Below are 72,089 nucleotides of genomic sequence, written 5' to 3'. Positions count from 1 at the left end.
TCCAAACCTTCGACTTGGGAGTATCCCTTGGCCACAAGTCGAGCTTTGTTCCTTGTCACCACACCATGCTCATCTTGCTTGTTGCGGAAGACCCATTTGGTTCCTACAACATTTTGATTAGGACATGGAACTAAATGCCATACCTTATTCCTAGTGAAGTTGTTGAGCTCCTCTTGCATTGCCACCACCCAATCTGAATCTTGGAGTGCTTCTTCTACCCTGTGTGGCTCAGTAGAGGAAACAAAAGAGTAATGTTCACAAAAATGTGCAACACGAGATCGAGTAGTTACCCCCTTATGAATGTCGCCGAGGATGGTGTCGACGGGGTGATCTCGTTGAATTGCTTGGTGGACTCTTGGGTGTGGCGGCCTTTGTTCCTCATCATCCTTGTCTTCCTCATTTGCATCTCCCCCTTGATCAATTCCATCATCTTGAGGTGGCTCATTTGCTTGATCTTCTATTTCATCAACTTGAGCTTCATCCTCATTTTGAGTCGGTGGAGATGCTTGCATAGAGGAGGATGGTTGATCTTGTGCATTTGGAGGCTCTTCGGATTCCTTAGGACACACATCCCCAATGGACATGTTCCTTAGCGCGATGCATGGAGCCTCTTCTTCACCTATCTCATCAAGATCAACTTGCTCTACTTGAGAGCCATTAGTCTCATCAAACACAACGTCACATGAGACTTCAACTAGTCCAGTGGACTTGTTAAAGACCCTATATGCCCTTGTGTTTGAGTCATAACCAAGTAAAAAGCCTTCTACAGTCTTAGGAGCAAATTTAGATTTTCTACCTCTTTTAACAAGAATAAAGCATTTGCTACCAAAGACTCTAAAATATGAAATGTTGGGCTTCTTACCGGTTAGGAGTTCGTATGATGTCTTCTTGAGGATTCGGTGTAGATATAACCGGTTGATGGCGTAGCAAGCGGTGTTGACCGCCTCGGCCCAAAACCGATCCGAAGTCTTGTACTCATCAAGCATGGTCCTTGCCATGTCCAATAGAGTTCGATTCTTCCTCTCCACTACACCATTTTGTTGTGGTGTGTAGGGAGAAGAGAACTCATGCTTGATGCCTTCCTCCTCAAGGAAGCCTTCAATTTGAGAGTTCTTGAACTCCGTCCCGTTGTCGCTTCTTATTTTCTTGATCCTTAAGCCGAACTCATTTTGAGCCCGTCTCAAGAATCCCTTTAAGGTCTCTTGGGTTTGAGATTTTTCCTGTAAAAAGAATACCCAAGTGAAGCGAGAATAATCATCCACAATAACTAGATAGTACTTACTCCCGCCGATGCTTATGTAAGCGATCAGGCCGAATAGATCCATGTGTAGGAGCTCTAGTGGCCTGTCGGTCGTCATTATGTTCTTATGCGGATGATGAGTGCCAACTTGCTTCCCTGCTTGGCATGCACTACAAATCCTGTCTTTCTCAAAATGAACATTTGTTAACCCTAAAATGTGTTCTCCCTTTAGAAGCTTATGAAGATTCTTCATCCCAACATGGGCTAGTCGGCGGTGCCAGAGCCAACCCATGTTAGTCTTAGCAATTAAGCAAGTGTCGAGTTCAGCTCTATCAAAATCTACCAAGTATACCTGACCCTCTAACACTCCCTTAAATGCTATTGAATCATCACTTCTTCTAAAGACAGTGACACCTACATCAGTGAATAGACAGTTGTAGCCCATTTGACATAATTGGGATACGGAAAGCAAATTGTAATCTAATGAATCAACAAGAAAAACATTTGAAATGGAATGGTTAGGATACATAGCAATTTTACCCAATCCTTTGACCAAACCTTGGTTTCCATCCCCGAATGTGATAGCTCGTTGGGGATCTTGGTTTTTCTCATATGAGGAGAACATCTTTTTCTCCCCTGTCATGTGGTTTGTGCACCCGCTGTCGAGTATCCAACTTGAGCCCCCGGATGCATAAACCTACAAAACAAGTTTAGTTCTTGACTTTAGGTACCCAAATGGTTTTGGGTCCTTTGGCATTAGACACAAGAACTTTGGGTACCCAAACACAAGTCTTGGAGCCCTTGTGCTTGCCCCCAACATATTTGGCAACTACCTTGCCGGATTTGTTAGTTAACACATAAGATGCATCAAAGGTTTTAAATGAAATGTTATGATCATTTGATGCACTAGGAGTTTTCTTTCTAGGCAACTTAGCATGGGTTGGTTGCCTAGAGCTAGATGTCTCACCCTTATACATGAAAGCATGTTTAGGGCCAGAGTGAGACTTCCTAGAATGAATTCTCCTAATTTTGTCCTCGGGATAACCGACAGGGTATAAAATGTAACCCTCGTTATCCTGAGGCATGGGAGCCTTGCCCTTAACAAAGTTGGACAATCTTTTAGGAGGGGCACTAATTTTGACATTGTCTCCCCTTTGGAAGCCAATGCCATCCTTAATGCCCGGGCGTCTCCCATTATAAAGCATGCTACGAGCAAATTTAAATTTTTCATTTTCTAAGTTGTGCTCGGCAATTTTAGCATCTAGTTTTGCTATATGATCATTTTGTTGTTTAATTAAAGTCATATGATCATGAATAGCATTAACATCAACATCTCTACATCTAGTACAAATAGTGACATGCTCAATGGTAGATGTAGATGGTTTGCAAGAATTAAGTTCAACAATCTTAGCATGGAGAATGTTGGAGACTTGTTCTCAAGTGCTATGAGTTAAGAACAAGGCAACATAGAAAATGTTAATCGTTAAAGTCCTTCGTCCTCCGAAGCATTATTTCCCTTAGGATATAATGGTTTTTTGGACGAAGGTTATGAAGGACGTACCTTCATAAACTCATTAAACAATGACGAAGGAGGAAATGTAAAGGATACAAAAGACAACATGAACGATTATATATTATTATCAGGCATAAACAGAAATATTATTGAATTACATGTGTACCTTCAATCGAGAGGAGATGATAATACAAGCGTGACGCAAAAAGTGAATGCCAAGTCAGCGTGAACAGCACGGGGATACTGTTCACCTATTTATAGGCACGGGACACAGCCCTTACAAAATTACATTCATGCCCTTTACATTTGATAATAATTCTATAGTAGTCTATCGAGGTCTGAATAGCCTTTTCATCTTTAAGTCGGTTCCACTCTTTGCTGTCACGCCGAAGCTTTCCTGCTCGCACCTTCGGCTCTGTATCAACCTTCGTATTATTCTGGTCTACTGCAATGCCGACTTTAGTCCGAGAATACCTGTTCACACATTGTACTCCAGAAACACTGTTAAATCCTGTTTTTGAGGACCTTCGGATGCCGAAGGTCCCCAACAGTAGCCCCTCGCAATATTAATTTGTTCGAAATAATAAATTTAGATTGCGATATGGACGAAGGCTTTACGCCGAAGGTCCGAAAAAACACCTTCCCTTTGCTAGAATAGCAACATTCACTGACAAGTGGGGTCTTTCAATTTTCAACGCACCGAGCGTATAAATACAGGCATACCGCAAACTCATTTGACACGCTTTCTGGCCAACTGCTCTCGCTTACTCAATTTTTAGCTCTTGTGCACTACGATTTGCTAGGCTTTTGGTTTTGAAGCTTCGGCTTTGAAGATAGTTTTTTAGCGCTTCCGAAGATGTCTGAGGATAAGAAGACTGTTGCTGAGATGAAGCTGAGCCTTGACGAAGAGAAAAACTTGGGGTTTCTTATAGCGATGTTAGAGACCAATACAGAAAAAATTACCAAGGAGATTCTGGAAGGTTTGTCTAAAGATACTGGTGACAGTGATAGCTATGATGTGGACAGTGGTGGTGAGGACTCCGAAGATCGTCCCTGGCGACCAAGCCATTCAGTTTATGGTAAATCGACTATCAAAGAGAATCATCTTGTCAACATGAGAGGAAGGTATTTCCGGGATTTGTCCATTGTGAGGGCCGACGAAGGGGAAAAAACTTGCCCACACCCTGAAGAGAATGAAGTCGTAGTGTACCGAAGCTTTTTGAAAGCTGGACTGCGATTTCCCTTGAGTAGCTTCGTTGTGGAGGTACTGAAAATATTCGAAGTCTATCTCCATCAACTTACCCCCGAGGCAATTATAAGGCTAAATATCTTCGTGTGGGCCGTGAGAAGCCAGGGTCTGAAGCCTGATGCAAAAAGTTTCTGCAATATACACGAATTATCATACGAAACAAAACCTTGGGGTAAGGAACAGTATCACAATAATTTTGGCTGCTACAATTTCGTTTCTCGGTCCGGGTCAAGCTGTCCCGTGCCGACCTTTCGGAAGAGATGGCCTGGCGACTGGATGACAGAATGGTTTTATGTGAAGAATGATCTGACAGCGCGAGAAGATATTAAAGGTATAATTATGCGCCCTATTTGGCAAAGCTTCGGCCTTCGGAAGCCGAAGGTTGAAATGAGTGAGGCCGCCGAAGAATGCCAGAGGGCCTTCGGTGTTATCTGTTCTTTTATTGGAACGAGGGACTTAGTACAAGAGCATATCGCCTTCAGGGTATGGCCGCTTTCGGAGAAATGGGAAATGCCGCAAGAAACTATAAAAGAGGCCGACGAAGGTGGACTTATCAGGTTGAAGTACACCTTCAAGTTTGGAGATAAATTCGTTGAGCCAGATGATGACTGGTTAAAAAGCATTGAAAATTTAAGTGATGAGCTGCTTGGGACCTATTCGAAGGCCGAAGACACTGCAATGTCAGCAGCCTTCGGAGGCCGGAAAAAGAAGAGGTTGAATCGGGTATTTGATGCAATCGGGTTTATCTACCCTGACTATTGCTATCCCATTCGAAGGCAGAAGAGAAAAAACACAACCTCTGCAAAAGAAGAAGCTTCAGCTGCTCCTAGCTTGCCAGAACCGAAAAGAAAAAAGATAAAGGTCCTTACACATCGGCCACGCTATATTGAACCAGCTTCGGTGCCTGAGTTTACCGGAGAAACTTCTTCGGCCACCGAAGCTGAAAAACCAAACGAGCCAACCTTGCTGCCAGATGTCGCAGAAACGTCCGAAGTGCCAACAAAGATAGAATTGAAACAATCAAAAATTTTGTTATCAGAAACGAAAGAGAAAGCCGAAGTGCCGTCCACAGAAAAAATGGAAAAGGTAAAAGAAGCAACTGATGGATCCAAAACATCAGAAGTTTTGAGTCCTGCAGCAAATATTGAGACAGTGAAAGATCAAAAAGTGCCAGTAGTGACTCCGAAAAGAAAGAGAATGGCTAACGTGCTAGGTGTACTGGAAACAATCAAATCTTCAAGCACACCTCCGAAGAAGGCTGCTGTTATTCCTGAAACAACAACTGAAATTTCTGGTTCTAAAGCCTCAGAGCAAGAGATTGAAGCCGAAGCTGGGCCCTCAGAGCCCGCAAAGATAAAACCCTTGGAAAGTGAGGCAGAAAAAATAGCAAAGCCAACTTTTGTTGAAGACACCGGTGTTATTGCCCCCGAAGCATCCCCCAAAGTTCGTGATTATATTTTTCGTCATGCTTCGGGGAAAAATTATCAGAAAAAGAAGAGCAAGAGGCCCAACACTACGCCCAAAAACTGAAATATCCAAAGGGGGCGTTAATATTCAATGGCAGTGGAGAGGAAGACTTCTTGTATTGTCTTCCCGACAGCAAGGAGATTTCTGTCTGCCGGGAAATGAGCAAGAGCTTCGGATTCCCGACTTTAGAGGACGGGCTCTCGGTGCTGTCGAAGAACGATCTGGCCGACAGCCTGGCTTACAATAGCTTAAAGGTACGACAAATGAAATCCTTGTATTTTCTCGTTCGTTTAAACCTGTTGACACACACATATTTCTCCTTGCAGGGCTTGATACTTAGCAATGCCCTCAGAGCACAGAAAGATGCTGAAGACGAAGGGTGTACTATAGCCCTGAGCAACCTTCGTTTCGAAGTAATTGAACTGAGGAACGAAGGTCTCGAAAAAGATAAAATATTATATTCATTGATAAATAAAATAAAGGAAGACGAGGCTGCTTTTAAAGTTCAAGCTGAAGCTCAGAAGCGCGAAATTGAAGATCTTCGGAAACAACTGGCCAGAGCTAAGGAAGAACGCATACTTGAAGAAACAAAGCGCGAACTCAGCGATCAATGGGCAGATCACCTAGAAGTGACTGTTGAAGAGCTTCGTTCGTCCAAAAAGAGATGCTATGACAAATCTATAGATTGTGTTAAGAAGCTAAAGGCTAGCTTCGCCAAGGTCGGCGCATTCTCAAGTGAGGAAAACTTTTCGAGAGGCAATCCCGAAGGTGTCATCGAATGGATCGACCACGAAGCTGATGCCTTCGAAGAAATTTTAAATAGCCGAGGAGATATATGCGCCTTCTCTGGTGCCAGAGGGATTGCCACCATCTTAGAGAAGAAAGGCTGCGAACATGTAACAATTTTAGCACAATCCGAAGCTACCTTGTCCTTTGAAGATGCAAGAGATCCTTCGGCTGAAGCTAGTATAATTGGTGGAAAATTTTTTACTGATATCTGGGATAATGGTGGTCGAGAAATGGCCGGAGAAATTATTCGAAGAAGTGAAAAGGGCATTCACGATGCTAGAGAAGTAGCTGAGGCTGCTGAAAAGAGCGCAGAGGCCGAAGGTCAATTAGGTATTAACTAATAGTTTTTATCGTGTTGTAATCTTAGGTTTTACAATTTGTTTGCGATTTGTAATAGCAATGTAGCCATATCCTGTCTTGCTTCAGATCCGACTAAAGCGTCTTCGGGCCCTCAGCCGAAGGGAGACGACGAAATTAAAAAGATGGCCGAAGATATTATGGACGAAGTCGTCAACCGGCTCCTGAATGAGGCTGCAGAAGTCGTTTTGAGAGAAGATTAAGTATTTTTGTAAAAACTTCTGAAATGTAATATAGTGTAACATTTTGTAACCCCAAAAGTAATATACCTATTTTTGTTACTCAATTCTTTACGATGCATGAAACTTTACACGTACCGCTTTTGATTCTTTGACGAAAAAACACCTTCCCTTCTTTTCATGCTTCGTGAAGAAGAATTTTTCTTTGTCACAACAATATCCAATGTTCTGATGAATAATATCCAGGCTTCGTGAAGATATTTTCCGAAGCTACATTTCCGAAGATCAATGATGTATCTTTTTGTGACTATGATTTCTCCCTTTCAAAGCGTTCTTCTGTAGAATAATAATGTATCCACCTCTTGTGCCATGTGCAGAATGATGTATGATGCTTATGCTATGCGAGATGATGTGATGATGTTATGTTTATGTGAGATGATGTTTATTCCGAAGATACATACACATCCTTGCAATAAAACACAATCTTTCATAAGCCTCCCTTAGGAGCTTCTTCGCCTTTTACTTCAGCGGAATCAGCGTTTATTTTTCGCTGTAAGCCTCCCTTAGGAGCTTCTTCGCCTTTTACTTTCAGCGGTATTCGCGTTGACTTTTCGCGCTTCGCCTTTTACTTAGGCGGTATCAGCGTTGACTTTTCGCTGTATGCTCTGCATTCCCTTTGGAACGACTTTGGAGCAGAAAACTTACACTGCGCTCCCTTTGGAACGACTTTTTGTGACTTCGGCAAACTTACTCTGCGTTCCTTAGAACGACTTTTTGTTGCTTCGAAGAATTTTCGATAGTTCGAAGGTCCTTCTTATTATCACAAGTCTTTGAACTTCGAACAATTTAAGCCTGTGGAGAAAACATATTTTCTTTGTAGGAATCAACGAAACTAATTACATGAAACCTGAACAATGTCCTTTATTACAGAGAATAAAACTGAATGAAAAAGATTGCTATTAGGGTAGGATATTCGTCAATAGATGTGCTTTGACTCTGGCACAGTGCTATTGACTGTACGAGCTTCGGACTGTTCTCTGAAGTCTCTCTGGTGTGGAGTATACTGGCTCCCTTCTGGCTGCTGGCCTTGTTGCAACGGAGGTGGAGGCGGAGGCTGTTGCCAGGAAGCTTGAGGCTGACTCGCCGAAGCAACAGAAACTGCAGGATGATTGCCCACATATTCTGGGATGTAGGGCGAATGATACGAAGCTGTATGCATGACCTGCTTCGGCTGAGCTTGTTGTGCTGCTGCTTCAGCTATTTCCTTTTGCTTCTGAATAGTAACATGGCACATCCTGGTAGTATGGCCTTTGTTCTCACCGCAGAATAAGCAAAAGATTCTTCTCGGTTGATCGCCAAATCTTCCTCCGAAGCCCCTGGCACCTCTGCCTCTTGGAGCTGGTGGTCGGAAAGAGCTTTGTTGTTGCCCCGAAGCCTGTGAGGAGTATTGTGGCCTTTGCTGCTGACTCCCTTTATCATCATTCTGAGTAGAATTGTGAATTGACCTGACATGCCTCGGGTAAAACCTTCCTCCGAAGCCCCTGGTCATCTCAGAAAACCTGAAAGCCTCCTCCCTTCTTTGACGAAAATCATTGTCAGCTCGAATGTATTCGTCCATCTTCTGGAGCAGCTTTTCCAGCGTTTGTGGTGGCTTCCTGGCAAAATACTGTGCTGACGGCCCTGGCCGAAGCCCCTTGATCATAGCCTCAATGACAATCTCATTGGGCACTGTTGGCGCCTGTGCCCTCAATCGTAGAAACCTTCGGACATACGCCTGAAGATACTCTTCATGGTCCTGGGTACACTGGAAGAGAGCCTGAGCAGTGACCGGCTTCGTCTGAAACCCTTGAAAGCTAGTTATCAGCATGTCCTTCAATTTCTGCCAAGAAGTGATTGTCCCTGGCCGAAGAGAAGAGTACCAAGTCTGAGCAACGCTTCTGACGGCCATGACAAAGGATTTTGCCATGACTGCCGTATTGCCACCGTACGAAGATATAGTTGCTTCATAGCTCATTAGGAATTGCTTAGGGTCTGAGTGACCGTCATATATGGGAAGCTGGGGTGGCTTGTAAGTCTGTGGCCAAGGTGTAGCCTGCAATTCTGTTGAGAGAGGAGAAGCATCATCAAAAGCAAAGTTTCCATGATGGAAATCATCATACCAGTCATCCTCATTACGGAAGTCTTCGTGGTGAAGCTCTCTGCGTGGAGGCCTTCGGTTTTGATCATCTTGAACAAGATGACGAACCTCTTCGGAAGCTTCATCTATTTGTCTCTGAAGATCAGCTAGACGGGCCATCTTCTCCTTCTTGCGTTGAACCTGCTGCTGAAGGATTTCCAGATTTTGAATTTCCTGATCTAGATCATCCTCCGGAGGTGTTGGACTGGCAGCCTTCCTCTTCTGGCTTCGTGCCTCTCTAAGAGAAAGGACGTCCTGATTGGGGTCCAGCGGCTGCAGCGTGCCAGCCCCTGCTGCTGAAGCTTTCTTCGGCGGCATGACGAAGGTGATGCTTGCCGAAGGTGTTGAAAAGCTCAAGAAATGGAAGTGAGTTCACCGGAGGTGGGCGCCAATGTTGGAGACTTGTTCTCAAGTGCTATGAGTTAAGAACAAGGCAACATAGAAAATGTTAATCGTTAAAGTCCTTCGTCCTCCGAAGCATTATTTCCCTTAGGATATAATGGTTTTTTGGATGAAGGTTATGAAGGACGTACCTTCATAAACTCATTAAACAATGACGAAGGAGGAAATGTAAAGGATACAAAAGACAACATGAACGATTATATATTATTATCAGGCATAAACAGAAATATTATTGAATTACATGTGTACCTTCAATCGAGAGGAGATGATAATACAAGCGTGACGCAAAAAGTGAATGCCAAGTCAGCGTGAACAGCACGGGGATACTGTTCACCTATTTATAGGCACGGGACACAGCCCTTACAAAATTACATTCATGCCCTTTACATTTGATAATAATTCTATAGTAGTCTATCGAGGTCTGAATAGCCTTTTCATCTTTAAGTCGGTTCCACTCTTTGCTGTCACGCCGAAGCTTTCCTGCTCGCACCTTCGGCTCTGTATCAACCTTCGTATTATTCTGGTCTACTGCAATGCCGACTTTAGTCCGAGAATACCTGTTCACACATTGTACTCCAGAAACACTGTTAAATCCTGTTTTTGAGGACCTTCGGATGCCGAAGGTCCCCAACAGAGAATATCATTTTTATCTCTAAGATCGGAGATTGTAACTTTACAAACATCAAAATCTTTAGCCTTAGCAATTAAATTTTCATTTTCCATTCTAAGGCTAGCAAGAGAAATGTTCAATTCTTCAATCCTAGCAAGCAAATCATCATTATTATCTCTAGGATTGGAAGTTGAAACATTGCAAACATGTGAATCAACCTTAGCATTTAAACTAGTATTTTCATTCCTAAGGTTGTCAATCATCTCACGGCAAGTGCTTAGCTCACTAGATAGTTTTTGACATTTCTCAATTTCTAGAGCATAAGCATTTTTAACCTTAACATGCTTCTTATTTTCTTTAATAAGGAAGTCCTCTTGGGTGTCCAAGAGATCATCCTTTTCATGGATGGCACTAATCAATTCATTAAGCTTTTCCTTTTGTTGCATGTTGAGGTTGGCAAAAAGGGTACGCAAATTATCCTCCTCATCACTAGCATTATCATCACTAGAAGATTCATATTTAGTGGAGGAGTTAGATTTAACCTTCTTCCGTTTGCCGTCCCTTGCCATGAGGCACTTGTGGCCGACGTTGGGGAAGAGGAGTCCCTTGGTGACGGCGATGTTGGCGGCGTCCTCGTCGTCGGAGGAGTCGCTAGAGCTTTCGTCGGAGTCCCATTCCCGACAAACATGGGCATCACCGCCCTTCTTCTTGTAGTACCTCTTCTTCTCCTTTCTTCTCCCCTTCTTGTCGTCGCCTCGGTCACTGTCACTTGATATAGGACATTTAGCAATAAAATGACCGGGCTTACCACATTTGTAGCACACCTTCTTGGAGCGGGACTTGTAGTCTTTCCCTCTCCTATGCTTGAGGATTTGGCGGAAGCTCTTGATGACGAGCGCCATTTCCTCATTGTCGAGCTTGGAGGCGTCTATCGGTTGTCGACTTGGTGTAGACTCCTCCTTCCTTTCCTCCGTTGCCTTGAATGCGACGGGTTGAGCTTCGGATGTGGTGGGATCATCAAGCTCGTTGATCTTCCTCGAGCCTTCTATCATGCACTCAAAACTTACAAAATGCCCGATTACTTCCTCGGGGGTCATTTTAGTATATCTTGGATTACCATGAATTAATTGAACTTGAGTAGGGTTAAGGAAAATAAGAGATCTTAGAATAACCTTAACCATTTCATGGTCATCCCACTTTATGCTCCCGAGGTTGCGCACTTGGTTCACCAAGGTCTTGAGCCGGTTGTACATGTGTTGTGGCTCCTCCCCTTTGCGAAGCCGGAACCGACCGAGCTCCCCCTCGATCGTTTCCCGCTTGGTGATCTTGGTGAGCTCGTCTCCCTCGTGCGCGGTTTTGAGCACATCCCAAACTTCCTTGGCACTCTTCAACCCTTGTACTTTGTTATACTCCTCTCTACTTAGTGAGGCGAGGAGTATTGTTGTCGCTTGAGAGTTGAAGTGCTCGATTTGGGCCACCTCATCCTCGTCATAGTCTTTATCCCCTACCGACGGTACCTGTGCACCATACTCAACAACATCCCATATACTTTTGTGGAGTGAGGTTAGATGAAATCGCATTAAGTCACTCCACCTAGCATAATCTTCACCATCAAAAGTTGGTGGTTTGCCTAATGGGACGGAAAGTAGAGGTGCATGTTTAGAAATGCGAGAATAGTGTAGGGGGATCTTACTAAACTTCTTACGCTCTTGGCGTTTAGAAGTTACGGAGGGCGCATCGGAGTCGGAGGTCGATGTTGATGAAGTGTCAGTCTCGTAGTAGACCACTTTCCTCATCCTCTTTTGCTTGTCTCCACTTCGATGCGGCTTGTGGGAAGAAGATTTTTCCTTCTTCTCTTTGTGGTGAGAAGAAGATTTCTTCTCCTTCCCTTTGTTGGAGGAGCTCTTCTTCTTCTCCCTCCTCTTGGTGCGGGACTCTTCCGATGAAGTGCTCCCGTGGCTTGTAGTGGGCTTTTCGCCGGTCTCCATCTCCTTCTTGGCGTGATCTCCCGACATCACTTCGAGCGGTTAGGCTCTAATGAAGCACCGGGCTCCGATACCAATTGAAAGTCGCCTAGAGGGGGGGTGAATAGGGCGAAACTGAAATTTACAAATATAAACACAACTACAAGCCGGGTTAGCGTTAGAAATAAAATCGAGTCCGCGAGAGAGGGCGCAAAACAAATCGCAAGCGAATGAACAAGTGAGACACGCGGATTTGTTTTACCGAGGTTCGGTTCTTGCAAACCTACTCCCCGTTGAGGAGGCCACAAAGGCCGGGTCTCTTTCAACCCTTCCCTCTCTCAAACGATCCCTCGGATCGATTGAGCTTTCTCTTCTCAATCACTTGGAACACAAAGTTCCCACAAGGACCACCACAAGTTTGGTGTCTCTTGCCTCAATTACAAGTGAGTTTGATCGCAATGAAAGAATCAAGAAGGAAGAAAGCAATCCAAGCGCAAGAGCTCAAAAGAACACAAGCAAATCACTCTCTCTAGTCACTAGGGCGTTGTGTGGAATTTGGAGAGGATTTGATCTCTTTGGTGTGTCTAGAATTGAATGCTAGAGCTCTTGTAGTAGTTGGGAAGTGGAAAACTTGGATGCAATGAATGGTGGGGTGGTTGGGGTATTTATAGCCCCAACCACCAAAAGTGGCCGTTGGGAGGCTGTCTGTTCGATGGTGCACCGGACAGTCCGGTGCACACCGGACATGTCCGGTGCCCCCGCCACGTCATCACTGCCGTTGGATTCTGACCGTTGGAGCTTCTGTCTTGTGGGCCCGCTTGGATGTCCGGTGCACACCGGACATGTATTGTTCCTTGTCCGGTGTGCCAGTATGGGCGCGCCTGACTTCTGCGCGCGCTGCGCGCGCATTTAATGCTCTGCAGGTAGCCGTTGGCGCGAGTTAGCCGTTGCTCCGGAGTTGCACCGGACAGTCCGGTGCACACCGGACATGTCCGGTGAATTATAGCGGACTAGCCGTTGGAGATTCCCGAAGCTGGCGAGTTCCTGAGGCCGCTCCTCCTTGGCGCACCGGACACTGTCCGGTGTACACCGGACAGTCCGGTGAATTATAGCGGAGTCGCCTCTGGAAATTCCCGAAGGTGGCGAGTTTGCGTTGGAGTCCTCTGGTGCACCGGACACTGTCCGGTGTGCACCGGACAGTCCGGTGCTCCCAGACCAGAGGGCCTTCGATTGCCTCTTTGCTCCTTTGTTGAATCCTAAACTTGGTCTTTTTATTGGCTGAGTGTGAACCTTTTACACCTGTATAATCTATACACTTGGGCAAACTAGTTAGTCCAATTATTTGTGTTGGGCAATTCAACCACCAAAATTAATTAGGGACTAGGTGTAAGCCTAATTCCCTTTCAAGTATCCTTGCTCGACACCAATTGCCTAAGGTGAATCATATCATCCAGGGAATCTTGCAACTTATAACGATGATTATCCAAGTCTTCCATGGTGAAACGATGGCTCCTCTCCAAGATAGTCAACGAATTGCTGGCGTCGCGATATAACTTGTCAAGGTTATCACGGGAAGTTGCAAGGGCACGTTTTTCCTCCTGCAGACAAGAATCAGTTTCTCCAACGTCAAGCAAGCACTAAGAACACAGCAGATAAAGCCAAGTAAAGCTTAATTCACTGGTCACCTTTTCAGAGTCGAGCTGAGCATGGAGAGTGGAATTCAGCGTGCTAGCATCATTCAGAGAAGCAGAAACCCGGGCCAAGTCCGTCTGACCTTGAGAATATTTCTCCTCAAGATCAGAATACGCTGGGCCATATCTATCAAGAAACGGTCATACAAGGGTGTTCAGCTAAAGAGCAGATCAGTCAAGCATATAAAGAAGAAACAAAGGGCACTAACCAGCATTTGCCATCTCCAAATCAGATACCTGCTGCCGAAGCAGCACTGGATTCCAATGTGTCAGAGACAAAGCTCCTTCTGGGACAGAGGCACCCTGCAATCTCAGCTGACCAGCCATCTCGTCAACCAATGCCTGACATTAAAAACAGATGAGCATAAGAACAGTAGTCTACCTGGAGTAAAGTCAGACCAGAAGAAACCAAATTACCTGAAGGTTGGAGAAAAACGAAGGAACCCCCAAATCATGGGAAGTCAGTTGATAGCTCGATGAAGGATCACCAACCGGAGCAATCCGCAATACATCAGTGGGGACCAATTCAGCGTCATCAGCAGAAATTAGAACTCTGTCATCAGGAGCGCCGACCTCTAAGGCGACTTCCTGACCCGAAGCTCGTGCTGCTGCCATGCAACCAGAATGCGGAGGAGAAGATCCTACATGAACATCCATGGAAGTATGGGAGGGAGAACCCACTCGGACACCCTCGGGGGCTGGGTCATAGCTCGCGCTACCCATCCGAGCCGGATCATCTCCGGCAACACCCTCGAGGGCTGGGCAAACGCTAGCACCATCCTTGAGGACCGAGCCCTCTATGGCAGCCACCTCTAAGGATGAGGAACCTTCAACAACTTCCATGGGAACGGAGCAATCTAGATCAGATTCTCGACTCTTAAGACCGCGCTCCAAGGTTGTGGGGGATAGATATCCCCTGGGTCCACTAAAGAAGTAAAAGGCCTCACGAAAGGCCCAAGGGCCCAATAATTCGTAAGGTCATTCTTTCGTGGGCCTAGGGAAAGACAACCAACAAAGAAGAGAAGACGTGAGACTGGATTGGTGCAAACTCGGACGGCCCACAACGTCGAACGAATGAATCGCAACAGAGACCCGACTTTCCCGCGCTGAAGCCCCCATGCAACGGAGCCATGCGAGGATAAGTCGGCGAGGGTTACGTAGGGATAAGCTCAAGAGGTTCACTATCTTTTAGCTACTTGATGTTATCATGTCACATGTACTGCCCCACGGTCGAGTATATAAGGCCTAGGGGGCACCCCTTCAGATCGATCGACCCGAACATACTTAGCCACCCACGTAAACTCTCTGCGCCCTCTATCCAGAGAGTCCTCTTGTAACCACGCTCATATACTCACCAGGACGTAGGGTATTACGCACTTCTAAGCGGCCCGAACCTGCAAATCTTGTCCACTGTCCCTCGTGCGATCGGCACGAACCATTTTGCTACAGTCGTTGACACCGTCCTACTCCTAAAAACACCTTGAGGGGCAACCCCGGGTGTGCGGTCGGACCCAAAACACCGACAGCTGGCGCGCCAGGTAGGGGGTGTGTCGACGATCCAAGCTAGCTCAATGGCCGTCACCTTCCGCAGCAAGATCACCATGCGTCCCGGATCTGTATTCTGCTTCAAGACAATCTCATCTGTAGCGGATGAAGAGGGAACTCTACACCGCATCGCGGATCTGCCGGAAAAGAAGTTTCCTCCAACAAACTCCGAAAATGCTGGAAGGACGCTACCTCCGGCTCTTCGGAAAAAGATCGTCTCCGGGAAGGCTGGAGCTAGAAGCTCGCTGACCCGGAGGACTCCGCTGTCTACTTCCCCGACGAAAGAGTGGACGCGGGTCGCGAGAAAGAAGGAGACCAGGGAGAGGCGAGTCGTTCTTCCCGTTCCTCCGGCCTCAAAGGAGAATGGAAAGAAAGTCGCCACGACAGCAGTACCGTTCTACCCCGACGTCCTCTTCATCGGGAGAGTGGAGTCGCCCGCCGTCTCTGACGACGAACCGACCGCGCCTGGAGAAGAACCACCTCAACGAGAATCCCGTCGACGGAGGAACCGACGCAGGAACGTTCGACGGCATCACGCAGCCGGAGAACGGGATCCGGAGCAGCCTGTCTCGCGAGACGAGGTCTCGGAGATAGGGGAAACTCCGGAAGAACGCGTCTTCAGGGAACGAAGGAACTCCCGACGACGTGATCGCCGACGGACTCAGGAGCAAGTCGAGCAAGACGCGAGGCAACGCCGGGAGAATCCGCTCTTCGGGCGCAACCTGAACCCCGACTTCGCCCGAGCTATGAACACGCCGAGCGAGGTCGGAGGCGTTCTAGCTCGGATAGCTGACGGACTTCCTCGGACTCCCGACGCCGAGGGATACCGACGCCTGTTCACTAAGGCAGCCAACCATCTTCTACCGCTCGCTCACCCGCCGAACGACTTGCGACACGCCATCAACAGTCGCCGAGATGCGCGAAGCTCTATCAATGCTTCGCGCGAGCGGCGGCATGAGAACGAAATTCGTCGTCGGGAGGAGTATGACCGAGATCATGGCTTCCCGACTCAAAGCCAAGCCACCAGGACTGAGTCGGCAACAGCTTCAACTGGCGGTACCACCCGGGGACGGTCGAGGAACCACCACCACCACTCCCCTCCCTGGAACAGACGTCATCCCCGATGACAGGAGGACACGTGCGGAGTATCCGCTCTTACTCCGCGCCTTAGGGCCATCCAATGACCTCCCAACTTCAAGGTATCCAATGTCGACAAATATGAACCTAAGCAGGATCCAGGGGGTTGGTTAGCCGTCTACACCACCGCTGCTCGGGCTGCCGGAGCATCCGAAGACGTTATGACCGCGTATCTACCCATCGTCCTTGGGCAAGATGCGCTGCAGTGGCTACGACATCTACCCCGACACTGCATCGACGACTGGGGAGACTTCAGTCGACGTTTCACCGCCAACTTCCAGTCTCTCTCCGACAAGCCAGCGCAACCATGGGACCTCAAATCCATCAAGCGTCGGGGGGATGAGACTCTCCGGTCATACCTCAAAAGGTTCCAGACCATGAGAAACCGCATCCCCGAAGTCACGGAGGCGGCCGTGATCGAGGACTTCTACAGAGGATCCAATGACTCGGCTTTCGTCCGAACCATACTACAAAAGGCACCGACTACTTCAGAGGAGCTGTTCCGGGAAGCCGACCTCTACATCACCGCCGACGAGCGGGCCCAGGATCTCATCGGAGGAGCAAAGCTTGCACCAACAGCACCACGACGCGACGCGAACCAGCCACCCGACAAACGTTGGGAGAAGAGGCCTCGTGAAGAAGTACACGCCGCCGGACCACCTGCCTCTCGCGCCCGAGGAGGGCCTCGTGGAGGCGAGCGCACGCTGGACGACATCCTCGACGCCCAATGCCCGTACCACAAGGACATGCGCCACACTCTCCGTAACTGCCGGGACTTCAAGCACTCCGTCGGGCACGGCCGACCCTTCCAACCTCTACCGCCTCCTCCGCCGAGGGGAGAACCAGATGAACCACGACAGCCCCACCAGCAGGAGGAGGGGGGAGGAGGAGCTTTCCCGCGCGTTGACAGGGAGGTCAACGTCATCTTTGGCGGACATGGGTCGCAGGAGAACAAAAGACAACAAAAGCTCAACGACCGCCAGATACTGGTGGCGACCACCGGTCCTCCCGCCCCGTACCGGTGGTCGGAGCACCCGATCACTTTCACTCGGGAGGATCAATGGCTCAACTTCGACCATCCAGGCAAATACCCGCTCCTCGTCGATCCGGTGATCCGAGAGAGCCGGGTAAAGAAGGTGCTGGTGGACGGGGGGAGCAGCATCAACGTCACCTTCCCCCATACGCTCCAAGGCTTGGGAGTTCACCTCAAAGAGCTCCACGAGTCAGACACTCCTTTCTTCGGCATCGTGCCAACGGAAGGGGAATACCCGCTGGGCCACATGTACATGCCGGTCACCTTCGGGACTCCGGAGAACTACAGAACCGAGTTCCTGAGGTTCGAGGTGGCGAACTTCGACTGCGGATACAACGCCATCATCGGGAGGCCGGGGCTGGCCAAATTTATGGCCATTCTGCACTATACATACATGATACTGAAGATGCCAGGACCGCAAGGAATCATAACTGTGCGCGCCGACTTCCAAGGCGCCGCAGAATGTTTCCGAGTGGCCATCCAGGCAGCCCTCACCACCAAACCGTCGACGGTTCCCTCTACGCCGGCGAACTCTAAGCCTGAGGAAGACCTCGCCGTACCGGCAAACGAAGCTCAAGCCGTGACCTCTATGCGGCCGACTGAAGAAACCAAGCGGATCAACCTAGGGTTCGCTGATGAACGCAAGACGGCCATCATCAGCTCCAGTTTGAATGACAAATAGGAAAGCGCGCTCATCCAGTTCTTGCAAGATAACCGAGACGTATTCGCATGGCAACCTGCGGATATGCCGGGAGTCCCAAGAGAACTGGCCGAGCACAAATTGAAGGTCTATCCTCAGGCGAGGCCGATCCGCCAAAAGCTACGTCGTTTCACGCCCGACAAGAGAGAGGCCATTCGTGCCGAGTTAGCTCGCTTGGTCGCGGCTGGATTTATTAGAGAAGTATTACACCCCGAGTGGTTAGCCAACCCTGTTCTTGTACTCAAAAAGAATAAAGTGGATTGGCGCATGTGCATCGACTATACAGATCTCAACAAACACTGTCCGAAGGATCCCTTTGGGCTCCCAAGGATAGATCAGGTGGTGGATTCTACCGCTGGATGTTCTGTGCTGTCTTTCTTAGATTGCTATTCCGGGTATCATCAGATTAGTTTGGCAAAAGAAGACGAGGAAAAAACGGCGTTCATCACCCCGTTTGGTGCTTTCTGTTATACCTCCATGCCGTTCGGCCTCAAAAACGCTGGAGCGACTTATCAGAGAGCCATTCAAACATGCTTAGCCGATCACTGGGGCAAGCGTGTGGAGGCTTACGTAGATGACGTGGTGATCAAAACAGAGAATCCAGAAAATTTCATCAAAGATTTACAGCTGGTTTTCAACAGCCTGAGAAGATATAGATGGAAGCTCAATCCTGAAAAATGTGTTTTCGGGGTACCAGCAGGAAAGTTGCTCGGATTTATCGTCAGCCACCGGGGAATCGAGGCTAATCCAGATAAGATTGAAGCTATCATGAAGATGGAAGCTCCTCGGTCACAAAAGAAGGTTCAGCGACTCACTGGATGTATGGCAGCCCTGAGCAGATTTATATCCAGGCTGGGAGAAAAAGGTTTGCCATTTTACAAGCTACTCAAGAAGGTGGATAAGTTTCAGTGGACTTCAGAAGCACAAGAAGCTCTAGACGCACTGAAGAAATTCTTGACAACACCGCCAGTATTGAAACCACCTCGGCGAGCTACGCCGACTCAACCGGCTGAAGATTTGTTGCTGTATATCTCTTGCACGACTCACGTGGTAAGCACTGCGTTGGTAGTCGAGCGAGTAGAAGAAGGACATGCCTATCCAGTACAACATCCCGTTTACTTCATCAGTGAGGTTCTAGGCCCCTCGAAGAAAAAGTATCCTCAGGTTCAGAAGCTATTATATGCAGTACTTCTAACTGCCCGCAAGCTGCGTCACTACTTTGACGACCACAAAGTCATAGTAGTTACTGGTTTTCCAATAGGGGACATTCTTCACAACAAGGAAGCCATTGGCCGAATAGCCAAGTGGGCTTGCGAGTTGGGATCCCATGATATCGAGTTCCGACCTCGCACCGCCATCAAAACTCAAGCACTGGTTGATTTCGTGTCAGAGTGGACAGAACAGCAAGTTCCAGACAATCCAGAAACGGCAGAAGTATGGCGAATGTATTTCGATGGCTCGCTGAAGCTGCAGGGAGCAGGAGCAGGGATTCTCTTCACTGCACCTGGAGGCGAACACCTCAAGTATGCTCTCCAGTTGCTATTCCCGGCCTCTAACAACGTAGCCGAGTATGAAGCTTTGATACACGGATTAAACATCGCCATATCACTGGGCGTCAAGAGACTGATGGTATATGGAGATTCTCTGGTAGTCATCAGCCAGATAAACAAGGAATGGGATTGTTCAAGTGATTCAATGGGAAAATACTGCGCCGCCGTCCGAAAGCTGGAAGACAAATTCGAGGGTCTGGAGTTTCATCATATAGAAAGAGATCGGAACACGGCGGCCGATGTATTGTCCAAGCTCGGATCCGGACGGACTCAGGTCCCGCCCGGGGTCTTCGTGCAGGAAATTCTCCAGCCAAGTATCTCGACGGATCAAATAGAGGAGTGCAACGTCATAGATCAACCCGAGTCAGACTCTGATGACTGGAGACAGCCGATTATTAAGTATATAAAGAATGAAGAAGAACCAGATGACAAGAACTCGGCAGAGCGCATCGCCAGACAATCAGCTCACTATACACTCATTGGGGAGGTATTATACAGAAGGGGCGCGTCGGGCGTCCTCATGAAGTGTGTTCTCCCGTCCACCGGGAAGCAACTTCTGGAGGAAGTCCATGCAGGGCAGTGTGGAGTACATGCAGCATCCAGAACGCTAGTCGGGAAGGTTTTCAGGTCAGGATTCTATTGGCCGACGGCGAAGAACGATGCAGCCGAGTTAGTTCAGAGATGCGAAGCTTGCCAATACCTGTCAAAGCAACAGCACATGCCAGCACAGCAGCTACAGACCATACCAGTAACTTGGCCCTTCGCATGCTAGGGATTGGATATGATTGGACCTTTCAAGAAAGCTCAAGGAGGATATACCCATGTATTGGTGGCAATTGACAAGTTCACTAAATGGATAGAGTTCCAGCCCATTGCTTCTTTAACCTCTGCTAAAGCCGTGGAGTTCATACAAAGCATAATATTCAGATTTGGGATACCAAACAGTATCATCACGGACTTGGGATCTAACTTCACCAGTTCGGAATTCTTTGACTTCTGCGAGCAAAAGAGCATCCAGATCAAGTACGCATCCGTAGCACATCCAAGAGCCAACGGGCAGGTTGAGCGAGCCAACGGAATGATATTGGAAGCACTCAGGAAAAGGGTCTTCGATAAGAACGAAAAATTCGCAGGAAAATGGATAAGAGAACTGCCTTATGTTGTTTGGAGCTTGAGAACTCAACCTAGCCGAGCCCTGCATGGAAACACTCCTTTCTTCATGGTCTATGGGTCGGAGGCAGTGCTACCTGCTGATCTCAAGTTTGGGGCGCCAAGATTGATCTTCGAAAGCATAGCAGAAGCCGAAGCCACCAGACTGGAGGATATTGATGTACTTGAGGAAGAACGACTGAACGCAATAATCCAATCAGCGCGATACCAGCAGACTCTAAGGCGCTATCACGACAAGGCGGTGCGGCAGCGTTTCTTTTCGATAGGAGACCTCGTCCTCCGCCGAATTCTAACGGGGGAGGGACGGCACAAGTTATCACCCTTATGGGAAGGGCCTTTCATAGTAGCAGAGGTCACTCGGCCCGGATCGTATCGCCTCACTCAAATGGATGGCACAGAAGTTGGGAACTCCTGGAACATAGAGCACCTCAGAAAGTTTTACCCCTAGCTGTATTTCAAAACAGCTGGGGCGACCATGTATTCTATAAAATGGAAACACGACATCAATAAAGAGAGATTTCAAAGATACTCGGCTCGCTCACGGTTGACTCGCATTCTTACTTAACTCGGGGTGACCACTATGCCCTACTAACGGAGCAATCGACTTAAGTCGGCAACGACTTAAGGCGGTGCAACATGCTCACGCTTACTTAATTCAGGGTGACCACTATGCCCTACTAACGGAGCAATCGACTTAAGTCGGCAACGACTTAAGGCGGTGCAACATGCTCACGCTTACTTAATTCAGGGTGACCACTATGCCCTACTAACGGAGCAATCGACTTAAGTCGGCAACGACTTAAGGCGGTGCAACATGCTCACGCTTACTTAATTCAGGGTGACCACTATGCCCTACAAACGGAGCAATCGACTTAAGTCGGCAACGACTTGAGGCGGTGTAACATGCTCACGCTTACTTAACCCAGGGTGACCACTATACCCTACTAGCGGAACTACCGGCTAAAGTCAGTAGTGGCTCAAGCCGGTGCAGCTTACTCGCAATCGCGCAACCCAAGGGATGACTTCCATATCCCGAAGACAAACTTCATAATCATCATGCAGCGTTACCACAAATTTGCAAATTAATAAATTCGGATACAATAAGAGAGTGATGATGTCATTCGAATGATAAGCCGATAACCTCTAACGAGTACTTGATCATGCTAACCGCGCGCTCATAGCACGCGAAATGTTCCTTTATTTTCCAATGTCTTTCTCAGGAACGACTGACGAAGAAGGGCGATTCGAAGAATCGGGGGCAGCATTCACATCGGCTCTTATGTCTTCGGGGACAACCACGCCGGGTCTTCTCATCAAGATTCGTCCCGCCCGAATAGCCTTGTCCAGGGCTTTATCACGCTGAGCTTTGAAAGTGACAGCAGTTTCTTCGGCAACTCTAGTAGCCAGCTGGGCAGCTTCTAACTCCTGAGCAATGGATTTCTTAGAAGCTCGGAGTCCCTTGATGGTGGCATCCTTTGCTGATAGCAACTGCGTAAGGCGAGTCACTTCGTCCGAAGATTCTTGCAGCTTGCAACGCTGATTGTCCAGTTCTTCCATTGTAAAACGGTGGCTCCTCTCCAAAATGGTCAGCGAATTGCTAGAATCTCGATACAATCTATCCAGATTGTCGCGAGAAGCAGCGAGGATACGTTTCTCTTCCTGCAAACAAAAATCGACTCCTTCAGAATCCAAGCAAATAAAAAGAGCATGATAAGGCGAAGCACGGTTTTGTAAGTTACCTTTTCAGAGTCAAGCTGAGCATGAAGAGAAGAACTCAGAGCGTTGGCGTCATCCAAAGCCGCAGAGACCTGACTCAGTTCAACCTGGCTCTGAGAATACCTCTCCTCGAGATCAGCGCACCGTCGGGCCATTTCAGCTTGGTCTTGGGAATGTTTTTCCTCAAGAGCTGTAATCTGCCGAGTCATCCCTATCAAGAGGTAATCAAACGAAATGAGGTCAGAAGGTAAAACAATCCACAAACAAGGGCAAGAAAGAAGAAGAAAGAGCACTAACCAGCATTAGTTGCCTCCAACTCGGATACACGACGATGAAGCAACACCGGATTCCAACGCTTAAGAGATGAAGCCACTTCTGGGATGGAAGTACCCTGCGATTTCAGCTGACTGGCCATTCCATCCACCAAAGCCTGATAAGAAGAATGGATGAACATAATGACCACAATTCATGCAACATACAGATCAAACTAAAGCACAGCACAACACCTGGAGGTTGGAAAAGAGCGAAGGGATCCCCAAGTCAGAAGAAATCAGCTGGTAACCAGGTGCCAGACCACCACCCGAAGCAGCTTGCAGCAGACCAGCAGGAACGAGCTCAGTACATTCAACAGGGCCTAACGCCAGACCAGTGGGGATGCTGCCCTCCAAAGCGACCCCCTGATCCAGAGTTTGGGCCACCACGATACCGCCAGAGTGCGGAGGTGAACCCGCATGAATGTCCATGGAAGTGCAGGAAGGAGATCTCGCTCGGACACCCTCGGGGGCTGGGTCAAAATTGGCACTGCCCACTTGAGCCGGATCACCCCCGGCAACACCCTCGGGGGCTGGGCAGTGGCTTACACTCTTCACCCAAGCTAAGCTTTCCCCGGCGACATCCTCGGGGGCTGGGCGCGTGTCAGCACTATTCAAGGGGTCCAAGCTCTCTGCCGTAACCACCTCTAAGGTTGACGGGCCTTCAGCTACTTCCATGGGACCAGGACAATCCAAGTCAGCATCCCGACCCTCGAGATCATGCTCTAAGGTCGACGAGGCACGGGATGACCTCAACCCAGCATCGGGCACAGCTGCACAAGTCTCTGTTGCATCAACATCCATAGGCTCTGACAACAAGTTCTCTGGGACCATATCCTCTAGAGTTTGATCAAAGTTGGCCATGGACAGTTCTTGCAGACCAATAAGGGCAGACAAAGCAGGAGAAGGAACTCCACTACTTCCACCACTGGCGACGAATTGCCGACTGTTTTTCCGAGTTAAGGGAGCTTCATTTTCTTCCTCCTCATCTTCCACAGTAACAGCACGAGCAGCATCCTCATTGGGGTCAGCAGCAGGTGGAGCACACCCATTGGGATCAATGTCAGCAAGGCCAGTTGCAGTCATTTCTTCAGCAGCAGGAGCTAAGGTACTGGCGTCCTCATCAAAACTGGATACTCGCCGGAGGCGTCTTCTCTTCTTCTTTTGCTCATCAGCAGAAGGCTCATGCTGACTAGTTCGGCTAGGGCGCCTCGGGCGAGTACTGGCAGATTTCGGTACATCCAAAGTCGTATCAACCTCTGGAAGATGCACCACTACCAACGTACCATCAGGAGCAACATCAGATGAATCCTCAGCTAACAGATCAAGCATGTCATTTATGTCTGCATCACTAGGGTTCAGAGGAACTTCAAAGTAAACCTGCCGTTCATCATCAGGAATCTCCCCGAGCGAAGCAACCAAAGTACAGACTTCTTTAGCAGAGGGTCGCACTCTAAGACCCAAATTGCTATCGGTCACGGGTGGATTGGACACAAAAAGGGTGAAAGCTTTGGGAGGAGGTAGGTTCCAAGCCGAGTATGCCACTGGAGCACCAACATTTGAAACTTTACCCCTGAGGATCATCTCAAGTCGGCTTACCAAGTCAGCAGAGGGAATTCTCCTATTGGTAACCCGGGTTGAGTCGGCCAGCCCTCGATACAGATATGCCGGATAGGCCCTGTCTTTCAACGGCTGAATGTTCTTGAAAACAAAATCTGTGACCACAGCTTCGGCAGTCAGACCTCTTTCTTTCAATAATCCGACTTCAGTAAGCAATACGCCTGCCTCGGCCACTTCCTGATCTGTGGGAGACTCAGTCCAACTCGGAGTGCGAACGTCCGGCTGTCTTCCTGACCGGGAGGGGAGAGAATTTCCATAATTATCAACTATAAACCACTCCAGACGCCACCCTTTAATGCTATCTTTGAGGGGAATCTCAAGATACTCGGTCTTCCGCCCACGGCGCATCTCCAAACTAGCACCTCCGACCAGCTGATGTTGCCCCCCGGCCATCCCAGGGCGACAATGATACAGATACTTCCATAAACCAAAATGCGGTAGCACACCGAGGTAGGCTTCGCACAGGTGAACGAAAATGGAGATTTGGAGAATGGAATTAGGGTTCAAATGAGTCAAGTTGATATGATAGAAATCAAGGAGGCCACGGAAAAAAGGAGAGATGGGAAGGCCGAGGCCGCGGAGAAGGAAAAGAGCATAAACTACTGACTCATGGGTATCCTCGGTTGGGACAGTAGTCCCGTGGCAAATCCGCCAAGAACAGAGTTCCCGCGGAGGAAGAACCCCGATGGAGACGAGACGGAGAAGCTCAGCTTCGGAAATAACGGACATATGGTTACCTGCGAAGGGTAACTGACTGTTGGGGTCGATTGTGGGGATCACCGCAGCAGATGAGTTCACGGTTTTCCTCTTGGGCGCCATCTTGCTTCTCACCGGCGAACAGAGTAGGAGGCGAGTGGCAGAGAAGATTCAGATGCAGGAATACAAGAACTAGGGCACGGAAAGCAAAGGCGGCTAAAAGCGCAACTTTTATGGGATATTCTTGAGCCGGATACCTTTTCAAAAAAGTGCCCAGTCATCACCCGGCAGTTACTTCCGAAATCCCAGCATGCCACGTGGACATCTAAACAGTTATTTCCAAAAAAAAAACCGACGTGCCACTTCATCGCTCGGTTATTATCCTCAGAATAACTCGTGCGGCCGGCTATCACTCGGCGTTGCCTCTAAAGTGGCCGCACTCGTGTTCAAATCGCTCGGCATTACTTCTAAAATGCCGACGCCGACCTTCAATCACTCGGCGTTACTTCTAAAACGCCGACCTCGTATTCTATCGCTCGGCATTACTTCTAAAATGCCGACGCCGACCTTCTATCACTCGGCGTTGCCTCTAAAACGCCGACCTCGTGTCCGAATCGCTCGGCATTACTTCTAAAATGCCGACGCCGACCTTCAATCACTCGGCGTTACTTCTAAAACGCCAACCTCGTATTCTATCGCTCGGCATTACTTCTAAAATGCCGACGCCGACCTTCTATCACTCGGCGTTGCCTCTAAAACGCCGACCTCGTGTCCGAATCGCTTGGCATTACTTCTAAAATGCCGACACCGACTTTCTATCACTCGGCGTTGCCTCCAAAACGCTGAACTCGTATTCTATCGCTCGACATTACTTCTAAAATGCCGATGTTGATCTTCACTGACTCGGCGTTGCCTCTAAAACATCAGTTTCGTGTTCAGTCGCTCGGTGTTACTTCTAAAACGCTGATGTCAACCTCCACATTGCTCGACGTTGTTTCTACCATATCAAAAGAATCGGTTCAACATCCAGAAAAAGCACCGCCGAGTCATCGGAAAGGGGGGGTCAACAACGGTTCTTCACTAAAGGGAAGTTAATAAGTTTACAAACCAACTCTTCGCGAGTTGGTGCTTCCCTACTTCTGCTCTACATTACTACTACTACTAAACTACACTATACTACTCTACATTACTACTACTACTAAACTATACTATACTACTCTACATTACTACTACATTATTTTAACTACACTATACTAATATCTAAAGACCAGTGGCGTTTAGCCACTGGCCTTGCTGCCGCCGCCTTTGGTGCTGCCCTTGCTACTGCCGCCTCTGGTGCTGCCCGTGCTGCTGCCGCCTCTGGTGCTGTCCTTGCCGCCGCTGCCTCCACCGCCGTTGCCGCCATCGCCGTTGCCGCCATCACCGTCGCCGTCGCCACCGTCGTTGTCGTCGCCGTCGTCGTCGCCGTCGTCGTCGTCGTCATCTTCGTCCTCGCCGCCGTCCGAGTCCTCCTCGTCCGAGGAGAACTCAGACTCATCCGAGCCCTCGAGCCCGGAGCGCTCGACGGCCCGGATGTACGTCCAGATCTCCGCCGCCAGCCCCTGGGAGTCGTCTGAGTCATCAGACGACTCACGCAGGGGGATGGGAGCCGGAGACCCCTCGGACTCAGAGGAGAACTCCTCCTCTGAGTATTCCGAGTCACCAAACTCCTCCGATGGAGGAGTCGGCTCACGCTTGCGCTTGTTGTTCTTGCCCATGGTGGAAGCTTTGGGAGAGAAGAAAGGGAAGAAGCAGAGAACAGCAAAGGATGCGAAAAAACCAGAGAAGCAAGGGTGTTATTTATAGAAAGGAAAGGCAACCGCTCACTTCCAACCGCGGTCACTGAACAGTCGCAAAGCATTCAATAAGCACTCCCACCCATCTGAAGACACGTCAGACGGCGGACGCCGTTTCATGCAACACTACACCCATTGGGACTCCAGTCAACAGCGCAAAGGATATGATTACACTAGCCGTCCCATCACATTACTACTCAGAAGTAGCCGGCTAAAACACTCAGCGTACCAAGCCGTCCCTTGCCAACACCCATTGGGGGGGGACGCCCAGGAATTATCAGTATATTTTTCAAAACGGTCACATCCGTGCAGGGCATGCAGTAAATACCTCAAGACAAAAATGAGATATCAGTAAGGATCAGAGGAAAAGCCAAATATAGCCAGCAAAGTACAAGAGATGACCGACAGAAGCGATGTGAGGACTAGACATAGAACGTCCATCAAACGTCCAATCAAGTTGCAGAAGCAAATAAATCGCATTACCTAGCAAGATATGGATGCATTGCAAACTCGGCTGCTAGAGACAAAATATATGCTGACCTCGGCAGCAAAATCTGGATGACATAATGCTGACCTCCAAAGCATAATGTGAATAGCTTCATGCCAACTTTTACTAGCAAAAGGAAGACCTTCGAGTAGATTATCTTCTAAAATCTACTCAAAGGTCGGGGGCTACACCCATTGGGTGCACCTCCGGTGCACCCCATGGATTATCATTCTAAACCGATATAGTGCCAACTTCTAAGGCGTGGGACAAAATTGAAAAGACCAATCCTCAACCGAGATGCAGGAGCGTGAATGGAGATACTCTTTGGGGAAGACCTTCGAGTAGATTATCTTCTAAAATCTACTCAAAGGTCGGGGGCTACACCCATTGGGTGCACCTCCGGTGCACCCAATGAAGTCCAGAATCCTACAATTCAAAATGCCGACCCCTAAGGCACAAGCACAAAACTAAACTTTGGTCGAACGAATGATCAGAGCAAGAGAAGACAGCAGGAAGTCATTTTTTGGACCTTGGATCTTTGAGTTGATTACCTCTAAATCAACCCAAAGATCGGGGGCTTGTGGGGGATAGATATCCCCTGGGTCCACTAAAGAAGTAAAAGGCCTCACGAAAGGCCCAAGGGCCCAATAATTCGTAAGGTCATTCTTTCGTGGGCCTAGGGAAAGACAACCAACAAAGAAGAGAAGACGTGAGACTGGATTGGTGCAAACTCGGACGGCCCACAACGTCGAACGAATGAATCGCAACAGAGACCCGACTTTCCCGCGCTGAAGCCCCCATGCAACGGAGCCATGCGAGGATAAGTCAGCGAGGGTTACGTAGGGATAAGCTCAAGAGGTTCACTATCTTTTAGCTACTTGATGTTATCATGTCACATGTACTGCCCCACGGTCGAGTATATAAGGCCTAGGGGGCACCCCTTCAGATCGATCGACCCGAACATACTTAGCCACCCACGTAAACTCTCTGCGCCCTCTATCCAGAGAGTCCTCTTGTAACCACGCTCATATACTCACCAGGACGTAGGGTATTACGCACTTCTAAGCGGCCCGAACCTGCAAATCTTGTCCACTGTCCCTCGTGCGATCGGCACGAACCATTTTGCTACAGTCGTTGACACCGTCCTACTCCTAAAAACACCTTGAGGGGCAACCCCGGGTGTGCGGTCGGACCCAAAACACCGACAAAGGTCGACGAGGCATGAGATCCTGCTCAGGATAACTCTAACCCGGCATCAGGCACATCAGCGCAAACTTCCATCATTCCACCATCTGTCGGCTCTGACAACAGATCTTCTGGGACCATGTCCTCGAGAGTCTGATCAACGTTTGCCAGAGACAATTCTTGTAGACCAACGAGAGAAGATAAAGCTGGAGAAGGAACACCACTACTCTCCCCGCTGGCTATGTAGCGCCAGTTTTTCTTCCGAACCAAGGGAATTTCCTCCTCCTCTTCCTCGTCCTCGTCAATAACGCGGACGGTACACCCATTGGGTTCAGCTTTGGCCGGATTACACCCATTGGGCTCAACATCATCAAGGTCACACCCATTGGGTTCAGCATCAGTCGGGTCACACCCATTGGGATCAGCTTCAGCAAAAACCGGTACTGGCACCTCCTCAGCAGCAAGAGCAGAAGGGCCGGCATCCTGATTCAAGCATGACACTCGACGAAGCGTCTCTTTTTCTTTTTCTTCCCCTCAGCAGGAGAAGTTGGATGATTGGTTTGGTGAGGACGCTTCGAGCGAATACTATCAGACCTCTGAGTATCCACAGCTTTGCCAGACTTGGGGATGGGTGCTACAGCCAGTGTTTTAGCAGGGGCTGCATCAGAGGAATCTTCAGCCAACATGTCCAGCATGGCACTTATTTCTGCATCACTCGGATTCAAAGGCACCTCGAAATGAACCCGCCTCTCGTCGTCGGGGATTTCACCAAGTGAAGCAACCAAAGCCTCAACCTCTTCGGGAGAAGGTCGCACTCTAAGGCCCAAACCGCTATCACCAGTAGGAGGATTTGACACAAAACTGATGAAGGCCTTGGAAGGAGGCAAATTCCAGGCTGAATATGCAACAGGAGCACCGACATTAGACACCTTGCCTCTGAGTATCATCTCAAGCCGGCTCACCAAATCCACAGCAGGAATCCTTCTGTTGGTAACCCGGGTTGAATCAGCAAGGCCTCGATACAGATAAGCTGGATACGCTCTATCTTTTAGTGGCTGAATGTTCCTGAAAACAAAATCGGCAACCACAGCCTCGGCAGTTAGACCCCTCTCCTTCAACAATCCAACCTCAGCAAGCAGAGCCCCGGCCTCAGCTACCTACAGGTCTGTGGGGGATGAAAGCATCTAGGCCCCTGGTTGGTTTTAGTGATTAATGACAGCGTAATGTTATATGTGACTAACGTGTGGTAAGTTAGGTCGCATTACAGGTAGAAGTACTACAACGGTGAAAACAGTCCTGGAGATAAGAACTCGAAGCGACGGCTAAAACGATGAAACAAAAGGTGAAGGACTACGGAGTCTGAGTGTCAAGGAGATGTGGACACTCGTGATTTAGTTAGGTCTTCATTCTCTTTTAGTCGTACTATAAAGAGGGGTTGTCGATGAGTAGTTTGACCAAGATAGTTCTAGTGTAGTGTTGGTGCACAATCACACTCACATACAGTGTTAGGTGTCACTCTAGAACTCACTCACAAGTTAGAACGAAAACCAATTTGAAAAACAGCTGAAAAACAAGAAGTAGGGTTTCTGGCCCTGGGGCACCGGACTGTCCGGTGTGCACCGGAATGTCCGGTGCACCCTCTGCCAGGTGGGGCCAGGCTGGCCCGGGGAAGAGCCTTCCCCACGCAGAAACCCGAGAGCGCATGTTTCAGAGTTGAATTATAGTGGCGCACCGGACAGTGCACCGGACAGTGCACCGGACTGTCCGGTGTGCACCGGACAGTGACTGTTCACTGTCCGGTGTGCCATGAGTCCAACGGCTAACTGTCAGAACTAGCCGTTGGAAACGACCGTTGGCGCACCAGTGGCGCACTGGACTGTCCGGTGCGCCCACGCGCAGGAAAATGCTGGTAACGGCTAGTTGGTGGGTGAGGGCTATTTATACCCTCTCCACCCACCATATTCAATGTCTTGCACCCCACATTTATTCCAGCACATTGCTAGAGCATTGCAAGCACCAAAAGCCTAGTGAGGAGATTAGAGAATCTTAATCCGCATTTGTTCCTCATTAGCGCTAGCGAGAGCCACCTAGAGCACACACCACTTGCATTAGGCTTCTCTTGGTCAAGCGAAAGTCTACGGCTTGTTACTCTTGGTGATCGGCATCACCTAGACGGCTTGGTGGCGTTGGGAGCTCGGTGATCACCGTGAAGATCTTGTTGGTGACCCGACTCAAGTTTGTAAGCGGTCTCGAGGGATCCACCGCGCCGGAGTGGCAAAGGATCATCTCGTAGTGAGCACTTGGTTCTTGCGAGGACCAAGGGGAGCGATACCCTTGCGCGGGTGCTCCAACGAGGACTAGTGGAGAGTGCCGACTCTTCGATACCTTGGGAAAAATTGGAGGAGTCTTCTAAACCTTGCTTTACATTCCACACTTAATTCAAGCACTTTACATTGTGTATTTGTTTAGCAAGTATTTGAAGTATTGTCTTAGCATTATTATATTTCAAGTATTATTATCTTAGTGCTAGTTGTTGGGGTGAGGTTGGGCTCTTGGTTAGCTCTTGCTTAGCTTTTAATTAGTGTTGATTTTTAGAAAAGCCCAATTCACCCCCCCCCCCCCCCCCTCTTGGGCATCGTGATCCTTTCAATTGGTATCAGAGCCTTGTTGCTCTTAGATTAGCTTAACCGCTGAGAGTTACGATGTCCGGTGGGGATGGACCTCCTTCCGTTTTTTATGGTGACGATTTTCCTTATTGGAAAATTCGTATGGAAGCATATTTAGAGGCTATAGACATTGGTGTCTATAAAGCCGCCACACAAGGATTCCCCGAACCTAGAGATCACACAAATCTTGTAGGTGATGAGTTTAATTATGAGAAATGGAATGCTAAGGCCAAAAACACCCTTTTTAGAGGCCTTTGCAAAGATGTGTTCAATAGAGTAAGAAATCATAAAAATGCTCATGATTTGTGGATGGACATTTGTGCTCTACATGAAGGAACTAGAAGTGAGCGTGAGGAGAGATATCACATAGCCATGAGAAAGTTAAATTCTTTTGAAATGCTTGCTAATGAAAATGCCAATGCTATGTACTCACGTCTCAATATTCTTGTAGAGGAAGTTAATGGATTGGGGCTTACTCAAATCTCACAACCGGATGTTGTGAAGAAGATTCTCAGTGTCCTCCCAATAGACAAATATGGACACATTGTCACTGTTCTACATCAAATGGATCTTTCACTTACCACACCTACACAGATTTTGGGAGAGATCAATGCTCATGAGATGTACATGCACATCAACGACAAAGAAGAATCATCTTCCAAAAGAAAGGATTTGGCTCTCAAAGCAAATCATGAAAGAAAAGGAAAAGCAAAAATACAAGTTGAGGAAGAATCCTCAAGTGATGATGACCTAGACGCTAACATTGCCTTGATGGTAAGGAAGACCACCAAGATGTTGAAGAAGCTCAATAGAGAAGTGAAAGCTCTCTTGTGGGTTTTGGTGTGTGGATGACAACTCAATTAAAGGACTAACAAGTGTGCTAAGTGTTGAACATGTGCTTAATGTAAAGCTAACAGGGTTCAACACAAGTTAACAAGTGTGATGGTCCAAGGACTAGATGATGGATAGATAATGGGCATCACAAGTAAGATGGACATTGCATAAAGTGAGACTCGGGTGCGTAGCTCGGAAACAACTGATCAAGCCAAGGATGGAGGCAAGAAGAGCTTCGAGGTACCAAGTGCACGGGAGAAGGTCAAAGAGACTGAGGAACCCAAAGCCAAGGGTGAAGAAGAAGACTTGCAAAGTCAAGGGTGATCGAGTTGAGAAGAGCTATGGCACATCAAGGATCACTACATAAGGACATGACTTACAACCAATGAGGTAACAGCTATAGTTATGTGGTGTAAGTCATAAGGCTCAAGATCAAGCTCTAAGAAGTGAACAAGGTCACTAGAAGGAGAACCAATGTCAAAACCAGGACTGGAAGCAGCCCAAAGGAGCTAAGTGCACCTGACCTTTAGTTTGGGTTGTTCCTATGTTTGGAGATGTTCTATGTGCCCTTTGCAGGATGTTGGAGCTCAGAAACGTCAATCTAGATCAAGTCAAGCTGACTTGATGATTTATGAGTCCAACATCAAAGCTCAAGCATGTCAAATGCTATAGAAGTAAAGATCAAAGAGAAGGTATGTTTCTAGACTTAGTACATTGGTTTTTGTGTACTAATATATTTGTCTAAGTGTTAGAAACATAATAAAGAAGAAAAGAAAAGAAATGCAAAAGGCTTGGATGTGTACAACCAAAACTCAGCTCAGTCTGGCACACCAGACTGTCCGGTGCGCCAGGCTGAACTCCGGTGAACAGGCCGCTCTCGGGAGAAGTCTGGCGACGTACGGCTATAATTCACCGGACTGTCCGGTGAGCCAACGGCCGGCTGGGCCAACGGTCGGCCGCGCAATCCACGCGTGACGCGTGGCCGAGCCAACGGTCAGATGGGGGCACCGGACTGTCCGGTGTGCACCGGACAGTGTCCGGTGCGCCAACGGCTCCAAGACTGCAACGGCCGACTGCGCCAATTTTGGAAGGAAATCGAGCACCGGACAGTGTCCGGTGGTTCACCGGACTGTCCGGTGCACCACCCGACAGAAGGCAAGAATTGCCTTCCTGGATTGCTCTCAACGGCTCTTAGGCCCTTTGGGTCTATAAAAGGGACTCCTAGGCGCCTCCAATAGAAATAGAAGTTCAGCCAACAAGTGTAGACATCACTCTGATCAATTCTCACTCTCCCTCCTATGTGCATCTCTCTAGTTTGTGTAGAAGGCAAAGCTATAAGCCTTTAGAGAGTGGAGAAGTGCTGCTAAGAGCTAGAGCAAGGTCTTGAGCATATCGTTACTCTGCTGGAGTGCTGCCAAGAAGATTGTAAGCAGCCGCGGCTTCGTTGTAACCAACTCAACATAGTGAAAGGCTCTATTTGTCATACTGACAGATCTGAGCAAACGGAGGAAGGAGTTGAAATAGACTCCAAGCCCAGGTGTGGCTAACTCCAACGAGGACTAGGCAAGCATTTCAGGCTTGGCCGAACCTCGGGATAAATCCCTGTGTCTGTGTGCTTCGCTCTGTATTGTGTGTTGTCTCTCTGTCGTACCTACTATTTATATCTGCACTTCAATACTTATCTGTGGTACAAGTTATATTTGAAGTGCATGACATTTTGAGACAGGATCTTCTATTCCGCTGCAACCTACTCGAAGGATCTTTCATTCCACTGCGATCTTGTCTTTGAGTAGAGTAAGAATTTAAGTTTTAAAAGTGAATATTATTATTCGCCTATTCACCCCCCCCCCCTCTAGGCGACATCCAGATCATGTTCCCGGACAAAGGGAACTTTCAATTGGTATCAGAGGTAGGCCTCTCCAGTGTGGGCTTAGCCGTCCGAAGATGACGATGTCGTCACAAGAGGTAACTGTAGAACTTCTTTTAGGCGATGGCTCTAATTATAAATCCTGGTCTGTCTCTATTTATAATGCTTTCATGAATATTGATCCTGATTTGAGATAGATCTTTAGTAGAAGTATTTTTCCCTCTAATGTTAGTAAAAATCCTTCTAATGATGAACTAAGATGTCTATCTCTCAATCACCATGCTTGCAACATCTTAGTTGACTCTCTTTCTAGAGGTGCCTATTTTGCCATCATGAGTAGTGATAGTGACTTATTTGTTGATGCTCATGATCTATGGACTAAACTTAAGTTGAAATTTTTTAAGTCCATATGCACTACTTCTGCTCCCTCTATTGCTGGTGATACTAACTTGTCCAAGGGAGAAGAACAAGAACGATGGCAACCAAACGATGAATCCACCTCATCAACAGGTTTGTCTTCCACTAGTAATAAATGTCTTATTGCTAACAATAATGGTGGAGACAAAAGCGATGATGAGGAAGAATATGAGGATGAGGAGTCTACATCATCACAAGGTACATTTTCCTGTTTTGCTTCCACTGATAATAATGACAGGGAAAATGAGACCAACGATGTGGAAGAGGAGATTCGTCGTTTCTACACCCATCTCAACAAAGAAGACAAAGCGCTCTTGATTAAGCTGTTGAGAAGGAACAAGGAACAAGGCGAGACGCTTCTCAGGCTAGAGGAGACTCTCATCAAAACCAACGACAGCCTGGAGAAGATGACCAAAGAACATGAGGAGCTAACTTACTCTCATGGGAATTTGGTCCAACGGTATGAATCTGTTTTAATTAAGCAAAGAAATAATCATGATGTGTTATCTAATGTTGCTCAACTTAAAACTGAAAATTCTATGCTTAGGAGTCAAGTAGAAATGATAAACTTAGAAAAACTTGCTCTAGGTGAAAAGTATGATATGTTGTCATATTCTCATAATAAATTAGTTGATGACCATATCATGCTTGATGTTGCTCATGAGGTCGTAATTACGAACTTAAATTCATGTGAACCTCATTCTTGCACAAGTACACATTTGGATAATCTATCACCATGTGCTAACCCCTGTCGCTCAAAAGGAAGTGAGTGTTTAAATGAGCAAAAAGTTGTAGGGTCACAAAAGAAATTGTGTGGGAACAAGAAGCAAAGACAACTAAGGAGAAGACACATTGCTCAACCTTCTCAAGATATCCACGGGCGCGTGGTGAAGAAGCTTGAGAAGGGAAAAACTGCAGCAAGTGTTAAGCTCCATAAGAAGGATGTTCCTAAAGATGAAGAAATCAACATGAGCTTGGAAAAAGGTAAAGATTCAATTAATCATGTTGTTTGCACTGACCATTTCTCTATGTCATCCAAGAACAAAAAGAGAAAAGGGAAAAGGGGGTGCTTTAAGTGCAATAAGGCAGGACACCTCATTGCGTCGTGTCCATACAACGACAAGGGAGAAGGGATAAGGAGATGCTTCAGATGCAATGACAAGAACCATACGATCACTTCTTGTCCGCTATTGATGAACCAAGCATGTGCATTCTCCAAGATGACTCTCACCAAGGAAAATGACAAACAGCAAGCGTCATGTCAGGTTGAGCGACGCTTCTGCTACAAGTGTGGTGAGCAGGGTCATCTATCCAAGGTATGTAATAAAGGTGAGGTTCCTAAGCAAGTAAATTTGTCTCAATCTTATTCGCTTAGGAGACCCAAATCATACCCTTGTGCTAGATCAATCATGAGATCACCTAGGACTAGCACAAATGCTATTTGGGTACCAAAGGCTCTTTTGGATGATCTATATGGACCCATCCCGAGATGGGTACCAAACTGTGCCAACTAGACAATGCAGGTGCCTCGAGATGGACTGGAGACCATGGGAGAGCTTAAGATGGTTAATTCAAACTCTATGCTTAAGTTGTTGACTTTTATTGTCTATTCATTAACCCAAGGTTGAATGACTGTGCAATTCTAATCCCATGTTCATCTCAAGTGAAATAAAGTGAATAGGTCCTTAATCATTATTGGTGAATCAAGCAAAGGACCTTGATGAAATTCTGCAACTTGCTCTCCATAGGATGGTACCCTTGTATCTTAAGTACTTTGTTGATAATCAGTTTTGCTCTTAAGTCTGATTTGGAGCTGTGTTGAGTACCTTTCAATCAATGATTAATGATTTCCAAGATCGTAACCATGCTTGCTTAATCATGATTGTGTGCTTTAGAGGTTATGTCTCTTGAATCATTTAATGGGTAGTTTTTCACCATGATTAACTCTTTTTGTGTTCGTGAATAAACCTGTATCCCTTTGTGAGTTATGCTATATGGTTTTAATGATTAACCTATGTGCAAGAATGACATTATGTTTAGTTTATGTTCACATGATTACTCTAGTCTGGTATTGTGTGAATACCAAATCCATGTTGTGCCTCTAATGCACCCTTTTGAGCTATAAGGTGCATGAGCAAAAGGAGCCCTCAATTAGTGACAACTGGTGCTCTCATGGCAATTCAGGAAAAAGGCAAAGGTATGGAGAATGGAACTATGCAATTTCACTGAATATCTTGAAGTTCCATTGATTATGATCACAGCTATGTTCTTGCCTCTGAATTGATAGTATCTTGGCTTAGGTGCTCCTTACTTTAAAATGTTGTTTCTTTTGGTGTAGCTAAGGAACCTTCTTAATTATGGTGTGCTTAGACATTGTGATTTATATGCATGATCTTGTAATTTTCAATTGGTATATGTGGTGCGATGATTATCATGTATGAAGCATGCCTAGGCTGCTTGTAAAATGTTATACTCCTTGAAGCATGCGTTGTTGTATTAAGTCAACTATTCAAGTGGTATCTCTTTGAGATGAAATTGATAGAGTATGCCTTGACCAAGATATGTTGTGATCCCCTCTAGTTCTGAGGAAGCTAGAATGTGCAAAGTGCAAGTCATTCAAATACTTGATGCACAACTTTAGGGGGAGCACACATAACTTGTGTCTTTTGAGACTAATTGTTTCTTGAGTGATCTTGTAAAGTCTCAAGGTGAAAAAGGAGATGAGCAAGAAATGGAGCAATCAGGACTTAGGTACCTCCGTAAGTCAAGTAGTTGGTATCTTAAGTTATGAAGAATTGCATATTTTTAGATTGCTCGTGCTCTATAATAGTTGGTGATTCTAGATGCTTATCTATAAATACTATGGAGCAATGATAGTAATGATTTTGGTAGCCTTGGTAGTATGCTTCAATTGAGAACTTTTGGTAATCACTAGAATAGAAGCTTCATCTTGTGCCGCAATACTATAACTTGTTCTAAGTTTGGTGTCTTAGCAACAAGAAAAGGTTAGGATAAAGGATCAAGCACAAATGTGAAGGAGCCTCCTAGAGATTAAACTCCCAAGATGGAAACTACACCACAACATGGTAAAGGTACAAAAGGAAGTATTGATCTTTCGCGTATATGTATCTTAATGCTTGCGGTGCATACGTTTAATGAGTAAGGGGGAGTATTGTTAGTATGTTTTTTCTCCTTAATACCCTGTTGTCCCTTGACATCATCCTATGTCCTTGCTCGAATGTGGTTTTGGTGTTTGATGTCAAAGGGGGAGAAATTGTGCATTAAAGCTTATCTCAACCTGAGAGGAAAGCTTATCCTAAAGGGGTTTCCTTGATCTTAAGGAAGGGTGTGTTAGTTTGTTGTTTTAGATAATTCTTATCATATGCTTCTTGTTGAAGTATATGGTGATAATGCGAAACTAGAGCTTCCGCTGATATGAATTAATTGGCATCTATTGTGTTTCTTCCGTAATAGATTCATGTGGGTAATGGTGCATGTGGTTAATGGGTTAACGGTGCTTTAAAATTGCTTTAAATTGGTATCTTAGTTTAAATTGGTATCTTAATGGTGAATAGTAGTAGGTTGATATTCCTGTGATATATCCTCTCAATTGATTGGTGTTTAACTCTGATTCTGTGCATTTGTGTGTTATACGCATCATGGTTTGATCCTTGACACAATGCATCCCACAGGTGCTAAGGTGTAGCAATGCTTCGATTTAGCCTAAGTATGTGCATTTTGGCATTTAAGGCCAAAGCTAAGATTCTAATGGGAGCACATATTTAGGGGGAGCATTCTACAATCTTAGAGCTCAAATTTGTGCTTTAAATTTCACTCTTATGTAAGCTTTAATTGTGTTGCCATCAATCACCAAAAAGGGGGAGATTGAAAGCTCTCTTGTGGGTTTTGGTGTGTGGATGACAACTCAATTAAAGGACTAACAAGTGTGCTAAGTGTTGAACAGATGCTTAATGTAAAGCTAACAGGGTTCAACACAAGTTAACAAGTGTGATGGTCCAAGGACTAGATGATGGATAGATAATGGGCATCACAAGTAAGATGGACATTGCATAAAGTGAGACTCGGGTGCGTAGCTCGGAAACAACTGATCAAGCCAAGGATGGAGGCAAGAAGAGCTTCGAGGTACCAAGTGCACGGGAGAAGGTCAAAGAGACTGAGGAACCCAAAGCCAAGGGTGAAGAAGAAGACTTGCAAAGTCAAGGGTGATCGAGTTGAGAAGAGCTATGGCACATCAAGGATCACTACATAAGGACATGACTTACAACCAATGAGGTAACAGCTATAGTTATGTGGTGTAAGTCATAAGGCTCAAGATCAAGCTCTAAGAAGTGAACAAGGTCACTAGAAGGAGAACCAATGTCAAAACCAGGACTGGAAGCAGCCCAAAGGAGCTAAGTGCACCTGACCTTTAGTTTGGGTTGTTCCTATGTTTGGAGATGTTCTATGTGACCTTTGCAGGATGTTGGAGCTCAGAAACGTCAATCTAGATCAAGCCAAGCTGACTTGATGATTTATGAGTCCAACATCAAAGCTCAAGCATGTCAAATGCTATAGAAGTAAAGATCAAAGAGAAGGTATGTTTCTAGACTTAGTACATTGGTTTTTGTGTACTAATATATTTGTCTAAGTGTTAGAAACATAAAGAAGAAGAAAAGAAAAGAAATGCAAAAGGCTTGGATGTGTACAGCCAAAACTCAGCTCAGTTTGGCACACCAGACTGTCCGGTGGTGCAACGGACAGTGTTCGGTGCGCCAGGCTGAACTCTGGTGAACAGGCCGCTCTCGGGAGAAGTCTGGCGACGTACGGCTATAATTTACCGGACTGTCCGGTGGTGCACCGGACTGTCCGGTGAGCCAACGGTCGGCTGGGCCAACGGTCGGCCGCGCAATCCGCGCGTGACGCGTGGCCGAGCCAACGGTCAGATGGGGGCACCGGACTGTCCGGTGTGCACCGGACAGTGTTCGGTGCGTCAACGGCTCCAAGACTGCAACGGTCGACTGCGCCAATTTTGGAAGGAAATTGGGCACCGGACAGTGTCCGGTGGTTCACCGGACTGTCCGGTGCACCACCCGACAGAAGGCAAGAATTGCCTTCCTGGATTGCTCTCAACGGCTCCTAGGCCCTTTGGGTCTATAAAAGGGACTCCTAGGCGCCTCCAATAGAAATAGAAGTGCAGCCAACAAGTGTAGACATCACTCTGATCAATTCTCACTCTCCCTCCTATGTGCATCTCTCTAGTTTGTGTAGAAGGCAAAGCTATAAGCCTTTAGAGAGTGGAGAAGTGCTGCTAAGAGCTAGAGCAAGGTCTTCAGCATATCATTACTCTGCCGGAGTGCTGCCAAGAAGATTGTAAGCAGCCGCGGCTTCGTTGTAACCAACTCAACATAGTGAAAGGCTCTATCTGTCATACTGATAGATCTGAGCAAACGGAGGAAGGAGTTGAAATAGACTCCAAGCCCAGGTGTGGCTAACTCCAACGAGGACTAGGCAAGCATTTCAGGCTTGGCCGAACCTCGGGATAAATCCCTGTGTCTGTGTGCTTCGCTCTGTATTGTGTGTTGTCTCTCTGTCGTACCTACTCTTTATATCTGCACTTCAATACTTATCTGTGGTACAAGTTATATTTGAAGTGCAGGACATTTTGAGACAGGATCTTCTATTCCGCTGCAACCTACTCGAAGGATCTTTCATTCCACTGCGATCTTGTCTTCGAGTAGAGTAAGAATTTAAGTTTTAAAAGTGAATATTATTATTCGCCTATTCACCCCCCTCTAGGCGACATCCAGATCCTGTTCCCGGACAAAGGGAACTTTCAAGAAGGCATCAAATTTGATTCAAGAAAGAAGAAATTCTTTTCCAACAAAAGAAAGCCCATTTCTGAGATGGATTGCTACAACTGTGGTGAGCTTGGTCATCTTGCTCATCAATGTAACAAGCCCAAGAAGAACAAGTTCAAGGGCAAGAAAGAAGATGACAGCGATGATGAAAAGAAGGAAAAGAAATTCTTCAAGAGGAAGGATGGGAAGCAAAAGAGGTTACACAAGAAGAAGAATGGAAAGGCATATATTGTTGGTGACTGGCTCACCGACATTGAGTCATCAAGTGGATCTTCTTCAAGTGAAGAAGAGAATGATGAAAAAGTTGCCGCCATCGCCGGGGACTTCTCTTCACCACCACCATCGCCATCATCGATTTCTCACCTATGCCTCATGGCTAGAGGTGAACGGAAGGTGAACTACAAGACCGGTGGGAGCCATTGGGTTATTGACAGTGGATGCACACAACATATGACAGGCAACCCACGGATGTTCACCTCACTTGATGAGAATGTTGATGGACAAGATAAAATCACATTTGGAGACAATTCAAAAAGAAAAGTGCAAGGACTTGGCAAGGTGGCAATTTCAAGTGATTTATCAATATCAAATGTTCTCTTGGTTGCACCTTTGAGCTTCAATTTATTATCAGTGGGTCAACTCTGTGATCTTGGACTTCAATGCTTATTCAATCCAACAGAGGTTATTGTATCAAAGATGGATGATGAATCAATGGTGTTCAAGGGATTTAGATACAACAATCTCTACTTAGTGGATTTCACTTCAGAAGATGCAGACTTAAGAACTTGCCTCTTCACCAAAGCTTCACTTGGATGGCTTTGGCATAGGAGGCTTGCACATGTTGGGATGAGAACACTCAAGAAGGTATTAAAAAAGGACATGGTTAGAGGATTAAAGGATGTGGTGTTTGAAAAAGACAAGCCATGTAGTGCATGTCAAGCTGGAAAGCAAGTTGCTAATAAACATCCTACTAAAGCTTTCATGTCAACATCAAGGCCACTGGAACTACTTCATATGGATTTATTTGGACCTACAAATTATGTAAGTGCCAGTGGCAACCTCTATTGTCTAGTGATTGTTGATGACTTCTCAAGATACACTTGGGTGTTCTTTCTCCATGACAAATCTGAAGTTGCATCTATATTCAAGAATTGTGAATTGATCTCACATGCCTTGGGTAAAACCTCCCTCCGAAGCCCCTGGTCATTTCAGAAAACCTGAAAGCCTCCTCCCTTCTTTGGCGAAAATCATTGTCGGCCCGGATGTATTCATCCATTTTCTGGAGAAGCTTCTCCAAAGTTTGAGGAGGCTTCCTGGCGAAGTACTGAGCTGACGGACCTGGCCGAAGCCCCTTGATCATGGCCTCGATGACAATTTCATTGGGCACCGTTGGTGCCTGTGCCCTCAAACGCAAGAACCTTCGGACATATGCCTGAAGGTATTCTTCGTGATCCTGAGTACACTGGAACAGAGCCTGAGCAGTGACCGGCTTCGTCTGAAATCCTTGAAAGCTGGTTAACAATAAATCCTTCAGCTTCTGCCATGAAGTGATCGTTCCTGGTCGAAGGGAGGAATACCAGGTTTGAGCAACACTTCTGACAGCCATAACGAAAGATTTGGCCATGACTGAAGCATTGCCACCATACGAAGACACTGTTGCTTCGTAGCTCATCAAAAACTGCTTCGGGTCTGAGTGGCCATCGAATACGGGGAGCTGAGGCGGCTTGTAGGACGGGGGCCAAGGTGTAGCCTGCAGCTCAGCGGACAGGGGAGAAGCATCATCAAAAACAAAATTCCCATGATGGAAATTGTCATACCAGTCATCTTCGTTGGGAAAACCCTCCTGATGAAGATCTTGATGCTGAGGCCTTCGGTGTTGCTCATCCTGAGCAAGATGGCGAACTTCTTCAGAGGCTTCGTCTATCTGCCTCTGCAGTTCAGCTAGCCTGGCCATCTTCTCCTTCTTGCGTTGAACCTGCTGCTGAAGGATTTCCAGATTTTGAATCTCCTGATCTAGATCATCCTCCGGAGGTGTTGGACTGGTAGCCTTCCTCTTCTGGCTTCGTGCCTCTCTAAGAGAAAGGACGTCCTGATTGGGGTCCAGCGGCTGCAGCGTGCCAGCCCCTGGTGCTGAAGTCTTCTTCGGCGGCATGACGAAGGTGATGCTTGCCGAAGGTGTTGAAAAGCTCAAGAAATGGAAGTGAGTTCACCGGAGGTGGGCGCCAATGTTGGGGACTTGTTTTCAAGTACTTCAAGAGTTAAGAACAAGGCAACATAGAAAATGTTAATCGTTAATATCCTTCGTCCTCCGAAGCATTATTTCCCTTAGGATATAATGACTTGCGGACGAAGGTTATGAAGGACATACCTTCATAAATTCATCAAGCAATGACGAAGGATAAAATATAAAGAATGTAAAAGGAAACATGAACAATCATTTATTATTATCGAGCATAAACAAAAATATTATTGAACTACAAGTGTACCTTCAATCGGAAGGAAATGACAGTACAAGCGTGACGCAAAAAGCGAATGCCAAGTCAGCGTGAACAGTACGGGGATACTGTTCACCTATTTATAGACACGGGACACAGCCCTTACAAAATTACATTCATGCCCTTTACATTTGATAATAACTCTATAGTAGTCTATCGAGGTCTGAATAGCCTTTTCATCTTTAAGTCGGTTCCATTCTTTGCTGTTACGCCGAAGCTTTCCTGCTCGCACCTTCGGCTCTGTATCAACCTTCGTATTATTCCGGTCTACTGCAATGCCGACTTTAGTCCGAGGGTACCTGTTCACACATTGTACTACAGAAATACTGTTAAATCCTATTTTTGAGGACCTTCGGACGCCGAAGGTCCCCAACAAAACATATGATGTGGAATTTGATGAGACTAATGGCTCCCAAGGAGCACTTGAAAATCTTGATGATGTAGGTGATGAGCCACTTAGGGAAGCAATGAAGAACATGCCAATTGGAGCTATCAAACCAAAAGAAGATGAAGAAGAGGTGCAAAACATTGACAGGCCTTCTTCATCAAATGTACCACAAGATGATGAAAAATATGAGAGGCATGCAAATGAAGATACATTTGTCTATCATGAACAAGCAAGGGTACAAGCCGAAGATGTTGATGCTCCAGGATCTTCTTCCCAAGTGGTTGACAGGAGAAACTCATCACTACTTCAAGCTCATCCTCAAAACCAAATCATCGGGAGTCCTTCACAAGGGGTTATTACTCGATCACATAGACATGCTTCTTTTATTGAACATCACTCCTTTGTTTCTTGTGTTGAGCCTACTTGTATAGATGAGGCGCTACAGGATCCGGACTGGGTGAATGCCATGCATGAAGAACTTAACAACTTCACCCGTAACGAAGTTTGGACCCTAGAGAAGCCCCCACAAGATGCAAGAATCATTGGAACAAAGTGGGTGTTCAGAAACAAACAAAATGATCAAGGTGTGATTGTAAGAAATAAGGCAAGACTTGTTGCAAAGGGATTCTCTCAAGTTGAAGGATTAGATTTTGGAGAGACCTTTGCACCGGTTGCTCGACTAGAAGCCATCCGTATCCTACTTGCATATGCATCATGCTATGATATAAAACTTTATCAAATGGATGTAAAAAGTGCATTTTTAAATGGCTTCATAAATGAACTTGTATATGTTGAGCAACCGCCTAGATTTGAAGACCCTAGATATCCTAACCATGCTTACAGGTTGTCCAAGGCGCTATATGGGCTAAAGCAAGCTCCAAGGGCTTGGTATGAGCGCCTTCGCGACTTCCTCATCGAAAAGGGCTTCAAGATCGGGACCGTCGACACAACTCTATTCACAAAGAAACATAACGGTGATATTTTCATTTGTCAAGTATATGTTGATGATATAATCTTTGGCTCGACAAATGACTATCATTGCAAGGAATTTGGTGAGTTGATGTCGAAGGAGTTCGAGATGTCAATGATTGGTGAGCTAACGTACTTCCTCGGCTTTCAAGTCAAGCAAATGAAAGATGGTAACTTTCTCTCACAAGAGAAGTATACCAAAGACTTGTTGAAAAGGTTCAACATGGAGAAGTGCAAACCAATCAAGACCCCCATGCCAACAAATGGACATCTCGACTTAGATGAGGGAGGTAACCCGGTTAATCAAACTCTCTACCGTTCTATGATTGGTAGTTTATTGTACCTTACCGCATCTAGGCCCGATATTATGTTTAGTGTCTGCATGTGTGCTAGATTTCAATCTAATCCTAAGAAAGCTCATCTTCGCGCTGTTAAGAGAATTCTTAGGTATCTCAGGCACACCACAAGCGTTGGTCTGTGGTATCCCAAAGGAGCTACTTTTGATTTAATTGGCTATTCCGATTCGGATTATGTCGGTTGCAAAATTGATAGGAAAAGTACTTCTGGGGGATGCCATCTGCTTGGTAGATCACTAGTTTCATGGACATCCAAAAAGCAAAATAATGTTGCCTTGTCAACTGCCGAAGCGGAATACATTGCCGCAGGGGCTTGTTGCACACAAATTTTGTATATGAAACAAACTCTTCTAGACTATGGCGTAGTTCTAGAAAAGGTACCTTTGTTGTGTGATAATGAGAGTGTTGTTAAAATTGCTAATAATTCTGTACAACACTCTCGCACCAAGCACATTGATATCCGTCATCACTTCCTTAGAGATCATGTTGCTAAAGGAGATATCATTTTAGAAGGAGTGAGGTCGGAAGATCAATTAGCGGATATTTTCACTAAGCCACTTGATAAGACCCGCTTTTGCATGTTGAGGAATGAACTAAATATTCTTGATCTCAGAAATTTTATGTAAAATGTCAAATGGTGTTGTCAAGCTTGCATTGCATGTTTAAATTTCTTGTATTGCATCTAGGGCTTGTCTAACCTAGTTGAGATAACCGCCAACAAAGCGAGTGAAAAAGCTTAACTCGGGTCAAACTTGACAAGTCTTAGTTTTAAGCTTTTAGCACTTAAATTCTTATTTTTTATGCAATTGTTGGTTCTTGAAATATGCATGAGGTTCTGCACTTTGGGGGAGTATTCAAAACTCAAATCACTTTGAAAACCCCTAGTGCAAGGCCAAAATACAAATTTCACCATTTGCCTATTTTCTCTAAAAATTATCTAGCCTATGGCAAAATATTTTGAAAATTATGAGAAAAGTATATGAGGGTGCCAATACCTGTCCCAACAAGTGTTATTTTGTGTGTTTATAAGTTGGGATTTGGTTTGGTTGGGAACTAGATAGAAAAATTCAAAAAATCCAAATTTCCCCTCTGTCTGGGCTCACCGGACAGTCCGGTGTGCACTGCACTGTGCAATGTCCGGTGCACCGGCAGCCGCGCATTAAAATTACTTTCTCCTGTGCGCTGTCCGGTGTGCACCGGACAGGCACTGTAGACTGTCCGGTGTGCCCATATCCGGTTTTTAAAAAAACCTTTCCCCTCTCGCGCCCGAGGCCTGCAGTGACTTCTCTCTGTTCTCTGCCTCTCTCTCGGTCTCTGGCGATCTCTTCCTCGCCGGCGACCATCACTCCTCTCCGGCGATCTCTTCATGAGTGGCGTCCAAGTGCATCCCCTTCCCTCTCTGGTGAGAATCCCCTTCTCTCTCTTTCCCCTTTTCTCTCTGTGTGCTTCTGCCACCAGTGAAGCCCCTCTCTTCCACCCCTGTGTGTCAATTTCAAATTCTTGTGAAATCTTGTGAAACCAAGTTGTGGTATGTGTTTCTCTGTGTGCCTTGAACATCCCTGCAGGTTCCTGGCTCCTTCGGGAGGGTTTTCCCACCTCAAATAGCCATTTCCCCAAAAACCCTAAATCCTCGCACACCACCTGCTCGGTGAAATGCCCAAACCAGCCAAAAATGCTCCAATTGAACCCAAATTTTTCAGGCACCTTCACAACACCTCCAGTAACATATTTGCACAATTTCACACCCATCCGATATTCCAGGCTTTAATTTTTCCAAAATTCCCCATTTCGAGCGATCGTTTCCGAGCCGAGTGCCCAAATCTCTTTTTCTTCGCCTAAATTCAAACCAAGCACACACTTCACTCATATTCACCCATATAAACCTATTCGTGAAGTATTGGCTCAATTCCACGTCATTTCGTGCCTCAATTCGAATTCCAAACCTCCTATGGCACTTTTTATCGTTCAAACGCCGTTTTCACGTTGTTTGACCTCTCGATCGTCTCATCTCTTGTTTTCTGTGCCATATTTCTCTGTGTATGTATTTATTCACATTTCATATACTTATGACTATGTGACTAATACGTGCTCACCTCTTTTGTAATTTCAGTGACCTTGATTGCCCGTGTGTCGTCTCCTGTCCTGCCTGGATCGTCACCTCTCGTGTGAGCTTTCCAGGTTGTCATCTCATCCTTTGATATTCTATCGGATATTATCGATCTGTGCTTAGTCTCTCTCTCTCTCTCATTTGCAGTCATCAGGTCAGGATGCCGCGCACGAAGAATGTGTCGGCACCAGGGGAGGCGATGATGAGGATCCTCGTCGCCCCTTCAGACAGGTCAAGGGCAAGACAGTACACTTGGAGCAGCAGGAAGGCCGCAAGAAGCGGCGTATGGACAGAGCAGCCCGTGCAGCGGCAGCGGCAGCAGCAGCCGCTGCGCAGGCCGAGCTTGGAGATCAGCCATAGACTCCGTCAGATCAGATTGCGTACCGTGTTCGTCGCCTCGCCTCCCGGCCTCGCTCCTTCACTCACACCACTGCTTCCACTCCACCACCCACTCTGCCTGCTCCCGTCACCCCTGTTGCGCCATCCACCACCACAGCCATACCTGCTACCTCCACTACACTAGCTTCCACTGCTCCTCCTCCCGCTCCCGCTTCAGCTCCTCCTATCCCTCCACCTCGATTCTGGGAGCGCGATGAGACTGAGGTTCGACCACTTGCTGCAGATCCCAGACTTTTTGACCTTCAGCGTGCTACAGCGGCACGAGTACGTAGGTTCAGATACGTACCCGTGGAGTCTTGGTTACCGGCTCAGAGGGACCCTGCTGCAGTTGACCTTTTCAGCACCAGGATTCAGGAATCCTTCTTCAGGGCACATATGTCTGCACAAATTGCTCTGCGAGTGCACCGGCTTTTGGATCTTCTAGCTTTTCTGCTTGCCGCCGGTGCTGACTCTAAGGTGCACCTCACATATCTGTCTGGCCTTCTGACTCTTTTGACTACCAGCGACAGGTATGTTGAGGAGTGGGTCCGAGTTTTCTACGCGACTGTATGGATAGACCCAGATCATCACTGGATGAGGTTTCGTTTTGAGCGAGAGGATGTCACCATTACTGTCAGTCAGATTCGCCAGCTCTTTGGATTTCACGAGTCGTCGACTCGACTTCACAGCTTATGCTACGGCACCTCTGACCCTCCTCGTCGCCCTCACGGCGGTGTGGCTCCGGGTACAGCTCATGTCGCGGCTCTATTCCGCCCACCCTTCTCAGATGGGTCGCGACGTTCACCGGCAGATTTCACTACAACAGCCAAGTTCTTATTTGGGCTTATCAGACGGACTCTTCTACCAAGGATGGGATACAGGGAGGCTACCACACATATCCAGCTCTGGCTCCTTGGTGCCCTGGTCTCTCACTCTGAGTTTGACGTCGTGGATTTCCTTATTTGTCAGATCGAGGACACCGTTTTGGATGGCATACGTGCTCGTCGACAGTTGCCATATGCTCACTACCTGTGTCACATTTTTGCGCAGCTGATCCGGCCTCCACAGTTCCAGGGTACACTTGAGGCCTCACGCCTTGTCTTTGGGTCCTACCGTCCTGCGCCTGAGGCTCCTGTGCCAGCTTCTGCTCCAGTTTTTGACTCTCAGGCCGAGGATGCTGCTCTTCATCAGTTCGAAGCTCAGGATGCAGCAGTTGATGATGATGATGATGATGATTTTGGGATTCCTCCTCCGCCTCCGCCTCCTATGCCTCCACGCTCACATGATCATGAGGCTGGGAGTTCTAGTGCTACCCCTGCTGCCCCTCCTGCTATTGACCCCGCACTTGCTTCGATTCTTCAGACTCTCACTTAGCAGCAGGCTCACTTGGCAGCCGAGCAGACCCGCCAGGCAGCAGCCCATCAGCAGTTCTCTGAGAGGATGCTCTCGATGTTTCAGACCATACAGGACAGACAGGATTCCCTTCAGCAGCAACTTCTCCAGGATCGGGCTGAGAGCAGGGCATTCGTGGCTCTTATGCTACAGCATTCTGGTGTCTCGGTTCCCCCGGTTCAGTCTGCACCACCTCCTCCGCTTTAGGCTCCTGTTGTGCCAGCACTTCAGTCAGGACCCCCTTTTCCTTCTGTTGGTCCTTCTCCGCTCCGGCCGGTCACCCTGGCTTTCACGTCACCGGTTCTCAGCTCTGTCTGCCCTCAGCCGCCAGTGCCACCAGCTTCTGCTGTTACCACTACTGCTGTGGCAGTATCTGTGACCACTTCAGTTCCGGCAGCTTCTGCAGCGCGGCCTCAGTCCGAGTCAGTACCAGCTCCAGCTTCTACCGAAGATCCTGGATCCGAGACTGACTCTGACCCACTGCCGGCGTTCGCTCTGCTGCCTCGACCGCGACCGGATGCGCCCCCCGTCGCCTCCTCCCGCCTCAGATGTGTAGGTTCGGGTACCCTTTTGGTGTTTGACGCCAAAGGGGGAGAGATATGAGTTGTGAGAGCTAGGGGGAGATAGAGAGTTAGTAGAGAGTCATTTTGATGTAATATATGTGCTTGCTACTCTCTGTACTAGCTTGGTGCTTTTGGCTCACAAACTCTATATATACTCTCGTTGCTTATGATTGACTGTGTGTATTATGTTTTCACCTTATATTTTATCACCAGTCTTCTAGTTCTTGATTCATTGATTTAATTTCACTTTTATATGAACAAGAATCTTACGATGTGTATGCGCTCACTATTATTATTATAGTACACGTTCTTTCTGTCAAAGATTACTGAGTATAACTAACCATGTTTTCTATTGACAGAAATTTCAAAACAAACTACTCTCACAAATCTTGTAGGGTTGTCATCAATCACCAAAAAGGGGGAGATTGAAAGCATCTAGGCCCCTGGTTGGTTTTAGTGATTAATGACAACGTAATGTTATATGTGACTAACGTGTGTTTTGCAGAGACAAATGGTAAGTTAGGTCGCATTACAGGTAGAAGTACTACAACGGTGAAAACAATCCCGGAGATAAGAACTCGAAGCGACGGCTAAAACGATGAAACAAAAGGTGAAGGACTACGGAGTCCGAGTGTCAAGGAGATGTGGACACTCGTGATTTAGTTAGGTCTTTTATTCTCTTTTAGCCGTACTATAAAGAGGGGTTGTCGATGAGTAGTTTGACCAAGAGAGTTCTAGTGTAGTGTTGGTGCACAATCACACTCACATACAGTGCTAGGTGTCACTCTAGAACTCACTCACAAGTTAGAACGAAAACCGATTTGAAAAACAGCTGAAAAACAAGAAGTAGGGTTTCTGGCCCTGGGGCACCGGACTGTCCGGTGCACCCTCTGCCAGGTGGGGCCAGGCTGGCCCGGGGAAGAGCCTTCCCCACGCAGAAACCCGAGAGCACAGGTTTCAGAGTTGAATTATAGTGGTGCACCGGACAGTGCACCGGACTGTCCGGTGTGCACCGGACAGTGACTGTTCACTGTCCGGTGTGCCATGAGTCCAACGGCTAACTGTCAGAACTAGCCATTGCAAACGACCGTTGGCGCACCGGTGGCGCACCATTGGCGCACCGGTGGCGCACCGGACTGTCCGGTGCGCCCACGCGCAGGAAAATGCTGGTAACGGCTAGTTGGTGGGTGAGGGCTATTTATACCCCCTCCACCCACCATATTCAATGTCTTGCACCCCACATTTATTCCAGCACATTGCTAGAGCATTGCAAGCACCAAAAGCCTAGTGAGGAGATTAGAGAATCTTAATCCGCATTTGTTCCTCATTAGCGCTAGCGAGAGCCACCTAGAGCACACACCACTTGCATTAGGCTTCTCTTGGTCAAGCGAAAGTCTACGGCTTGTTACTCTTGGTGATCAGCATCACCTAAACGGCTTGGTGGCGTTGGGAGCTCGGTGATCACCGTGAAGATCTTGTTGGTGACCCGACTCAAGTTTGTAAGCGGTCTCTTGGGATCCACCGCGCCGGAGTGGCAAAGGATCATCTCGTAGTGAGCACTTGGTTCTTGCAAGGACCAAGGGGAGCGATACCCTTGCGCGGGTGCTCCAACGAGGACTAGTGGAGAGTGCCGACTCTTCGATACCTCGGGAAAAATTGGAGGAGTCTTCTAAACCTTGCTTTACATTCCGCACTTAATTCAAGCACTTTACATTGTGTATTTGTTTAGCAAGTATTTGAAGTATTGTCTTAGCATTATTGTATTTCAAGTATTATTATCTTAGTGCTAGTTGTTGGGGTGAAGTTGGACTCTTGGTTAGCTCTTGCTTAGCTTTTAATTAGTGTTGATTTTTAGAAAAGCCCAATTCACCCCCCCCCCCCCTCTTGGGCATCGTGATCCTTTCAGAGGATTCAGTCCAACTTGGAGTGCAGACATCTGGCTATCTCCCTGACCGAGGGGGGAGGGAGTTCCCGTGATTCTCCATGATAAACCATTCCAGGCGCCATCCTTTGATGCCGTCCTTGAGTGGGATGTCGAGGTACTCGATTTTCCTCCCACGGCGCATCTCCAAACTCGCACCCCCTACGAGCTGGTGCTGCCCCCCGGCCATCCTAGGCCGACAGTGATACAAATACTTCCATAAGCCAAAGTGCGGTAGAATACCAAGGAAGGCTTCACACAAATGAACAAAAACAGAAACTTGCAGAATGGAATTGGGATTCAGATGGGTTAGATTCAAGTGATAGAAATCAAGGAGACCACGAAAGAAAGGAGAAATGGGAAGAGCAAGGCCGCAGATGAGAAAAGGAATGTAAATAACGGATTCGTGAGTGTCTTCTGTCGGAACAGTGACCCCACGACAGATCCGCTAAGAACAGAGTTCCTTCGGAGGAAGGACTCCGGCAGACACGAGATGGAGAAGATCGGATTCAGAAACAACAGACATGTGGTTACCTGCGAAAGGCAACTGGCTATTGGGATCGATGGGAGGAATGATTGCGACAGACGAACCTTGAGTCTTCTGCTTGGGCGCCATCTCAATCTTGCCGGCGAATGGAGCGGGAGCAATATCGCAAGAGAGCAGGGAAGGTCTGGATGCAGAAAAGCAGGACTAGGGCTTAGAACGCAGAGGCATGCGATAGTGCAGTACATATGGGGTTTTCCCGGGCCAGACGCCATTCCTAAAAAAGTGCCCAGTCATCACCCAGCTGTTATTTCTAAAACGCTGGCGTGCCATGTCATCACTCGGCCGTTATTTCCAAAACACCCGACGCGGCCCAATATAACACAGCTGCTATTTCTAAAAACGCTGACATTATCAGACTTTGCTCTGCCTCCGTTTCCAAGGCGGCCGACGTGGTTCGTTGTAACTCGGCCAATACTTCTATAACGGCGGCATCGCTAGTAGTCACTCGGGTGTTATTTCTAAAGCGGCGACGTGGCTCCAAAGGACTCGGCCGTTACTTCTAAAACGTCGACATCGCCAGCAACCGCTCGGTCGTTATTTCTAAAACACCGACGTGGCCCGTTATCACTCGGCTGTTACTTATAAAAACGTCGGCATCGCCAGTAAGTCACTCGGCCGTTATTCCCAAAAGCGCCGACATAGCGAAGAAGGCAATCTAAAACGCGACTCGACGATTCTAAGTCGTTACTCAAGCGTTGCATCCTAGAACAACATCTACAGTAAGCATAAATATGACCGACGATCAATGGAAAAGCAGAAGGATGCACACAGAATGGGGCGAAATCCTTCTTCATTATATAGGGAAGCATTACCAAACTTAAAAATCAACTCATTATGAGCTGATTTTCTCCCCATTGTTCAATACTCTACACTACTACATTACATTTCGCTACACTATACTACTAACTACTACTACATTATTTCACTAATACTACTTCTACTACTAATCTATACTAACAACTAAAACCAGTGGCGTCTAGCCACTGGCCTTGTTGCTGCCCCTGCTGCTGCCCTTGCTGCCATCGCCGCCGTCGCCGCTGCCACCCTTGCCGCCGCCGTCACCATCGCCTCCGCCGTCATCACCGTCACCGCCATCGTCGTTGCCGCCGCCCTCCTCGGACGAGTCCGAGGAGTACTCCGACTCATCCGAGCCCTCGAGCCTGGCGCGCTCAACGACCCGGATGTAGGTCCACACCTCTGCGGCGATCCCCTGTGAGTCGTCTGAGTCATCAGACAACGCCGAGGGAGAGGCATGGACCGGTGAGCCCTCTGACTCGGAGGAGAACTCCTCCTCCGAGTACTCCGAGTCGTCGAAGTCCTCCGAGGGAGGAGTCGGCTCACGCTTCTGCTTGTCGCCGAAGTGATGCGAAGAACTACCACCCTTCTTGCTCTTGCCCATGGCGGAGTAGAAGGAAAGAGAAGAGAGTAAACAACAAGCAGCAGTAAGAGAGGTGAAAATGCCGGAGAAGCAAGAACACTATTTATAGAAGAAGAAGGCAACCGCTCACCTCCTACCACGACCACCGAACAGTCGCAAAAATTCAATATGCAATTCAAACCGTCTGAAGACACGTCACGCGGCTGACGCCGTTTCACGTAACACGACACCCATTGGGACTCCAGTCAACTGCTTGGGCGATATGATTACACCCACGGTCACGTCAAGTTACTACTCAGAAGCAGTTTGCTAAACACTCAGCGCACCAAGCCGTCCCTTGCCTACACCCATTGGGGGGACGTCCAGGAATTTTCAATAGATTTTCCCAAGCAGTCACATCCATACAGTATACGCAATGAATACCTCAAGACAGAAGGAAGATATCAACAGGGATCACAGGAAAACCAAATATAGCTGATGAGGTACAAGTTTAATCAACAGAAGCATTGAAGCACGAAGTGATATGAAGACTAGCCAAAGGCCATCTATCGAACGTCCAATCAGTCGCAGACCAAATAAATTGCAAGACCTAGCAAGCTATGGACAGATCTCATGCTCGATTTTGAAGACAAAAAACGAATGCTGACCTCTAAAGCATAATGTTGATGATATAATGCTGATCTCTAAAGCATTATGTGAATTCCAATGTGGCAGTGAAGACCTTCGAGCGGATTATTTTCAAAAATCCACTCAAAGCTCGGGGGCTACACCCATTGGGTGCACCTTTGGTGCACCCAATGAACCATCTACCCCGAGAGGCAGAATGCTAACCTCTAAAGCATAGGGCGAAATTAAGACAAGGCTGACTTCTGAAAAAGCACAAAGGGAAGATAAAAGTGATTTTGAAGACCTTCGAGTGGATCATTTACAAAAATCCACTCGAAGCTCGGGGGCTACACCCATTGGGATTCGAGTCCTAAAAAATCAAAATGCTGACCTCTAAAGCATAAACTCAAGGCAGAACACCAAGTTTTGAAGAGTAATAACGGAAGAAGACAGTAAAATATCGTCTTTACTGGGTCACTCAGAGTTTAGGAGCAATGGCCCAGCAGACTTACTTTCGAATTATTCCTTATCAAAATTAAAAAACTGCAAGCTGGACCTTGGATCTTTGGGCCGGTTATTTCAAAATCAACCCAAAGATCGGGGGCTTGTGGGGGACGGATATCCCCCGGGTCCACCAAAAGGATAAAAGACCTCACGAAAGGCCCGTGGGCCCAATAATTCGCGAGGTCATCCCTTCGTGGGCCTAGGGAAGAGCGCATAGTGAAGTGGATTGATACAAGATCGGATCGACGCAAGCTCAGACGGCCCGATGAATTTGAGCAGTGATCACAACAGTGACCCGACTTTCCCGCGCAGGAGCCTCGTACATCGGAACCGAGCGAGGATGAGTCGGCTGAATTATAGGAAGATAAACTCAGTCAGTTCACTATTACTTAGGCACACGTTGTTATCATATCCACATGTAATGCCACTGTCTCTCGTGCATCTAGCACGAACCATCGAGCTACAGTCGGTAACACCGTCCTACTCCAAAAAGCACCTTGAGGGGCAGCCCCGGGTGCGCGGTCGGACCCAAAACACCGACACCATCTTGTCAGGATTGTATCGTTTTCCATTTTTGTGCCATGTCATCTGTTTTGCGGATTCCTCTGTCATGTACAGACGCTGGATCCTCGGTATGAACGGAAGGTGTCGTAGGATTGTCAAGGGGATGTCGAGCTGCCTCTTCTGTCCATCACCAGAGTCTACCTCCATGAACCTAGACGATTTACACTTGGGACAGTACTTTGCCTCCGCGTATTCTTTCCTAAATATCACGCAGCCCTTCGGACAAGCATGAATCTGCTCATACGTCATCTTGAGTGCACGAAGGAGTTTCTGTGCCTCGTACATGCTCTTTGGCAGAACGTGATCATCCGGAAGCAGGCTCCCAATAACCGTCAACAAGCCATCGAATGCGTCTCTACTCATGCTGTACTGCGACTTGAACGCCCAATGGCATCCAGTTGAGAAACCTTTGTCTAGCCGTGAAGGGCTTCTGTGCCGCGTCGAACATGTCGTAGAACGCCTTTGCAGTCGGCTCTGGCTTGTCATCCATACATCCTCCCGTGTACTGTGCCTCCTGATAGTCGTTCAACATATCCGCTACCCCCGCATCGGCATCATAATCCTCGACACGTTGTCTCAGCACCTCCTCTCTCGTACGATGCGCTTCACCATGAAATATCCACCGAGTATAGCCCAGCGTAAATCCATTCTTCCAAATATGTTCTACCATGGCTTTCTTTGGTTTTCTTTTCCGGTTGGCACATTTGCTGCACGGGTATGGCACTAGACTCGCTCCTTTAGCAGCTTCGCCAAATGCCCGTTCCACGAAATCATCGGTCTTTCTAATCCATTCAGTGGTAACATCGTTCCTTCCTCTACGGCCCGTGTACATCCACTCACGATCCTCCATCCTTTAACAGAAGCCTAGCAACAGGAAATTTCGGCAGCACCTCCCCTGCACGGGGAGGTTTCGAAATCCTGCAAATAAAAGTATCAGCACGATGGCTGACATCCACGTATAATTCAACGGCACGATGGCCGGCAATCACATCTATATATATTCAATCAATCAGAGATAACACAACAAATTCTCAACGAGACTATAATCTAACTTACATGATTTACATCCTATCATTCACAAATTTACCTAATTTACATTATTTACATCCTATCATTCACAAATTTAAATGATTTACATTATTTACATCCTATCATCTAATCAATAATAAATACAAATTGACACGTAATAAATACAAAACTAAATCATAAACAAATTCATACCTAGTGGGGAACGGCGTACGGCGTGGGCGCGGGCTGCGGCGGCGAGGGCGTGGCTACGGCGGCGCGGCGAGGGTGTGCGCGGCGCGGCGTGGGGAAGACGGCGTGCGCGTGCACAGCGTGGGCTTGCGCGGCGGCGTGGGCGCGGGCTGCGACGACGTGGGCGTGGGGAAGACGGCGTGGGGAAGACGGCGTGGGCGTGGCGTGGGCGAGGGCGGCGCGGTGAGGGCGACACGGCGTGGGTGAGGGCGGCGTGGGCGAGGGCGGCGCGGCGAGGGCGGCACGGTGTGGGCGAGGGTGGCGTGGGCGAGGGCGGCGTGGCGTGGGCGAGGGTGGCGAGGCGAGGGCGGCACGACGGTGGCGGCGCTCGGGGAAGACGGCACGGCGGGCGTCGGTGTGAGAGTGAAAGGAGAAGGAGAGAAGGAGAAGAAGAGGGCCGTCCCGGATGTATTTTTAACGTCTTTGCCAAGTGCCCGCGATCTGGCACTCGGCAAAGATTTTTTTAAAATTTGAAAATATACTTTGCCGAGTGCCCCTGATCTGGCACTCGGCAAAGTATCATTTGCCGAGTGCCGACAAACAGGCACTCGACAAAGACTAGACTTATGGTTTTAAAAAACCTTTGTCGAGTGCCGCACGGCAGGCACTCGGCAAAGCATTCTTTGCCGAGTGTCCAAGCTGGGGCACTCGACAAAATATATTTTTATTTTTTATTTTCTTTACCAAACTTTTTGTGACATGTTCCTACACTATGTAGACCTACATATACCATTTTGGGACAATTATAACAGTGTTTTGAATAGCTAGTAGATTTAGTTCGTTTATTTGAATTAATTCGGAAAATTGAGATTTAAACTGCAAGTCACTTGAAACTTGGAAAACCGTGCATGCAAAAATGATATCTATGCTACTTAGCACAAGTTACAACCGATTTCAGGAGCGGACCGGAAACTTCGAGCACCATGCTCACTCAACATGGTCGTGAACTTTCCATCCAACTGTTTAAAATTTTTATAAAACACAAACAAACTCAGAAACTCATGAAACTTGTCCACGTGTCATGATATCATATGTAGAGGCTGTGATAAAAAAATTAGAATGTTTGGAGAAAGTTGTGAGACACTACGTGTAGAAACCTAAGAGAACTACACATGAAATCATAGAGTTTCAATGTGGATCTCTTATGTTTCTACACATAGTGCATCACATTTTTCTCGAAACTTTTTCAAATTTTTATCACAGCCTCTACATATGATATCATGACACGTGGACAAGTTTCATGATTTTCTGACTTTGTTTGTGTTTTATACAATTTTTAAACATGTGGATGGCAAGTTCACGACCATGTTTAGTGAGCATGTTGCTCGAAGTTTCCGGTCCGCTCCTGGAATCGGTCGTAACTTATGCTAAGTAACATGGATATCATTTTTGCATGCACGGTTTTTCATGTTTCGAGTGACCTGCAGTTCAAATCTGAATTTTTCGAAGAAATTCAAATAAACGAACTAAATCTACTAACGATTGAAAACTCTGTTATAATTGTCCACAAATGATACATGTAGGTCTACATAGTTTAGGAACATACCACAAAAAGTTTGGTGGACAAAATGTAAAAAAATAAAAATATGGTTTGCCGAGTGTCTAGAGAAGACACTCGGTAAAGAGTTCTTTGTCGAGTGCCAAATACTTGGCACTCGGCAAAGAAGCCTCTTTGCCGAGTGCCAATCCTCGGCTCTCGGCAAAGGCTGACGACCGTCAGCTTTAGGACGGCCGCTGACGGCCCTTTGCCGAGCGCCACCTTTGCCGAGTGTTTGACACTCGGCAAACATGTCTTTGCCGAGTGTACTGCACTCGGTAAAGCAGCTCGTTACCGAGAGCTGGACTTTGCCGAGCTCGTTGGATTCGCTCTACGGGCCTTCTTCCTCGCTACCGGAGGGGGGCTATCCATGGCAAATTACATGATGCACGGAGCAGCCGAATCCTCCATTTCGGCCTTATTTACTTATACTTCCGATTCCTATTTGGTAGAGGATTCGGCTAGTTCCGGGCGTAGTAGAAGTACCACCTCGTCGGTCAATCAACCGCTTCAGGGGGAACAAGCTACGCCTCCCGCTCTTCCTGTTATGCAGGAAGCAGCTAATCAGGCTCCGCCCTACGTCCCCTACCCCCATCAACTAAATGACATAATAGGCAAAGACTTCTTTGCCGAGTGCCCGACAAAAGACACTCGGCAAAGAGTCCGGCACTCGGCAAAGGCTAGGATTCCGGTAGTGATATGAATAGATATTAAGATATTTATTTAAATATAATTATTATTTATTTTTAAACACTAAAGTATGTGTGGTATGTTGGTTAGCTCCAAATTTTCGGAGTTGGGGGTGTGGGTTCGAGTGCTCGCTCTGCACTTTTTTGTGTGTTGAGTAGGCACAATAGCCGGCTGTGTGGGCGCTGGGATCCACGGGGCAGTAGATGAGAGAGGGGCGGGAAAACCAGTTAGAGAGCGTGGAGCGGGCTTAGAGTGTCAACGTGTCCACAGTGCCGTAGCTGAGAGAGGGATGGGAGAACCAGTCGGGGCATGTGGGGCGGACCTAGAGTGTCAGCGCGGAGGGTGAAGCTGTGGTATCACCAGGTGCCCACATTAGATTTTTATATAGAGTAGTAATAGATAAATAGGTATTGAGATGTTTATTCAAATATAATAATTGTTTATTTATAAACATTAAGTTATGTGTGGTCTGATGGTTACCCCTTATCTTAGGAATAAAATTGAGAGTTAATTATCCTGCTTAATAATCAATAAAAGAGAGAAAAAAAATACTTACATCATTTTCTCTCTCAAATACGGAAGGAGAGTAAGAATTAATAGGGTGTTTGGTTTGAGTAATGAGCTAGTCCATAATTTTCTCACTTTTCTTTTTTTCAGTTGTAAAATAGGATGAGTTGATCTATTAACACCTCATTCTTTACAATTAATTAGTTAATACTAATATTAAGAATGATAAACTTATAGAATAGACCTGTGATACATCGTCTTATTTTTATATTAAATAATTCTTTAAACCAAAATCCCCTTAGAAATTAATCATGTCACTCTTTTTTTTTCAGAATTACTATAGGTCCCAACACAGCCGAATAACACAACTGAATCTGTCCCTGTCGTAGAGCTACCCAGAAGCTTCCTTTGTCTCTATCGATGCTGACTCCTTCACCCCAACAGCTCCCAATGTTTCCACCTTCCCCTCTCCACGCTGCTTTCCTCTCCCAGCGAGCAGTCAGCAGTCAGCAGCACCACCGGTCTCCTCCACAACAAAAAACAGATATTCTATCGTCAGCAATCCTGCGTTCCCTGCCCGACGGAGGTGCTTCCCTCGTTGCTGCGTTGCACTGCGGCGGCCTCGAGCTTGTTGTCGATTCCAGCTCCATGCGCCCATGATTTACTTTACTTGTGTAAGATCACCAATCTCCAGTCTCTACTGCTATTTCCCCCTTTGCGTTGCTGGAAAATAATTGGTTTGTCCATTTAGATTCACTAATTTTATGCGTGTTTCCAATTCTAGGTTTTCTCGAGTCTGTAGCGGTTTTTATCAGCTGCTTGCCTTCTGCAGAAGAAAAAGAAAAAAAAAGAACAGCTTTGTTACTACTTCCCATCGTTCACCCATTCATATTTTTTTTCTTGGTTCACAAAGTAAGAGGAAGCACAAACTACTCCAACTTCATGGCGGACTTGGCGCTAGTTGGCTTAAGGTGGGCAGCATCGCCGATTGTCAAGGAGCTTCTTACTAAAGCTTCAGCTTACCTCAGTGTGGACATGGTGCGTGAGATCGAACGACTACAAGACACTGTCCTGCCACAGTTCGAGTTGGTGATTCAAGCGGCCCAGAAGAGCCCCCATAGGGGCAAGCTGGAATCCTGGCTTCGGCGTCTCAAAGAAGCCTTCTATGATGCCGAGGACCTGCTGGACGAGCATGAGTACAACGTCCTTAAGGCCAAGGCCAAGAGCGGAAAAGGTCCCCTGCTCCGAGAGGATGAAAGCTCCTCCACTGCAACCACTGTCATGAAGCCTTTTCATTCTGCTATGAACAGGGCACGCAACTTGCTCCCTGGGAACAGAAGGCTAATTAGCAAGATGAACGAGCTCAAAGCTATCCTGACAGAAGCCCAACAACTTCGAGATCTTCTTGGCTTGCCACATGGCAATACCGTCGAGTGCCCAGCTGCAGCACCTACCAGTGTTCCCACAACCACATCACTTCCCACTTCCAAGGTTTTCGGTCGCGACAGGGATCGTGATCGCATAGTAAAATTTCTTCTCGGCAAGACAACAACTGCTGAGGCAAGCTCAACTAAGTACTCCGGTTTGGCCATTGTTGGATTGGGAGGAATGGGGAAGTCTACCTTAGCACAATATGTCTATAATGACAAGAGGATTGAAGAATGCTTTGATGTCAGGATGTGGATCTGTATCTCGCGCAAACTTGATGTGCATCGTCACACAAGGGAGATTATAGAGTCTGCAAAAAAGGGAGAGTGCCCACGTGTTGATAATCTCGATACTCTCCAGTGCAAATTACGTGATATACTACAAGAGTCACAGAAATTCCTGCTTGTCTTGGATGATGTTTGGTTTGAAAAATCTCATAGTGAGACAGAGTGGGAGTTATTCCTTGCTCCATTAGTCTCTAAACAGTCAGGGAGCAAAGTTTTGGTTACTTCTCAAAGTGGAACACTTCCGGCCGCTATTTGTTGTGAACAAGAACATGTCATTCATTTGGAAAACATGGATGATACTGAGTTTTTGGCTCTTTTTAAACACCATGCTTTCTCTGGAGCAGAAATCAAAGACCAACTGTTACGCACGAAGCTGGAAGACACTGCAGAGGAGATTGCTAAAAGGCTTGGACAATGTCCTTTGGCAGCAAAAGTTCTGGGTTCTCGATTGTGCAGGAAAAAGGATATTGCTGAATGGAAAGCTGCTCTAAAGCTTGGAGATTTAAGTGATCCCTTCACATCTCTGTTGTGGAGTTACGAGAAGTTAGATCCACGTCTGCAGAGGTGCTTCTTGTATTGCAGCTTGTTGCCAAAAGGTCACAGATATAGACCTGAAGAGTTGGTTCACCTTTGGGTGGCAGAAGGATTTGTTGGTTCATGCAATTTGAGTAGGAGAACGTTAGAAGAGGTTGGGATGGATTACTTCAATGATATGGTCTCTGTATCTTTCTTCCAATTGGTTTCTCAAATGTATTGTGATTCGTACTATGTCATGCATGATATCCTTCATGATTTTGCAGAGTCACTCTCTAGGGAAGACTGCTTTAGATTAGAAGATGATAATGTGACAGAAATACCATGCACTGTTCGACATCTATCTGTTCATGTTCAAAGTATGCAAAAGCATAAGCAAATTATCTGCAAGCTATATCATTTACGCACTATTATCTGCATCGATCCGCTAATGGATGGTCCAAGTGATATTTTTGATGGCATGCTACGGAACCAAAGAAAACTGCGTGTATTGTCTCTGTCATTTTACAGCAGCAGCAAGTTGCCAGAATCTATTGGTGAGCTGAAGCACCTCCGGTATTTGAACCTCGTCAGGACGTTAGTTTCTGAATTGCCTACATCATTATGTACTCTCTACCACTTACAATTACTTTGGTTAAACCACATGGTGGAGAATTTGCCTGACAAACTATGCAATTTAAGAAAGCTACGGCATCTAGGAGCGTACGTGAATGATTTCGCGATTGAAAAGCCTATTTGCCAAATTCTGAATATAGGTAAGTTAACGTCTCTACAACACATTTATGTCTTTTCTGTACAGAAGAAGCAAGGCTATGAGTTGCGACAGTTGAAGGACTTGAATGAGCTTGGTGGCAGTTTAAAAGTGAAAAATCTTGAGAATGTCATTGGAAAGGATGAAGCCGTAGAGTCGAAGCTATATCTGAAAAGTCGCCTTAAAGAGTTGGCATTTGAGTGGAGTTCCGAGAATGGCATGGATGCAATGGATATTCTAGAAGGTCTAAGACCGCCACCCCAACTGAGTAAGCTCAGAATCAAAGGTTACAGATCTGATACATATCCTGGGTGGTTACTAGAGCGATCCTATTTTGAGAATTTGGAAAGTTTTGAGCTTAGTAATTGCAGTTTGCTAGAAGGCCTACCACCAGATACAGAGCTCCTTCGGAATTGCTCTAGGTTGCGTATAAACTTTGTTCCAAATTTGAAGGAACTATCTAATCTTCCAGCAGGCCTTACAGATTTATCAATTGATTGGTGCCCACTGCTTATGTTTATCACCAACAATGAGCTAGGACAGCATGACTTGAGGGAAAATATAATAATCAAGGCAGACGACCTGGCATCTAAACTTACATTGATGTGGGAGGTGGATTCAGGAAAAAAAGTTAGGAGTATACTGTCGAAAGACTATTCATCTCTGAAGCAGTTGATGACATTGATGATGGATGATGATATATCAAAGCATCTTCAAATCATTGAAAGTGGTCTGGAGGAAAGAGAAGATAAAGTATGGATGAAAGAAAACATCATCAAGGCATGGCTCTTTTGCCATGAGCAGAGGATAAGATTCATTTATGGAAGGACCATGGAGATGCCATTGGTTCTACCGTCAGGACTCTGTGAACTTTCTCTTTCTTCATGCAGTATTACAGATGAAGCTTTAGCTATTTGCCTTGGTGGCCTCACTTCACTGAGGAATTTAAAATTGAAATATAATATGGCATTAACTACACTTCCATCAGAAAAGGTGTTTGAGCATTTGACGAAGCTTGACAGGTTGGTTGTAATAGGTTGTTTGTGTCTCAAATCACTGGGGGGCTTACGTGCTGCTCCATCTCTTTCCTGTTTTAACTGTTGGGATTGTCCTTCTTTAGAGCTAGCACGGGGAGCAGAACTAATGCCGTTGAACCTTGCTAGCAATCTCAGCATCCTTGGCTGCATTCTTGCAGCTGATTCGTTCATTAATGGCTTGCCACATCTGAAACATCTTTCCATTGATGTCTGCAGATGCTCCCCATCCTTATCGATTGGCCACCTGACCTCCCTTGAATCATTATGTCTAAATGGTCTCCCTGATCTTTGCTTTGTTGAAGGCTTGTCTTCCCTGCACCTTAAGCGCCTAAGTTTAGTAGATGTTGCAAACCTCACTGCCAAGTGCATCTCACAGTTTCGTGTCCAGGAATCGCTCAGGGTTAGTAGCTCTGTATTGCTCAACCACATGCTAATGGCTGAAGGGTTTACAGCCCCACCAAATCTTACTCTTTTAGATTGCAAGGAGCCGTCAGTTTCATTTGAAGAACCTGCAAATCTCTCATCCGTCAAGCACCTGCACTTTTCATGTTGCGAAACAGAGTCCCTGCCTAGAAATCTAAAATCTGTCTCAAGTCTGGAGAGTCTTTCTATAGAACAATGCCCCAACATAGCATCTTTACCAGATCTGCCGTCCTCCCTCCAGCGCATAACTATATTGAATTGCCCCGTCTTGATGAAGAATTGCCAAGAACCTGATGGAGAAAGCTGGCCAAAGATTTCGCACGTTCGTTGGAAGAGCTTTCCACCAAAATCGATCTGGCTTCCTTAGAGTTGCCACTTTGAAATAAATGAGAAGGTACAGGTTCTACTAATTCATTTTTTCCAGCACAATTGATGAGTTTCTCAATATTTAAAACATTTCATGTTCTAAACAGGCACCTTGACGTCACCCCTCTTCTCTTGAAGCTCCAGAGTTGAGGCTCAAGTCAGAAGCCAATCCGTCGTTAATGCTGCCGTCCCCGCGGTTCCCTGTTTTTGCCGCTTGTATTGCTCCGCTATTTCAGTTGCTATATCATTCATTCCTTGGTTGTGCACAATTGCCAATATGTATTTCTCTGACAGAATGAAGTAATAACTGTGGCCAGGGCTTTTGTTTTCATGTGCACAATTGCTATATCATTCATGTGGCAATTAGTATAAATACTCCAGGCAATGCAATAGAGAAGATAGTTCATTTTCCTGCACTTGTGCTTGTGGATGGTGTAGCAGAGAAGTTCACCATGGAACCAGTTCCAGTAATGTGTGTGCTACAGTCAAAATAGGTCGTAATTCTCTGCTACGTACAGTCAAAACGTGTCTGCTACAGTCCGAGTGTTTCTGGAGATTCGTTGTTGGCGGATGATGAGCTACATTTGTACACTATGGATTGAGCTCGAGGACTTGTTCATCTACTTGCTCTATTACCAGTTAAAAGGTGATTGCTTGTTGTTTGTCACCAATTGGATTGATTACAAGTGTGCTTGCTGGTGTAGGAGATGAAAAGGCCTTGTATTTTAGTGCATCAAAACTGAAGGTTTTTGGTGGTATGCTCCATTCTGTTGGATTGGGAGGAATGGGGAAGTCTACCTTAGCACAATATGTCTATAATGACAAGAGGATTGAAGAATGCTTTGATGTCAGGATGTGGATCTGTATCTCGCGCAAACTTGATGTGCATCGTCACACAAGGGAGATCATTGAGTCCGCAAAAAAGGGGGAGTGCCCACGTGTCGATAATCTCGATACTCTCCAGTGCAAACTACGAGACATACTACAACAGTCAAAAAAATTCCTGCTTGTCTTGGATGATGTTTGGTTTGAAAAATCTGATAGTGAGACAGAGTGGGACCTACTCCTTGCTCCATTAGTCTCTAAACAGCCGGGAAGCAGAGTTTTGGTGACTTCTCGACGTGAAATGCTTCCAGCCGCTGTTTGCTGTGAACGAGTTGTTCGTTTGGAAAACATGGATGATACTGAGTTCTTGGCTCTCTTTAAACAACATGCTTTCTCTGGAGCAAAAATCAAAGACCAGCTGTTACGCACGAATCTGGAAAATACTGCAGCGGAGCTTGCTAAAAGGCTTGGACAATGTCCTTTGGCAGCGAAAGTTCTTGGTTCTCAGCTGTGTAGGAAAAAGGATATTGATGAATGGGAAGCTGCTCTAGAGCTTGGAGATTTAAGTGATCCCTTGACATCTCTGTTGTGGAGCTACGAGAAGTTAGATCCATGTCTGCAAAGGTGCTTCTTGTATTGCAGCTTGTTTCCAAAAGGTCATAGATATAGACGTGGTGAGTTGGTTCAACTTTGGGTGGCAGAAGGATTTGTTTGTTCATGCAATTTGAGTAGGAGAACATTGGAAGAGGTTGGGATGGATTACTTCACTGAGATGGTCTCTGGATCTTTCTTCCAATTGGTTCCTGAAAGACTTTATTCATACTATACCATGCACGATATCCTTCATGATTTGGCAGAGTCACTCTCTAGGGAAGACTGCTTCAGATTGGAAGATGATAATGTTACAAAAATACCAGGCACTGTTCGATATCTATCTGTTCATGTTGAGAGTATGCAAAAGCATAAGAAAATTATCTGCAAGCTACTTCATTTACGCACCATTATCTGCATCAATCCACTAATGGATGGTGCAAGTGATCTTTTTGATCAAATGCTACACAACCAAAGAAAATTGCGTGTATTGTATTTGTCATTTTACACCAGCAGCAAGTTGCCGGAATCTATTGGTGAGCTAAAGCACCTCCGGTATTTGAACCTTGTCAGGACATTAATTTCTCAAATGCCTAGATCATTATGTACTCTCTACCACTTACAATTACTTTGGTTGAACTGCATGGTAGAGAGATTGCCTGACAAACTTTGCAATTTAAGTAAGCTGCGACATCTAGGAGCATACCCATATTACTTTCATGGTTTCGTGGATGAAAGGCCTAATTACCAAGTTCCGAACATAGGTAAGCTAACTTCACTACAGCACATTTATGTCTTTTCTGTGCAAAAGAAGCAAGGGTATGAGTTGCGACAGCTGAGGGACTTGAATGAGCTTGGTGGCAGTTTAAGAGTAAAAAATCTTGAGAATGTCATTGGAAAGGATGAAGCCTTAGAGTCGAAGCTATTTCTGAAACGTCGCCTTAAAGAGTTGGCACTTGAGTGGAGTTCCGAGAATGCAACAGATATCCTGCACTTGGATATTCTAGAAGGTCTAAGACCACCACCCCAACTGAGTAAGCTCACAATCGAAGGTTACAAATCTGACACATACCCTGGGTGGTTACTTGAGCGATCCTATTTTAAGAATTTGGAATGTTTTGAGCTTAATAATTGCAGTTTATTAGAAGGTCTGCCACCTGATGCCAGGCTGCTTCGGCGTTGCTCTAGGCTACATATAAAAAACGTTCCAAATTTGAAGGAACTATCTTATCTTCCAGCAGGCCTTACAGAGTTGTCAATTCACAAGTGTCCACTGCTTATGTTTATCACCAACAATGAGCTAGGACAACATGGCTTGGAGGAAAATGTAATGAAGATAGACAACCTGACATCAAAACTTGCATTGATGTGGGATGTGGATTCAGGTTCATGTATTAGGAGAGCGCTATCAGAGGACTGTTCATCTCTGAAGCAGATTATTATGACACTAATGGATGATGATATATCAAAGCACCTCCAAATCATTGAAAGTGGTCTAGAGGAAGGAGGAGAAAAGGTATGGATGAAAGAAAACATCATCAAACCATGGCTCTTTTGCCATGAGCAGAGGATAAGTTTCATTTATGGGAGGGCCATGGAGATGCCACTAGTTCTACCGTCAGGACTCTGTAGTCTTTCTCTTTGTTCATGCAGTATTACAAATGAAGCTTTAGCTATTTGCCTTGGTGGCCTTACTTCACTGAGGAATTTAGAATTGAAATATAATATGGAATTAACTACACTTCCAACAAAAGGAGTGTTTGAGCATTTAGCAAAGCTTGACAGGTTGTTTGTAAGTGGTTGTTTGTGTCTCAGATCACTGGGTGGCCTACGTGCTGCTCCATCTCTTTCCTTTATTAACTGTTGGGATTGTCCTTCTTTAGAGCTAGCACGTGGAGCAGAACTAGTTCCGTCGAACCTTGATAGATACCTCAACATCCGTGGCTGCATTCTTTCAGCTGATTCATTCATTAACGGCCTGCTGGACCTTAAATACCTTTCCATTGATAGCTGCAGAAGCTCCCCATCCTTGTCGATTGGCCACATGACCTCGCTTCAATCATTACATCTAGTTGGTCTCTCCGATCTTTACCTTGTTGAAGGCCTGTCTTGCCTGCGCCTTAAGTTCCTACAACTAGTAGACGTTCCAAACCTCACTGCAAAGTGCATCTCACAGTTTCGTGTCCGGGTATCGCTCACCGTTAGTAGCTCCGTATTGCTCAACCACATGCTCATGGCTGAAGGGTTTAGGGTCCCACTGAATCTTTATCTTTTAGATTGCAAGGAGCCGTCGATTTCGTTTGAAGATCCTGCAAATCTGTCATCTGTCAAGTGCCTGCAGTTTTTGCGTTGTGAAACGGAGTCCCTGCCAGGAAATCTAAAATCTCTCTCAAGTCTGGAGAGTCTTCATATAGGGCGTTGCCCCAACATAGCATCTTTACCAGATCTGCCATCCTCCCTCCAGCGCATAACTATATGGGATTGTCCCGTCTTGAAGAAGAACTGCCAAGAACCTGATGGAGAAAGCTGGCCAAAGATTTCGCACGTTCGTTGGAAGAGCTTTCTACAAATACCGCACTGGCTTCCTTAGAGTTGCCACTTTGAAATAAATGAGAAGGTACAGGTTCTACTAATTCATTTTTTCCAGCACAATTGATGAGTTTCTCAATATTTAAAACATTTCATGTTCTAAACAGGCACCTTGACGTCACCCCTCTTCTCTTGAAGCTCCAGAATTCAGGCTCAAGTCAGAAGCCAATCCGTCGTTAATGCTGCCGTCCCCGCGGTTCCCTGTTTTTGCCGCTTGTATTGCTCCGCTATTTCAGTTGCTATATCATTCATTCCTTGGTTGTGCACAATTGCCAATATGTATTTCTCTGACAGAATGAAGTGATAACTGTGGCTAGGGCTTTTGTTTTCATGTGCACAATTGCTATATCATTCATGTGGCAATTAGTATAAATACTCCAGCCAATGCAATAGAGAAGATAGTTCATTTTCCTGCACTTGTGCTTGTGGATGGTGTGGCAGACAAGTTCACCATGGAACCAGTTCCAGTTATGTGTGTACTACAGTCAAAATAGGTCTTAATTCTCTGCTACGTACAGTCAAAACGTGTCTGCTACAGTCCGAGTGTTTCTGGAGATTCGTTGTTGGCGGATGATGAGCTACATTTGTACACTATGGATTGAGCTCGAGGACTTGTTCATCTCCTTGCTCTATTACCAGTTAAAAGGTGATTGCTTGTTCTCTAGTACCAATTGGATTCGTTGTTGGCGGATGAGGTGCTTGCTGGTGTAAGAGATGAAAGGCCTTGTATTTTAGTGCACCAAAACTGAAGGTTTTTTGGTGGTAAACCCTACACACAAAATGTAAACCCTACACACAAACTGATTGCACGGCGCTTCTGCAGCACCTATCTGCTGCTGCTGATGTTGATCAACCGCTGTGCTGTTCAACAGCAACGTGTCCGCACGGGCGTCAAAGCTATTCTGACTGAGCAGGCTACCATAAACATCGACATCCATCTGTTCTTGCAATGCTGATTCAGAAGAGAATCAGAAGGGATTAAATTCCTTTCTATTCAATTTTAACTAAGAGATAATTTAATTCTCTCTAATCCCTTTTTGGATTGCTCTAACCGAACAAGCCTAATACATTCGAGTAGCAGTCCTATTCCTAATAGAAATCTACGCTCAAGTTCTAATAAAAGTGCATATATATATATATATATATATATATATATATATATATATATATATATATATATATATATATATATATATATATATATATATATATATATATATATATAGAGCCCTAGACTCTATTTAGCTACAAGAAGCCCCAACCAAATATGAACGCACGTGCACTGACAGCCGACCGGACTTTTCAGATTCCATATATAATGACGTGCTGCCGCCACTAGCTCCTCTTTCTTCTCCCGGTCTCAGTTTCCATAACTGCCTACACCACCGGCCCACCGCAAAACTCCAACCCTCTCCGCGCGACTCCAGGTCTCTCCGCCGACTCCGCCCTCTCCGACGACTCCGCTCCATCCGTCGCTCGCAGTCGATCCAGGCGCAATCGGTGAGAGAGTGGCGCCTCCTTGTCGACCCCAATCTGAGCTCCTCTTTCCTCGCGTCTGCAACTTGAGATGAGAGACCAGACCGGAGAAAACCCTAGTTTCTCCGCCGATGCGACTGCTTCCACATTCTCCGTCGTCGTTCCACATTCTCCGCCGTCAACGGGTGCCGCTCCAACGGGTAGCCCTTCCCCAACCATCTACGGTGGGTTCTTCCGAACCCTAGCTTGCCGCATTACCTGGGATCGTCGTCGACCGTCAACAAAGTTAGCAAACCCTAAAAAGGTAAATCGATCTCCTGAAGTACAAATGTGTTGTTTTTTTCATACTGCATTCTAATGATTACGGCAGGTGACAAATATTTATGCAGTTGCATTAATACATTTACGCACATTTACACAGGTGGTTACGCACATTAGAATACATGTTTATGCATCTCAGTTAAAGTTATTTTTTACATAGATGATGTTCAAGTGGTAATGGAGCGGTCAACTAGTTGTTTTTTGTAGAGTATATGATTCATTCAAAAGTTCATATATTTTTAGTGACTGCATACATTTATTTATTCCATTAGTTTATAGTTAATACATTATTGTTTACAACATGTATTGTTTTATTGAATCATATCCAGTTTTTTATGATTATAAAACAGGACATTATTTATTCCATTAGTTCACAGTTAATACATTAATGTTTACAGTAAGTTTTGTTTTGTTCAAATATATTCAGTTTGTTATGATTATAAAACAGGGCAGAACATGTATGCAAGTGATTTTTGTAAAGGAGCAGTCAATTAGTTGTTTTTGGTAGAGTATATTATTTATTCAGAATTTCTTATATGGTTAGTGATATGCATTAATTTATGTATTCATTAGTCTATAGTCAATACATTACTGTTTACAACAAGTTTTGTTTTATTGAAACATATTCAGATTTTTATGATTGTAGAACAGGACAGAACATGTATGCAACTGTTTTTAGTAAAGGAGCAGTCAATTATTTGTTTTTGATAGAGTATATGATTTATTCAAAATTTCATATATGTTTAGTGCATACATTTATTTATTCCAGATGTTTATAGTTAATACATTATTGGTTACAACAAGGTCTATTTTTATTGAAACATATTCAGATGTTTATGATGATAGAACATGACATTATATGTATGCAAGTGTAACTAGAGAACAGTACATTCAGATGTTTACTGAAACATATTATAAGTACCATGCAAAATTTTACAGATTGTTTTTATGCTTGGTATTTAAAACAATTAGGTTCATTGATTCAATCACCACACAATCAATACATCTGCATATTCAACAGATTAATGTTTACAGTATTGTGTATTATGCATACAGTTTTGACTTTAAAAAATGAAGCACGTGGACCGTCCTCCGAATAATCCCAAACGTATAACAATTCAATCAAGCCAGGAGTGTTTCAGTGTTGACATTCCGTGCGCAGAATAGTCTAATCCATCTACAGAAGTGGGAAATCCTCCAAATGTTGACAGTCAAACTTCAATGAAACAATACAACTGGATTCTGATGAAGATGACTTCATGCCAGCTGTTAAGAAGCGTAATGTTTCTAAAAGCCATACAAGAGTTCTAAGAAAAGTTGTGACAAAGAGGATAAAAGCTGAGGATCTTCCCCGACAGGTTAGTTTTATGCATACTCAACAAACAATTTCCTATTCGTAAGCTTCTGAATATTATTTTGTTTTTGATAATAACAAAATTGTTTCCAGTTCTATATTTTATAACAGAGGCTCAATGTCCGGTGCAACCCATAAGATGTCATTGCAAGCATTAACATATTGAATGAAGGACAACGTCAGGCCATAAGACGTAAAGGTTTCTCTAACATTCTTGATATGACAGTAGATGCGCTGTGTAGTAGATCACACATTCAATGGTTGATGGACAAGCTTGACCACAAGGACATGACAATTCGTCCTGGTCCAGGAAAGGAACTAAAAATCACAAAGGACATTGTGCATCTTATCCTTGGTGTACCAAATCATGGCGGTGGAAAACCATTGGGGATTGACGAAGCAGTTGCAGCAAGCAACTTGAGGGCAGAGCTTGGTTTGGCTAAAGACGAGTTCAATGTGACATTGCTACATGATCATTTAAGGAAAGGCGAGGATGATGACCTTACCATCAAATGTTTCTTCCTCATCTTATTCAACCGTCTTTTGTTTCCAACTGCTAGCTGGGGCATAACAAACCATGAAGTGCTTCTGACAGAAGAAATGCACCGTTTCCACGAGACCGATTGGTGCCAGCTTATTTTTAATGATCTTTGTGAAGCCGCGAACAAGTGGCATAACTGAAGCACCACAAACGTCTCAATGACTATATACGGATGCTCAATTGTTGTCCTTGTAAGTATAGAGTTTCTCTTATGTACATATATTGCAATTTTGGTTGCTCATTGTGGGGCATGATATAACATGTTTTATGATGTTTGTTATGTTTACTTACACATCCATTGCACATTGAAATTTTTTATGTAGTTGTATTACTTGGATCACCTGCATGCAACCTCAGCCCCTCAAAATAAGCTTGGTACACCTCGCATAAAATTCTTTGATAAGAATATCATAAAAGCTTTGACTAAAGCCGACAAGAGGAAGGCACGCCATGGGGCCGAACCTTTCGGATATTGTGAAGTAAGTTATTCATATTTAACCAAGTGTATTTTATGACAAATTTTATGTCAAATATATGTGCTTTGTTTTGAGTACCATTGTTTGCATTACAAACTCATGGTCCAGTTCAACTTTCACTTAAATTTTATATTTTAGTTTCGAAGCTCGACCGAGACATGCTATTCAGTTGTACCTAAGCTCGATCGCCAATCCGAGGCAAGTTTTTGTTGTATTATATACATCTATTTAAGATTTATGGAACAAATGGAATATGAGTGTGGTGAGGGATTCTTATTATTTTTGTTGAACAACCAGCTGAAGTGCAGGACCAACATTTTTGATGCACCGCTCCCTGCCCCTACTCCTCGGCCCACTTTTAACATCCAACTTCCATCGATCAAGGAGATGATGTCAAGTAAGATCAACGAGCTCCCACCTCGTCATCGATCTAAATTCACAGAGAAACTTGTTGCATATGACTTGGATGTTGACAAGGCATGCTTAGCCATAAAAGTCAGCATTGATAGAATTATTGAGAAGCAATATGACATAGCAGACAACTTTATAGAGCTGATCGACGAGGTACTACGTGCCGAGTCTGATAATTTAGAAAACGAGACAGATGAGCCACAACAATCGAGGAATTCGGCTGATTCAGTAGGCCAGTCATATAATTATCACTTTT

General features: G+C 46.1%; 1 protein-coding gene across 5 annotated transcripts; it reads left to right on the top strand.

Moving 5' to 3' along the window:
* The first annotated feature begins 58,787 nt into the window (after positions 1-58,787).
* Positions 58,788-67,666, top strand: LOC103640708 (putative disease resistance protein RGA3). 5 transcript variants are annotated; one of them, XM_008664194.2, is made up of 4 exons: positions 58,788-59,097; positions 59,208-63,277; positions 63,357-67,282; positions 67,362-67,585. In XM_008664194.2, exon 2 carries the CDS (start codon positions 59,366-59,368, stop codon positions 63,248-63,250), a length of 3,885 nt encoding a protein of 1,294 aa, XP_008662416.1. In that variant the 5' UTR covers positions 58,788-59,097; positions 59,208-59,365; the 3' UTR covers positions 63,251-63,277; positions 63,357-67,282; positions 67,362-67,585. The 5 variants fall into 5 exon arrangements, with proteins under 5 accessions (XP_008662416.1, XP_008662415.1, XP_008662414.1 ...); XM_008664193.2 differs by having other exon boundaries at positions 58,836-59,097; positions 59,337-60,029; positions 64,032-67,282; positions 67,362-67,666; XM_008664192.2 differs by having other exon boundaries at positions 58,836-59,097; positions 59,208-60,029; positions 64,032-67,282; positions 67,362-67,666.
* Positions 67,667-72,089: the final 4,423 nt, after the last annotated feature.

This window comes from Zea mays, chromosome 10, assembly GCF_902167145.1.
Source record: "Zea mays cultivar B73 chromosome 10, Zm-B73-REFERENCE-NAM-5.0, whole genome shotgun sequence".
Classification (NCBI taxonomy): Eukaryota; Viridiplantae; Streptophyta; class Magnoliopsida; order Poales; family Poaceae; genus Zea; species Zea mays.
This window is presented reverse-complemented; position numbering and strand designations above follow the sequence as displayed.

Coding starts and splice junctions, on each gene's coding strand:
- LOC103640708 (XM_008664193.2), top strand. CDS start 59,366: ATGGCGGACTTGGCGCTAGTTGGCTTAAGGTGGGCAGCATCGCCGATT. Junction 60,030..64,031: donor GGCCATTGTTGGATTGGGAG/GAATGGGGAAGT, acceptor TTGGATTGGGAG/GAATGGGGAAGTCTACCTTA.